A 72,089-nucleotide genomic window follows, 5' to 3' on the forward strand; every position below is an offset into this window, starting at 1 on the left:
ACAACTAAGAATTTGTATGTAATTTAAGCCTCGAATGATTGTTGTTCTGCTTGTTTATCCCAAGGGTGGTGTTGTGTTTGAATTTTATTTTACTGTTAAAGTGTGGGATTTTTGTGTGTTGTGATGCGAAAGTGAAGCAAAGTATTTAGGGTCTTGTAAATCATTTTTTTCCTTGAGGCTAGATGCAGTTTTCATAGATTGGTGGCATCTGCGGCGGTGTTGGTTAAAGAGAAATTGGGGGGGGGGGGGTCATGAATTAAAAGGGTCGTGGGTTAAAATTAGGAAATTATTTGGGAGAATTGGATGCACTGGAAGATAATTGAAAGGATTCGGGAGGTGAAATGAAATTTAGATTTCGCAAACCAAGGATGTATTACAAGAATTAAAATAAGATGTAAGTACTGTGCAATATTACCATTACTGTATACTTGTTTTATTTAGGAACGTAGAATTCAGGTTTATGGTTGAATTGGTTATAGTAATATTGTATTTTCTTTATTTGAATTTATAAAATTCTAGAGATAATTGGATGTGGTTCCTTATTTCATGAAATCTGAATGGGTTCCAATAATTTAAAAGTCATGAGTTATTTTAGGAAGAAATGATTATATTATATTATAATAATAAATGTTCATTTAGGTGAAAATAAAAGTGAAAAATGGTTTGACTTGTTATTTGGAGGAGTGATGAATCTGGTATATAATTATATTGTTAACCGAAATGATTGTGGTTAGATATTTATATAACCAATATAATGGTATAAGTACGTGGTAATCAGGATTTTGATTATTGTAATTGGTTATGACTTTAGTATTATAATAATATAATATATAAGAAGCCTTGATGTTCATTTGATTTTTTTTGGTATTTGATTTTGTAGTATTAATAATTCTATGCATATAAATAGAGTTACGGTCATTGCAAAAGAATTTATTCGAATTGGGAAAAATTGTAGCAAGGCTTCAAAGTTTACGTGCTTAGTTGCGGCAATTGTGTTTATTTTTTTTATAGGTATATAATGGCAATAGAATGCTTGTAGGTTCGTTTTAAGTCTTGAACAGTCTATAAGTTAAATTATGGAATGTGCGAAAATAATTTTTTTATATAAAGTAAAGTCAGTACAATGGGGTTGCTAAGGAAAATATTTGGTATTGTTTTGGAGGTATGTTAAATTGTAAAAATACGTGGTATTCTAAGTGTGTAGAAATGGTTGCTTAATGTATTAGGATCAATTTTGCAGTGCCTAAACCAGTAGAATTCATTTTTACTGGTGTGGCGCCTCGCGGCGGGTATGCTTCCGCCAGGCGATAAGTCACAAATAGAGGGGTTATTAGCGCATGACGCCTTGTGGTATAGGATTACTGCCATGAGGCTTGGAGCACAATTTTGCTTGGCGGCGCTTAGGCAACGTCAGGCGATAATGCAGGGGCAAGGATCCATTGCAGATGGATTTGCATGGATGAGTTTGATGACTTGGCCAGGGATATGCTGGATTAGTTACGAGCGGGGAGGTTCGTAACGGAGATTTGAGATGCGTGATTGATGCGGGCGGGAAGGTCCGTATCTGTTGTACTCTTGTGTGGGGATATGAGCGGGTAGGTTCGTATGTTCCGTGCTCACACTTAAGGCTACTATGAGCGGGGAGGTTCATAGTAGGTGTTCACGCATGTTGGACTACGAGCGGGCAGGTTCGTAGAGTTGGACTACGGACGGGGAGGTCCGTAGAGCTGGACCACGAGCGGGTAGGTTCGTGGAAGCATGATAATCCCTAAAGACCAAGGTTGTGAATGGATCGTTCTCATATAGGTTATGAGATTGGGGTGTAATGTTATAAAGAAGTCAATAAACTAAAAATTGGCTAAGATAGATTGGGCAAGACTTAATGTTTATTATTTTATTGTTTGTATTATTTTTCTTTCTTAGCTCACCCTTTCTGTTTGTGTGTTTGTGTTTGGCGATGATCACATGGCTTGTCACGTGGGAGCATATGTGAATTCAGGAGAGAATGCCGATGCATAGTGACAGAGCGGGGCAGACAATGGGGGATTTTTTCTTTATGTTTTATTTTCATGCATTTTGTAATAAATTTTATGATGCTTTTTCTCTACTATGAACATGTAATAAAGATATAGTAGTGTGATTGAACTACAGCGAGATAAGTTTTAATCGCGCTTGGGAACTTTATATAATGTCATAATTCCAAAAGAAATTTTATGATATATGCTTTATCTAGTAATATCCATCTAGGGTGTTACAATATGTCTTGGATTTCTCAGAAATTGTTCTCACCTATCTTCTTTTGTCTCTAAAGAGAAAAAGATTTATTATTTTTGTTCTTATCTTTCAGCGGTTTTCTTCCATTCTTAAAGAAATAAAGAAGAAAATAATTAATAATTATCTCTTGTCTCACTTGATGGTAAAATATTAGTTTAATCATTTATTTAATCAGCCTCTTGTATATTAATTTTTATTTTATGAAAATAGAAAAAAATATTGTACTTTGTGTTTTTTATAACTAAATTTTAAGTGTGTGGTTTGATTATTATTAAATTTTCTTTCGACAATATTTTAGATATGCGTGATTTCTTTTTAAGTGTGTTTTGATTATTATTGAAATTTCTTTCGACAATAATTATGTATTTATTATTGTCGTTAGATATGCGTGATTTCTTTTTTAGTTATTGTTATACTAAATTATGTATTTATTTTTATTTTATTAGTGACAATAATTAAATATATAAATTTTTTATGTATTATTTTGGCTCTCCCAATAATTTTTGTCAAGATGGTAGGTAGGGACATGGCCCCCTAAAAGTTTTAATTTTTTTTTATGTTATATATAGTTTAATTTTTTTATATTATAAATATTAAAAAATATATTATAATTAAATCAAATATTTTATTTCTTTTATAAATATAATAATTAATGTTAATAAATAATAAAATATAAATTAAACATAATAAAAAATAAAGAATAAAAAATTTATCAGAATATTTTTTTAATTTGTTTATTGATACGGTTCTATTAAATTAAATTTCGATAAATTCATCATTTATCGAAAACCTATCACCGAAGCCATAAAATCATTTTACTAAGTATTTCGAATCAACCAACTCCAGAGTGCATCCAATGCCACTTTCTGCATCACAAGGAACATGATCTTATAAGTTCATTTTCGTTTGTGTTGCAATAGAAACCTTCCACAAAAATGGTATCCATCAAAGCTTATCACACAGTAGTTCCAAATCAACCAACTCCAAAGGTTATTCAATGTGCTGTCTGATCTTGATCAAGTGGTGCGTCTGTTCCATACCCAGACCATCTACGTTTACAATGCAAAGCACAACGCATTAGTTGAACATATAAGAAACTCTCTTAGCAAGATTTTGTGTTACTACTATCCAGTGGCTGGTAGATTGAGAAAGTTAGAAGAAGGTGGCAGATTGGAATTGAATTGTAATGCAAAAGGAGCGGTGTTGATTGAAGCAAAATCCACAAAAACAGTGCATGATTATGGTGACTTTATGGGTGACTCCGCCAAGGACTTGGTTCCAAAAGTTGATTACACAAATACCCCAATTGAGGAACTTCCCTTGTTAGTAGTGCAAGTAACAAGTTTTCTTGGCGATGATGCGTTCTCCATTGGAGTTGCTCTATCTCATACTTTCTCTGATGGTGTTGCTTCCATTCAGTTCATCAACTCATGGGCAAAGTTGGCTCGTGGAGACACATTAGAGTCTCACGAAATGCCGTTTTTGGACCGAACTGTGCTAAAATTCACAGACCTTCCATCACCCCCACGCTTTAAACACCAAGAGTTCAAGCCTTTGCCTCTCATATTAGGAAGAAGTGACACCACTGTTGAGAAAAACAAGAGGGTAAATGCCATTTCGTTGAAGCTTACAGCAGAACAAGTGGGGAAGTTGAAGAACAAGGCCAACGCTGATGGATCAACAAAAGGGTCAAAACCTTATAGCAGATTTGAAGCTATTGGTGCACAGGTATGGAGATGTGCATCTAAGGCTCGTGGATTATTAGATGAGAATCAACGAATATGCTTCGGTTCACTGCTGATGTTCGCAGTAGACTTATTCCACCTCTCCCTGGGAATTACATTGGAAATGCTTTGTCCACAGTATCAGCATCATCACACGTTGGGGAACTCTTATCATCTCCTTTGGGTCATGTTGCTCAGAAAATAAGGGAAGCTGTTGAAAAGATTACACATGTGTTTATATGCTCACAGGTATTTAGCACCACTTTTATATCTCTTTCTTTCTCATTTCTTTTTTATAGTTTGATGTGAAAAAAAAATTTAAAATAAAATAGCATGAACAAAACAAATTAATTAAATTAAAAGGGATTCAAACACATTAAACGAAATTGTATAAAGGAATTCCTTATTTTTTTTTACAGATAGATATGATTAGAGGTGAGGACGATGTGGATAAAGCGAGGGCCTTGTACTTTGGAGCAAATGAATGGAATGATGCATTGTTTTTTGAGAACCGTAACCTTGTTATCACAAGTTGGCTGAGTATGCCAATGCATGAAGCAGATTTTGGTTGGGGAAAGCCTGTGTATTTAGGTCTAGCAGGTGCGGTTGCACAAGAGAGGGCATTGATTACCTAAAGTCCACATGGTGATGGTTCTGTTATTCTATTTCTACACTTTCAAGTGGAATATATGGAGCTTTTCAAGTACTATTTTTATGAAGAAATATAAACTATCTATTTATATTGAAAGCTTTACATGTTATCTGTAATTTCTAATGTTTATTACATCGTTCAACCATTAGTCTTATGTATTAGTGGTTGTTGATTAATTAATTTTATGTATTTTTTACTTAAAATGTTCTGTTTTTGGATCCAACTCTTTATAGGAGATGATTTTTTTTTTTTTATTTTTGTAAGTTTGAGTGGAGTTATTGATTATTATAAAAATTAGATTGTATATCTACAAATGACATCCAAACTCTTAAGTTAATGAGTAAAGAAAGTTTACTCTTTAGATTTAATAAAATCACCTAATACTTGGCATATACTAAACATGGATATCTAGTTTTAGTTGGTTTAAAAAGTTTTGTTCTTAATGCAAGGGTTCCTTTGCCTGGATGGGGACATCTTGTGTCTAACGCCCTTAGGTTCTAATACTACATACATGAGGTTAGAATTACAATTAAGAGTACTTCCAAGAACATTAAGATAAATAACATAATTTATTGATAATTAGGGGCAGTGAAGTTTAGTGAAAGAAATCAAGATCAATGCCAACACATTAATCAACATCACTTATCCTTATTTATATTCAAATATATTTTCAAATTATCAAAACCAATCCTTGTTACTGTTTTATTGCCAAAATCGTAGTAGATTATAGATTATTGTTTTATCATACCAAATCCATGTGGATACGACCTTGTTGGATACTTTAGAAACCCTATTTGGGTCTCAGCAGTCTGTGTGAGTTTGTATTTGTATTTTTGTGTGTGTATGTGTGTGTGTGTTGCATGCGTGTGGGTTGCGTATGTGTGGATGGGTTTTTATGTGAAAAGATTTTGTAACGGTTTTTGACGAAACTTTATATTAAAATATGTAAAGGAAATAAATAAAAAGAATTCTGCGTTGTATTTTATTGAAAGGAAAAACAAGAATATATACAAGAGAGAGTATCTATAATTAATATGTACAATCCTTATAGTTACGCTATTATTCCTATAATATTGCAAAAACATGCAAAACTGTTCCTATAATTCATTTATTTTAACAATTAAAATATTTTTTCATGATTTAATTTCTAACACTCCCCCTTAAATTGGATAGTGAATATCAAGAACTCCCAAGTTGCGCTTTATGGTAGAGAAAAATTCTTTTCCTAGTGGTTTAGTGAACACATTGGCAAGTTGTTTAGCAGAAGGTATATATTTTGTTGCAACTAAACCATCTTGAATCTTATCACGAATGAAGTGACAATCTATCTCTGCGTGTCTAGTTCTTTTATGAAATATCGGGTTAACCGCAATGTGTAAGATGACTTTATTGTCACAATAAAATAATGTCGATTTAGGATGCAATATCCGTAAATCTTTCAACAATGATTGTAACCAAGTCATATCACAACAAGTACAAGTGAATGCTCTGTATTCAAATTCTACTGATGATTGATAAACTGTCTTCTGCCTCTTTGTTCGCCAAGAGATGAGGGAGGATCCCAAAAAAACACAATAACCTATAGTTGATATTCGAGATACAGGGCAACCTCTCCAGTCTGAATCATAGAAAGCGCACAAAGATAAATCATTTTGTGAAGGAAAAAATAGACCTTGACTTAAATTATTCTTTAAATATCATAGCACACACATTGCAACTTTCTATAGGGCTTGCATGGAACGTGCATGAATCTGCTTAGTATGTGTACCGCATAGTTGATATCAGGATGAGTAATTTTCAAATAACTTAAGCGACCAACAACTCGCTTATATATTGACAGATCTTTTAATAATTCCCTTTCATAAAAAAAAACTTTGTATTTTGTTCCATGGGAAAATCCACGGGCTTAGCTCCAAGGTACCCACCATCTTTAATAATTTCCAAAGTGTATTTTCTTTATGATATGAAAATACCTTTTTCAGAATGAGAGACCTCAATACCCAAGAAAAACTTAAGATCAACCAAATCTTTTATCCAAAAATGATTGTGCAGGAATTGTTTAAGACAAGATATTGCGATAGGGTCATTGCCAGTGATGAGAATATCATCGACATAAATTAACTAAGTTGTCAATGATTTGCCTTTTGTACATGTAAACTATGAGGCCCGAGAAATTTAAATAATTAAATAAATAATTATTTAATAAATGCGGATAATGGAAGTCTTTGTGACATTAACTACTAGTCTTTATGACGTGGAATAATACTAACTCAATTGGTTAAGAGTACTTGGTATGTTGAGAGGACTTGGGAACAAGTCTTGTGTATGCTAATTGTGTGTTAATTTGATTGTTTGTTATTTTAGTGATATATTTTACCTTGGTGTGCAATATTATATTCCTAGAGGTGTAGGAATTATCATGAAATATGAATTGGTTGAATTGGTTGTGCATTGTGGTGTAATTGTATGGTTGTGTGTTTGAACCTTGACTATGTAAAATAAGTTCCTTTTTTCCAAATTTCTTTTTAGCATGAATGAGAAGGATCAAAAACCCTAGCCGTCAGAATGAGAAGCCAGAAGGTCCGAGAAACCATTAGGGTAATAGGAATTGAAGACCATTAACACTACCATTCAATTTTCGTTTTTAGTCTTTTAATGAATCTTAAGTGTGGGAAAAGAGTGGTAAAGGGAGGAAATTAAGGTGACAAAGGGAGGGGCATTTTGTGGTTGCGTAAGGAGAGCATAGGAGATCACTACAACTGAGTTTGGGGAGTCCTTGAAAGATTAGAGGAGCTCGTTGGGTAGGAGCCAAAGTGTGGTGTTTTTGGGTGCAAAGGAAAGCCTCTAAAGGAGCACTTGGAGTAGGAAATTCTAGGTTAGAGGAGTTCCTTTACGTGTATATATAATCTGTGATGTTTTTGTACGGTAATGGATGAATATGATGCCTTTGTATAATCAAACTCTCTTTGTTTTTGCGTTTCTGGAAAAATTCCCAAAAATTGCCTGGCGACTTGAAGTCCCGCCAGGCGACGCATGAGTACTGAACCAAAATTTAGGTTTTTGAGACGAACCGTCTGGCGGCAAAGGTGAGTCTGCCAGGCGATGCGAGCCTTGATTCATTTTTTGCATTCTTATGGATTCTGTGATTATTTGGATTTTCTGGAAATGTTTATGTGCACAATGTGAATTCATGAAAATTGTGAAAATTTATGATTATTGATATGTGCGTATAAGTCTTGGGGATTTAATGTGAAGCATCCACATGAGGGGACCTTGTTAGGGTTGGGGGAAGAATTATTGATTTGATTTTTGTAGGGTAATCAGGATGAAATTGCAATTGTACGATTTTATTGGAAGTGAATGAAAAAGGGTAAACTAATTTGGTCTGGTCTCATGTAATTAGTTGATTAAAATGCGAATTGGTGGTTTTGGGTTGTTCACTGGTACGAGAAAAATCTGGGTTTTGTGCAGAATATGATGTGCCGCCTGGCGGCAAGAATGCGCCGTCAGGCGATAGGCGTGGCAGCAATGACAATTGCAGTTTTTGACTATTTGTGCTAGGGATGTCAACATGGCAGGTAGGGTACGGGTAGTAGCTCCCTCATACCCTACCTGTTGGATAAATATACACCCCATACCCGTAACCATATCCATCAGGTATCCGTTATGCGGGTACCCGCATAATTTTTTAATATCTACGGATATCCATGGGTACCCGCGAGTATTTACAAAAAAATAAAAATAAATATTTGACAACATATTTTAATCGTAAATTCAAATAAAATATAATACATAACATTCATAAATTTTAAACAAAATCCAAATAACCCATTTAAATAGTGTTGAATGACAATTTGTAAAGAAATTATATATTCTTTTTAAAACTAATTTATACAAAAATAACTCATTCAAAATCAATATGTTAATATTTTAATCATACTTTTTAAAAAAAAAATTTTAATTAGAGTATTGCAGGTACGGATATCCACAGGTACGGATACTATGATACCCATACTCGCCCTGTTAACAGGCAGGTATTAAAAATACTTTACTCGTTACCCGCAGGTATCCATTTACAATATCCATTTCCTACCGTTGCGAGTTTTATCCGTGGATACCCACAGGTACAGAATTTTTTGACATCCCTAGTTTGTGCGCGTTTGGGTTCCGTGAGGGTAAGTGAAAATCCTACAAATGATAATTATGTTAAGGTGAATTAGTGAGTATAAGAAAGGGGTTAACATGTGGTTAAAGGTGAAACCATGGGTTGGATGTAGCACATATAAATTGAAAAGGATGTTGGAAACCATTGTTTCGGTAAGTGAATTCTATGTGTATGCTTGAGGTATTTGGCATGTTATCACATAAGGATTGTGAATGGAATTGGTTGCTATAATTGGACTCATGTGGGAATGTGGTTGGTGGTAAATTTTAAGTATTGGTAAGAGTGTAAATGGGTATGCATTTGTGAACTTATATTATTGAAATGTATAATGTCTTAGTTGTAAGCTTGAGTTAAGCTGCCAAATATAGACCTGTAAATTGTTAGTCTAATGCATATTGCTGAGCTGTTGAGGACATCAAACTGTTTGGGATGTTAAACCAATAGCTAGCACATTATTGGTATAGCGCCCGACGACACGGGAAAGGCTGCCAGGCCATAAAAGGGTCAGAGAGGTCCATGTAGTGAGGGATGCCTAGCGGCGAGTGGTGACCCGCCAGGCGATAGTCGTGAAACAAGGGCTCTAGAGTGTGGCGGTGAGAGGGTTCTGCCAGGCGATATGTGCAGGAATGTTGCCTGGCGGCGCTTAGGCAGCGTAACGCAATAATGCTACAGGCAGTGACTTTTTCTTGCTTGCGTTTTGTATGATGTGATGTGCGACTTGGACCAAGAGATGCTTGATTGTGTCATGAGCGGGTAGGTTCATGACTAGTGGTGAACACATGATAATATGAGCGGGGAGGTTCATATTATGATGCTCTCGTGTGAGGATACAAACGAGGAGGTTCATATGTTTCGTGCTGACACTTGAGGGTTGCTGCGAGTGGGGAGGTTCATAGCTGTTGGATCACGCGTGTTGGACTACGGGCAAGGAGGTCCATAGAGTTGGACTATGAGTGAGGAGGTTCGTAGAGGCGGGACCTCGAGTGTGCAGGTTCATGGAAGCATATTATATCCTGGGTCAATGGTCAATCATTTTGTGTGACTTGTAGGTTGGAAAACCTTGGGGTAGTAAGGTTCTTGGCCAAGAATTAACTAGAACAAAGTAGTTTGAGTGAATCTTTATTTTATAAAGTTATGTGTTAATTGTTTATGAGCTCACCCTTTCTGTTTGCGTTTGGCAATGATCGTGTGACTTGTCACACATGAGCATATGATATTCTAGGTGATGTTGGTGATGCATAGAGACGAAGAGAGGGCTAGCGTGGGATTGGATTATGTTTATTTACGATTTTTAGTTTTCAATCATTTATTTTGAGAACTTGTAAAACGATTATGGTTTTTATGGATTTTGTTAATTAAAATTTTTAAGCATGTTGTATAAATTTAAATTTTTCCCGCATTTGGGAATAATAAATTTTGACATTTGAATTTCAATTATAATTTATTTATTTTATTTAAGTAATTTTCAGTGGGGATGTTACATAAATAGTGAGTATTCTACTTTTGATTGAATAAAACTAGTAGCTTGAATAGCTGTAGAGAATTTGGTAAACCATTGATGAGAAGCTTGTTTTAATCCATATAAGGACTTGTTGAGGTGACACACAAGATTCCCCCTATCGCTGAAAACCTGGAGGAAGGGACATATAGATTTTTTCGGAAAGATCACCATGAAGAAAAGAGTTATGGACATCAAGTTGATGAAGAGATCAATGTTGAGCAGCAACCAAAGTTAATAAACAATGAACTATGACTATTTTAGCAGTATGTGAAAAAGTATCATGATAATCGACACCTTCTAGTTGTGTATATTCTTTTGCAACAAGATATGCCTCATACCGTTCAAGAGAACCATCAGATTTGCACTTGATTTTATACACCAACGATAACCAATAGCCTTCTTTCCAAGAGGAAGAGTTGTAATAGACCAAGTATTATTGGCCTCCAAATTAACCAATTCAGATTGCATTACCTCTTGCCAATGAGTAAGAGAAACAACTTGTTCATAACATGTAGGTTCAATATCATTAGTAATAGTAGCAATAAAGGACTGATGTTGGGTGGTATAACGATCATAAGAGATAAAATTGCAGAGAGGATATCATGTACCTTTATTTGGAAAAAGATAAAGAGGATGACAATGGGCTAGGGGACACTACCTGGTTGCAAATATAATCTCGTAAAGTTGTAGGAGGACCATGAGATCATTGTGAATGACACAAGGGAACCACAAGTGGGGAATTAATAGGAGGCATAATTATGTTTTCTGTAGGTGGTAGAGGAGTGTATGGAAGAGCCACAAACGAAGGATTATCTAGGACAACATTAGGTATGACAGGGTCTATGGTGGTGAAAAAAGTGTTATGGATTCATACGGAAAAATATTCTCATGGAAGACAACATCACAACTAGTGAAGACTTGGTGAGTTTCGAAATCATATAACTTGGAAGCCTTTTGACCAAGAGGATGACCAAGAAAAACACATTTTTGGGATGAGGAGCAAACTTATGAGAAACATGATCATTATTAGGATAATGATGAAGGATTATCTTGTTCCTTTTTAAGATTATTGAATATGGTGTGAGTTGATTAAGAAAGCTAAGTGAAATCCCCACTGGACATTAAGATAGCAAGCTATCTAGATGTGAAGGTTCCTTTCACAAAGCTCAAGAGAAGAAGATGATGGATTGATTCAAAACAAAAAGGAAATGGAAGGCACATAAACCATAGAAAACCAAGAACAATTAAAGGAAAAAGAAAACATAAAATGGAAAGGAAAGAAATGGTATAAATGTGAGAAGCACACCACTACAAGGCTAGGCTAGAAGCCATGGCAACCTTGAAGATGAGTGGATGTGTGCCGCCACTTGCTATGCAAGATAAGGCTTAAAAGTATTCACTCCCAAGGGAGGAAACTCTCATAAATGGTTGAGACACAAGAGTGTTTTTACTTCAAAATCTTCAACCCTTTTACATGTCTAGGAGCACCCCTTATATAGAAGAGTTTAGGGGCCTCTAAGCAAATAAAAGATACCTACGGATGTCTCTACAAAAACCTAACCCTAGCTTCTGGAAACTAGGTCAAATAAGGTTACAAAAATGAGAGACAAAAGACCTAACTATGGTGCGTGCAAGGCTAATTTCGTTCTAGCACAAAAGGAGACAAAGAATGTGTCTCATATGTCTCCAAAAAGTGGCCAAAGTGTGCTAAAAACAAAGGAGACCAAAGGTACATAGGTACACTTGTTTTATGCCTTTTACTTTATGCTTTATGCCTTTGCTTTACTCTCTCCTCCACATCATTTATGCTCCCCAATCACCATGCGCCACCTAGCATTGCTTTCTTACTCCTAATTAACCTACAAAGCAAATAAACATAGATTAACATGTTGGCTTAAGTCAAGTCAACTATAGTCAAAAAGTCAAACCTAGTCAAAGGTCAACAAGTCAACTAAAGTTGATTCAACTAAGTCAACTTTGGGAATCAAAAATAACAAACACAAATGAAAGGGATGAAGGATTAGTGAACTTCCTTTCTAAACATGCTTAGTCTTCTTAAGCATGTGCCTCCATCCTTGGTTGGGGTCAATCCTTCATCAGATAAGCAAGACATCCGAAAACTCGAATGTGGATAAGAAGGGATTTTACTATATAGGCACTCAAAAGGTGTCTGACATGATAGAAGAGGCATGGACAAACTGTTAATAATATGGACAGCAGTGGAAACACATTATGCCCAAAATTGTAAGGGAAGATAATCTTGAAAACAAAGAGCGCATGTTGACTCAAGGATATATCTAGTTTATGGTTGACAACTTCATTTTATTGTGCTGTGTAAGTGCAAGAATGTTGGTAAGTTGTTCCTTGTTGTGTAAAAAAATCTTGCATAGAAAAAAATTTCCTTCCATTGTTAACTCGAATATTGGCTATATTGGTATTAAAATGGGTTTTGACAAAAGAGAAGAAATTGGTAAGGAGATGTTAGGTTTCACTTTTATGATGCATATAAAAAGTCCAAGTGAAGCGAGAAAAATCATCCACAACAGTAAAAAAATACCGTGCACCAGAAAGAGAAGGAACTTTATATGGTCCCCAAATATCAGAATGAAGTAATTCAAAATGTTTAATGGAAGAAATTGAGCTATTTGAAGCAAGAGTACAAACATCACAAATTTTATTTGACTCTAAAGCGAGGTTTAACAAAGTTTTAGCCATGAAATCTAATCTAGATGGAGATTGATGTCCTAGTCGTCGATGCCACAAGGTAGTACATGTAACATCCCGGCTGGATATTACAAATTTAATTAATAAAATAAAGAAATAATAATTTAATGCTAATTAATAAAACTTCATTTCCCAAAAACACAGGAAATTTAGAACTTTTATTACTTTCAATAATGAACCAAAATCCATATTAAGTAAGATCGTAATTATCCAAAAGTCCAATAATATCCATAATTACAATTTGTTTGAAATCATAAAACTACATAAAAGCTTTAATAAAAATCTCCCAAGATTAGCCCCGCTCTGGCTCTACGCCTCACCAGTCCCACCTGCAACATCATCTGCTCACGTATACCGCGTATACGATCATCGCCACACACAAGCAGATAGGGTGAGCTAACAAAATAACCATATACTTTTATAGCACACACACACACACACACACACACACACATATATATATATATATATATATATATATATATATATATATATATATATATATATATATATATCACACAATCACACAAAGGGAACTCCATCCTTTGATTTCATACCACCCGGCCACAACCATGTTAATCGTGTTCTACGTCTTCTAGTGACTACCTCAAGATGTCTTGCTGCCATACCTATCAGCCACAACCGATAGAAAACGTGCGGAAAACCATGCTACGGATCACACACCTTAACGCCAAGTGGAGTTCCCAAATACAAACATAGTTCGTAACGTCCCAAGACTACCAAACTCGTCGGCTAATCACTATGGAGGGCAATCCATTAGGACCCATCCGTACTGGCCACAACCAGCACACTCACACCGGCAACACTCGCCAACCCGAGCTCAACTCAAGGGTTCCTCGTGTTCATCCACCATCCCAAGCTCAACTCGAGGGATACTATTCCGAGTCACACTCGAGGAATGCCACGTGTTTAACCCTTATACCGAGCTCAACTCAAGGGATACGTTTTGAGCCATAACTCAAGGAACACCAGCAAGCCGACCTTTAAGGCATCACTAAAGCTTTGTAGATCACGCACGTCAAAAGTAGGAACACCAATACTGCTGCAGTAAAATTGCCTAGCGTGGGACACGTACCGCTAGGCATTGGTCGCTTCCAGACCGCTTGGAGGGTATGATGGGCTAAATGCACCTTCAGTTTTCATTTTCACACCCCCCTTCTACAATTAGCCATTTAATTCTGAAAAGGAATATTTCTGGAGTTAAATGCACCTTCAGTTTTTATTTTCCACACCCTTCCTAGAATTGGGTCTTCTGACTCTGTTATGCACCCTTTCTTTTTACTAATTTGCACCCCTAATATCACTTAACCTCCACTCAACCAGATTACGCCATGTGGTAATCCTCCACTTACTAAAATAACCAATTAAAGTTTGCCACATCCTCAATTCTCCACTCACTAAAATAACCACTTAAAACTTGCCACGTCATCAATCATTCACTCACTAAAATACCCAATCATGGAATGACACCTCATCACCCTCTCTCCTTCACACAACCAAAACCCTAACCCTAATTTTCCTTTTCTCCCACCATCTCCATGTCGCAGTCGCTGCCTCTACATCGGCCTTCACCAAACCATCATCGACTTCCTTCTCCACACATGCAACTCACCGGAACATCCCCCTTTTCGTCGTGCCATCATCTCTGTCGTCTGCAATAGCCCAAAACGGAACTCCATGGCTTCCTCTTCACACCACCGTCTCCTTTAATTTATCACGTTGCCAGAAAACCACCATGGATGCAACACCCGAGCTCGCCGGAACAGACTGTGCCTACCCTCATCAGCAACAGTTCGTGCACCACACGCAGCCATGCTCGACGCCAAACCATCCATGCTCATCGCCGTCCACTGCTGCACTCGTCCATTACCGTCACACATCGTTTTCTCCAAATCATCATGTTGTCGTAGCTTCCATTGCCAAACCATTTGAGTTAGTCGGAACAGTCCAACATCTTTGGCAGCACCTGCACCAACGTTGCTGCATCCCCCCGCATGAGTTGCCATACACGACGCCGAAACCGCAGCTCTGTCTTCACGCATCGAACCACCATCACTGCACCATGCTCAACACCTTCATGGTAGCGCCACTGTCACCAGTAGCCACGATCCATTCGTGCGCGACCACCATTGCATCTCTAGAATGCGAACCTATCCCCATCTTTCCGCAACAGCCGCGGACCCAACCCTTCCGACGTTTCTATCGCCACTGCGTCAACCCTCGTAACCTTCGTGAAACCACTCACGACAGTCAAATCCTAATAGAGAGAGAGAGACTACTCTGACACATAGGAGCCTCTCAATGGACTGTCAAAGAGTCAAGACTGGTCAACCAGTCAACTCTAGGCAAGGACGGGTCAACATTGGTCAAACATGCTATTTTATACTCTATTTGGCAGGTGGTTCCTCTATAGGAACCCTAAATGGCCTAAAAATGAAAGAGTCGTCTAACGATAGTTCATCACCGACCAAACAGTTTTTGGAAATTTCCAAAAATACTAACTTAATGGAATAAATTCTCAGGCATAATCATACTAAATTTAGCATGCCAATCAGACTTAATCGTAAAATTAACGCATAAAGTTACTCTATTTAGCATTTCAGACTTAAAATCAAATTAACGCGTAGAGTTACTCTATTTAGCATGTCAATCAGACTTAAAATAAAATTAACGTGTAAAGTTACTCTATTTAACATTTCAGACTTAAAATCAAATTAACACATATAGTTACTGTATTTATCATGTCAATCAGACTTAAAATAAAATTAACGCGTAAAGTTACTCTATTTAGCATGCCAATCATATTTAAACATGGAATTAACGCGTAAGGTTACTCTATTTAGCATGCCAATCAAACTTAAAACAAAATTAACGCGTAAAGCTCCCCTAACCTGGATTCTTTTGCTTAAAATGGAGATTCTTGGGAGTTCCTCTTTGATCACTCTCCAATTTCGTATTCCTCTTTAATTCACATAACTCTATAATTATTTTATCACTCATCATGATCTAGCACATTATTCAAATAATTATAAATTAAATAAGACATAATCGGCATACATAGGACTTGAACCCAAGTCCTATCACATAATTAAGTACTCTAAACCATTTAAGTTAGGACTATTCCACATCACAACAACCAGCATTAAATGTCATAAAGGCTCCCACTACCCACATTTATTAATTAATTATTTATTTAATTAATTAAATTTCACGGGTCTTATAGTACAAGTGTTTGAAGGAGGAGATGACTTGGTGACATGGGCTGTAAGTGATGGAATGGAAGTGTGTGACTTATTTGATGTCATTGCAACCAAGTAATAGAGTCCACCTTGTTGTTTACCCAAACCAATCATCATTCTTGTCACCAAATCCTGTAAAATACACCCAAAAGGAAAAAATGTTACTGAACAATTTAAATCTCTTGTCATCCAACTTACTGACATCAAATCTAGTTTGCAAGATGGTACCCCAAGAACATTTGTTAAAGAAACAATTGGACTTAAAGGTAAAGTTCCAATAGAGATAATAGGGGCCTGATTACCATTGGGTATAACAACTAGTGGTAAAGAAGTTCTTCTTTACTGTTGACAAGCAAGGTTGGTGAAGAAATAATGTGATTTGTGGTCCCACTATCAACATTGGCATGGTTGACCTTAGGATTAGTTGACGGAGGTGATGCATTACCCTACATAATAGACAACATTTATTGAAGTTGTAGTTCAATTAATCCATTTATTGTGGACTGCAATTATTGCACAACTGGAGTCAATGTGACAGTATTTGCTAAAAATTAACTCTTCCCATTGAGCTTAGAATAAGCATTTTGGGTGACTCCATGCCTTGGGTGTTCAGGAGGATAACCGTGTAGCTTCCAGCATGTTTCTTTTGTGTGATGATCTCTATCACAATGAGAACAATGCAACGACTTTTGATTAGATGAATTGAAACGAGAATGAGGACCTTGTTTGCGTCGAATAGTAATGGCTGTTGATTAATTCTTTTGAACAACCATGACTGAAGCTTCTATTGTGTTATGTGTGGTGCCCAAATGTCGTTGTTTTTTTTCTTGAATAATGGAAGAATAAGCATGTGTAACATCAAGCAATTGATTCATTAAAAGAAGTTGCCACGAATAGCATTGTAAGAGTCATTCAACCCCATAACAAACTGCATCAATTTGCACCTTTTATTGTCTGCTCCACAAGTGCATATTGCATTATTGTAGGAGCCTAACTCATAACATAATTTCTTTAACTTCGTGTAATAGGCTGTGATTGTCATTTGATCTTGAGCCAAGCAAGCAATGCCTCTCTCAATCTGAAAAATCTATGGTGCATGACTTTAGGAGAAGCGATTTTTAAGATCTTCCCAAACTTCATGAGTAGTGTCATAGAAAATAACATTATCTACAATATCAGGTGTTATAGAATTAAAGATCTTAGATAATACCATGTCGTTGCATTTTTTCCATTTTGCATATTCTTCTAGTGTGTCTTTGGTAGAGGGTGCTTTGAAAGTTCCATCAACAAAACTCAATTTGGATTTTGCATTTAAAGATATGACTATGGCTTTAGTGGCGGATAATTATGGTAACACGGGGGCCATGGTTGCCCCAAAAGTTTTGAATTTTTTTTATATTATAGATATTTTTAATATTTTTAATATTATAGATATTAGGTAATATATTACAAAATAATGATGATTAAATCAAATATTTAATTTCTTTTATAAACACAATAATTAATGTTAATAAGTAATAATATAAAATCAAACATAATAAAGAATAAATAATAAAAAGATTTATCAATATATTTTTTTCTTATTTTTTTCCATTATAGCTTGAGTTTCTCACAAATTGTTCTCATCTCTTATTCTCACCTGTTTTATTTTGTTTCTAAAGAGAAAAAAAATCTATTTTATTGCTCTTATTTGTCCTCTCTTCTCTTCCATTCTCGAGGAAGAAAAGAAGAAGGTAATTCTTTCGTCTCACTTTATAGTGAAATATTAGTTTAATAACTTATTTAATGAGTCTCTTTTATATTAATTTTTTTTATTTTATGAACATAAAAGAAAAAGTATTGTACTGTGTGTTTTTTCATAACCGGATTTTAATTGTGATTTCATTATATGTCTTGAGTTTCTCACAAATTTTTCTCATCTCCCATTCTCACCTATTTTCTTTTGTTTCTAAAGATAAAAAGATCTATTATTTTTGTCCTCATATCTTAGTTGTTGTCTTCCATTCTCGAAGAAACAAAGAAGAAGGTAATTATATCTTGTCTCGATAGTGAAATATAGTTTAATAATTTATTTAATGAACCTCTTGTATATTAATTTTTTATTTTATGAACATAGAAGAATAAGTATTATATTGTGTTTTTTATAATTGGATTTTCAGTGTGGTTTGATTATCATAAAATTTTCTTTTGGTATTTATGTCTCTAAATTTTTTACTAGATTATGATAAATTATTTTTTAGTTTTATGTTTTTTTAACTAGGTATATTGATGAAGAATAAAAGAATAGATTCATTTTTCTAAAAGTGATAAAAGGGAAGTTACCCGTGAAGACGAAAAAAGGACAAATTCAACTCTTCCAGATATTCTAAAGCATGATACTAATGATCCAATTGTTCAATCAGAAAAGCCTTTTTTAAGGTTCAAAGAATTATAGGTGATGAGTTTCATATTAATTCTTTGAAATGTGATCCAGGAAAACGTCTTTAAATATGAGAATTTCCCATGAGCCAAAGAGATGAGATTCGAAGAGCTTATTTAAAATGTGGTCCATATCAAATACAACTTGAAAACTATACTTTTTCAAGAGAAAAACTTCCAAGGAGATTTCAATCTAATTGGTTTGAAAATTTTCCTTCTTGGATAGATCCCTGACTAATGATGGAGCTTATTGTTTGGCATGTTATCTATTTAGTCCAAAGCCAGATGGTCCTTTTGGGTCAGATATGTTTACTAAACAAGATTTTAGATCATGGAAAAAGTTTAATGTAGGAAAAAGATGTGCATTTCTCAATCACATTGGAGATAGTCCTTGCTCATCGCATAATAATGCAATGAAAACTTGTGAAGACTTGTTGAATCAATCTATGCACGTTAATAACATTATAAATATTCAAAGTTCAGAACAAGTCTGCAAGAACCGTTTACGACTCAAAACCTCTATTGACACAATTTGTTGGCTAGCATTTCAAGCTTGTGCATTTAAGGGCCACTAGGAAACACCAGAGTCAAGTAATAGAGGTAATTTTCTTGATATGATTAAACTTCTAGCATCATATAATGATAAAGTGGCACAATTTATGTTAGAAAATACTTTGTATAATGCTAAGTATACTTCTCATCATATCCAGAAAGAAATCTTGCACATTTTCTCTAGAAAAGTAAAAAGTCACATTCTAGAAGAAATTGGAGATTCTAAATTTTGCATAATTTTTTATGAAACACATGATGAATCTAAAAAACAACAAATCACTACTGTTTTGAGATTTGTAGATAAGGATGGTAATATAAAAGAACGATTTTTTGATATTGTGCATGTTAAGGATACAACAACTGCCACTCTAAAAAAAGAATTGAGTGTCATTCTCTTTAGGCAAAATCTTGATGTTTCCAATATTTGTGGTCAAGGGTAGGATGGTGCTAGTAATATGAGGAGAGAATGGAATGGATTGCAAGCATTATTTCTTAATGATAATCCTTATGCTTATTATGTGCATTGTTTTGCTCATAGACTATAACTTTCTTTGGTGGCTGCTTCAAGAGGTCATTCCAATTCATCAATTTTTTTCAAATTTGAGTTTTATTGTAAATGTTGTGTGTTCCTCTAGTAAATTACATGATAAGTTGCAAGCTGTTGAATTAGACGGAATAACTCAATTGTTAGAAAAAGGTGAACTTGAAATTGGTAAAGGAAAAAATGAAATTGGCACTTTAAAACGAGTTGGTAATACTCATTGGAGCTCACATTTTTATTCCATTTGTAGTATGATGAAGCTATATAATGCATCTTATCTGGTTCTTCAAAAATTTATTATTGATGGATCAACTTATTCTCAAAGGGCTGATGTCGATGCTACATTTAATATGTTGTCTTCATTTGTGTTCATATTAATTTTACACATCATGAAAAAGATTATGGGAATTACTTGCCAAGCTTTACAGAAACAGTCTCAGAATATACTGAATGTTATGCAATTGGTTTCTTCTACTAAAATTTTGATTCAATAGTTTAGAGAGGATGGTTGGCAAAATCTATTGAAAGGTGTGGTATTCTTTTGTGAATAACATGACATTGATATTTGTACCGCACCTAGTCGGCCTAAGCCGAATAATAGTAGGTGTATCACACCTAGTCGGCCTCCGCCGAATAATAAGTAAGCATCATGTGTATGCTAAAAGTACCCGGACCAAAACCACTAAGAAGCGATGCTGATCTAATAAGTCGAAAACAACCATAGCGGCCTAGGCCGTTAAAGGGTGACCGACTCAGGCCGACCACTCTATACAAATAACTAAGAACTTAGTAAAAAACATAACATTCCAATACAAGTAACCAGTCTCCAACAACCAAACTAAGGGCCTGGGCTAAGGCCCAAGCCCACCTACGACCCAATCAAAGGCCCAACCCATGACGTGGCCATACATAATTAATGATCCATAAATACGCATGGACCCCACGAATTAAAGGTATGCATTCATTACTTCGTTAATCACTTGATTGACTTTTTGAGAGCTTTCGCTGACTTGAGCTTCAAAGTTGCTTCTGCAGGTAACCCCTCTCGGGTCCAAGCAAACATATGCCAACCGGGAAGAGGCCTACTGAGGAGATAACGGACTATATGGGTAAGGTAACACTTGTGCCTAACTCATCTTATTTGTTCTCTGCAGGAACAATTGGCGCCCCCTTCACCACCACCCAACAAACTCCCATCCTCTCAGCCCATCCCACACACTTCCCCTCCACCCTCCCAGGGCACATCGCAGCTCCCACTCCTGCCGCCACCCTCCCAACCACTCATGTTCCCTACAACATGCCCACCACCCTACATACTACTCATATCCCACCCTACAACCCTCACAACTTCACCTCCACCTTTCCCACTCTTGTCCACCATCCCATACCCCCTCACCCACCCCCATCCCACCAACCCTGACGTCTTCACCCTTTCACCGATTTCATCGCCAACACCCCCCTCCCCACCCAGTGGGAACCCTTCACACTGGAGTGTTACACTGGTGAAACTGACCCCGACAAACACCTTAAAGTCTACATCACCCACGTCGCCCTTTACACCTCTCGGAACGCCGTCTTCGGCAAAGCCTTTCCCACCACCCTCAAAGGCCCTACTCTCGAATGGTTCACGACCCTCCCACCTTACTCTATCGACAACTTCGATACCCTCTCACACATGTTTACAACTCACTTTGCTGGCAGCCGCCCACACCAAACTGCTACAATATCCCTCATTGACGTCAGGCAAGAACAAGGTGAGACGCTCCAGGCATTCATCAATCGATTCAGCAAGGCTGCCCTTCGCACCCCACACCTCAACCAAGAAATGATACTCCAGTGCATGGCCCTCACCCTGCAACCCGACCCCTTCGCCAACAACGTCTACCTTCATCCACCTGCCTCTATGCACGAGTTAAAGTTGCGTGCCACCGATTACGTTCGTATGGAGGAAATGCAAACCCTCAATACTAAATTCTGCAATGATTACGCACCCTCCACTGCCAACCCCACCCCACAACCCTTCCGACCTGATCCGAGACCACGAGAACCCCGACAACCCCGCTTCACGAGATACGCTCCCTCAATGTCCCTAGATCCTGCCTCCTTGATGAGGCCTTACAGGCTGACCTCATCCCACCGCCACGCAAGACGACCACTTCCCCCAACGCCGATATGACCAAATATTGTCGCTATCACCGCAACCATGGCCATACTACAGAGGACTATAAAGCACTCCAGGATAAAATCGAAGAATTGGTGCATGCTGGCCACTTTCGCCACTTTATCCGCAGAGAGGATCACTCCTCTCGATCCCGCCATCCTCCTCGTCCTGACCACAGACGCCCTCCCCATGACTCTCGTCACGATAAACGCCCCAACCAATCCACCAACCAAGACCCCCAATCGGCTCGCACCGACGTCACCCCCGCCGACCCTACCCTACGCGACACTATCAACACCATCTTCGGTGGCTTCGTTAGTGGAGGATCTACCTCTTCTGCCAGAAAGAAACACCTCCGTCATATCCAATCCATCACCCACATTACCCATTCCCATCACAGACGCCGCATGACTCCCATAACCTTCACGGACGATGACTTCCACGGCCTCGACCACCAACAAGACGACCCTATGGTCATCACTGTTGAAATAGAAAATTACGCAGTCAAAAAAGTCCTCGTCGACCAAGGCAGTTCCATCGACATCGTTTACTGGGCAACATATCAGAAACTTCAACTCCCAGACACCGCCATGGTCCCATACGATGAACCAATTTGTGGCTTTTCTGGGGAAAAAGTTTCCACTCGCGGCTATATTGACCTCCATACCGTCTTCTGCGACGACGCCTAAACCAAGACTGTCCCTATCCGCTTCCTCATCGTTGATGCACTTACATCCTATAATGTCCTCCTTGGTCGCCCCTCGCTCAACACCCTTGGCGCCGTCGTCTCCACCCCTCATCTGGCCATGAAGTTTCCCTCTCCTTCTGGCAACATCCTCACCATCCATTGCGATCAACGCCTTGCCCGCGAATGTTATATGGCCAACCTATGCCCACAACTCCCTATCCAGCAAACCAATGACATCGAGCGGCCACCCGGCTCTGGGATCGCTCTGTCGGGTGATGATCTAGACCCTAGAGTGGGTCGAGATGTCCCCCTCGAACCTGTTGAAGAGACCATCCCCCTGGAACTCCTAAATGGCCACTCCATCAAACTTGGCACCGGGTTGGAATCTTAAGAGCGTGCCATCATCACACCCATTCTAGTCGACAACACAGACCTCTTTGCTTGGTCAGCTGCCGACTTACCCAGAGTTGACCCTCAAGTAGCATCTCACAAGTTATCAATCTACAAAGAGGCACGGTATATCTCCCAGAAAAAACGCAAACTCGGTGAAGAGCGACGCCTAGCGGCCAAGGCTGAGGCTGATAAATTATTGAGCGCAGGATTCATCGAAGAAGCTCATTACACCACTTGGCTCTCTAACATAGTCCTAGTTAAGAAAGCCAACAGTAAGTGGCAGATGTGTGTCGACTACACGGATCTTAATAAAGCTTGTCCTAGAGATGCCTACCCCTTACCCAATATTGACTGACTTGTTGACGGCGCGGCTGGTAACAAGGTCCTTAGCTTTCTTGACGCATACTCCGGTTACAATCAAATTCCCAGTGCCACATCCGACATGAACAAAACTGCTTTCATCATAGACGACGCTAATTACTTTTACAGGGTCATGCCATTTGGCCTTTGTTAACACCCAATTTCGTCCGGGTGAATAAATTTATTTTCAAAAAAATAAAAATAAAAGTAGAAAATAAGGTGAAACAAAATTTTCTTTAAATATTTTCAAACTTTAATTTTAGAAAAAAAAAAGAAAACAAAGGGAGAGAAAAAAGAGAGAAAAAAAAAGAAAAAAAGGAGGGAGAGCCCAATTTGTTATTAATTTTCATGAGCCCATTAACTCAAATATTTTCTACCTTTGTTCCTGATAGAGAAATTAATTATATAATAATAATTAGAAGCAATATCTCTTCAAATGGTAAGAATCAATATTATTAATTGGGATTAATTTTGTGCTCTGATTTGTTATTGATGATGATTGATTTTGTGCTCTGATTTGTTGCGATTTGATACTCATAATTTGCTACTATCATGACCAATTCCTTCCTTATATTGTTCGTTACAGTTAAAGGTCGAGATTGCATTGATATTGCAAGGTGTGAGTATAAATACGCACTTTGTCAGGACCAAAAGAAAAACATTCTTTATACTTCTCTCATTCTTTCCTCTCATCACTCTCACATACACCCGTCCTCTTTCATCTCTCTTAAAAAAAACAAACAAACATATTGGAGGAGGTAGGAAAAAATAAGAAGATAGTTATAATGTAGGAAACAAAAGATTGATAAAGAAGAGGAGGAACTAGAAAGTTTAAGAGGTATGTCAGTGCCAAATTTTTTCATTGATTCATTCCCAAATTTTCATTATATTTTGTTTTAATATTATACTTTTTTTCACCTACTTTTGGGTTCTGTTTTGTCTTATTCTAAAAATCTTAACAAAAAAATAGTTTTTCTCATTTCTATAGTGTTTGTCTAACATTAATTTTAAAATAATTCCAAATAGTAAAAATTTAAATAAAAAAGTTTTCCAAAATTATACAAAAAAATCAAATCGAAAAGGCTCAAATAGTTTTTCATAAAGAACTACGTAACCCTGATTCTCCATTCACATGGAGATATGTAGGAGCGAGGATTAATCCTCGTCGGGCCCAAAAAATAAAAAAAATAGTTTTGTTGTTTTTTTGTACATTCTTTTATTAATATTTTTGGGGAAAATTAAATATTTTGAAAAAACCACATAACTTTTGCACATTTAATTAAAGGTACCGTCTTAGGATGGACGTTGTGGGGTGCTAATACATTTCCCACGCGTAACCGACTCCCGGACCCAAAATCTAGTTTTTCGCAGACCTTGCTCTTTTTTATGGTTTTCCATAGTTTCCTATAATAACTATGGTGGTGACTCCAAACTCTGTTTTTTACAAATTTTAATTTTTTTGGTTCGTCGTCCCGTCGCGATTTCGGTTGCGACAGATGGCGACTCCACTGGGGAAGCTAGAGAGTCAGACCATTTATTTGGATGTGCAAAATTGATGTGGTTTTTCTTCATATTTTTTCTTTCTCATTTTTTTGGGTATGCGTTTTTTATCTTTTTTTTAATATTTAAAATAATTGTATGTGTATATTCAATCTTATTTATTTTTGTATTTGGAATAATTGTCAGGTGTGGCTTTAGGTAGGCATTGTGTTCTCCCTTCACACACTCACATTTTCTTCATTAGATGAGTGGGGCCCAATACCCAGGTCTGAGTTGCTTAGAATTAGAGGGGATTGTGTAGTAGTGTCATAGTGGATGTACTTCCCAAGTGGTCATTGTGAGAACCCCAGCTAGAGTTTGTTTACTTCATTGGTACTCCCACTTCTTGTTGTTTACCAACAGTCGTGGGAAATGCCATGAAGTGGACCATAGCTCTAGTGACCTTGATATTTAGGTATTAGGGAACTATCCTTGTGAGCACATATACTTTCCCTTAGAACTTTAAGCATCAAACCCATGTTAAATAAAGACACTAAGGGAGACTATTTGCGTCCTTTACCATCACCTTTCCTTGTATATAATAATAAATTTATCACAATCACACCATTATAAAAAAAAATAAAAAATACCTCCTAAGGTATAAGCTTGCATTTCATTAGCATATCAGTGAATAAGTACCATGTGAGGCACAAACATGCATTGCATTCCATTTTAGGGTCATTCATGATACGTTATCCAAAGATTCAAACACATAGCATGCATCAGCATAAATTTTGAAAAAATAAACAAAAAAAATTGCACTAGAATAAATTCAAATTGTTTCCCATTTTGCTTGTCAATGATTTCTTGGAATATTTCTTATAAAAAATGAGTAAATAATAAAACATTCTTTGGTCAAATCAGTGGATTGAATAAAGAAATAATATTTTGTTTGTTATCATGTCTTTTGAAGCATCATATAATCTTGCATGCATGAAATTGCTCAAATCTATCTTCCTTTCCATCTCTCTTCCACCATAAACCTTGTTTTCTTTTCCATGGAGGATTATCATAAAGGGGATACATATCTTTAAAAGGATTACCATAAATTCTCTGAACACACAGAAATACAAAGGGAAGAAAAGTTCGCTAGACTAACAACATTGAAGGACAGTCTAGGCAAAAAATAAGACAAAAAAAAGTGAAAAAAGAGAACCAAACAAGGGGTATCCTATAAGATGAAATCAATTATTTTCCTGCGAATTAAATTTTTTTTTTTAGAAAAAACAATCATGTTTTGAAATGATCTGTGGCCATGTTTCTTTATCCAAAAAAACAAAAGTAATTATCCTTTGCTACCCAATTTGAGCCTTCCAAAAAAAAATTTCTTTCAAATTACCCTAAACAAGGATCACCCTCCCACTGAGGGTTGACATAATGTTTGCATGTGTTTCATCTGACTTGTAGTTCACCAATACAAAAATATAAAAAAAAGAAGAAATAAATGACATGGTTATGTAGAAAAAAAAAAGCAAAAGTTTGAAGAATGAGAATAAAAGGTCAAAATATAGAAAAAAAAGGTGAACAAGAAGAAGTTAAACAAATTCTGAATGAAACATTATTCAAAGATCCTTGTTGAAACAATCCTCACATCACTTGTTTGGGCCTTTACTATCATTTACTTCCATACCACTAGCCTTGGCCACAATACAAGCCTAATAAAGTCCACATAGATCAAAGATTGGTTGTCATCTTTTGAAAGTTTTAATTTAGAGGAAAATTTTTATTTGCTAACAGGTTTGTTCTAAAAAAGTTTACAAAAAAAAAAAGATTAAAAAAGTGTTTTCAGAGATTTTCTTCTAAACACTGGGGCAGTTTATGTTTGGTTGACATGCTTTCAAAGCTCCAAAATCAATAAGGCAATTAAGCTAAATTTGCTAAATTTGGGTTGTCCTCTTTCAATTCATTCTTCATGAAACTCCATCTTTGCTCCTATAGTATCCTCCGCTCCAAGCCTAAACCTTGACCAACCTTAACATAGTCCATCTTTATCAATCCCAAACCCAAACTAGGGCAGTCACTTTGTTTGTGATTCATATATTCCCATCATTCATTCTAAATTGGGACATTTATTTACATTGAAGACTCTGATCACATTATGGGCAACTTGTGAAGACCCCGTCATTTTCTTAATCTCCTCATTTGGGAAAAGTCTAACATGCGTTTTCACCCTAAGACCATCATAGGCTCTCACACTAAGGACAAATTCTTGAAGTCCCCATCTTTTCCTTCATACCATCAATAACTAGGGAAAGCCCAAACATATTTTGTGCCCCGAGACCAATTCAAATTTGGGCAACTCCCTAGTTAATCTTCATCACCTCATCCAATTTCCAAGCCCTTGGCAATTTCATGCATGTCATTCAAATAGTGTTTCAAAAGAAATGATTAAAAAAATGATTCGTTAGTAGCTGATTATATCAAAGAAATGGTTTGGAAAAGTAAAAAAAATCAAAGTAGAATGATTCTATGAATTAGAAATAACAATGAAATGGGAATCAATTCGAATTTGTTTTCAAAAAAATGCAAAAGAAAAATTCATACATCATACCTAGTTATGCATACATGAGTAATTCATCCTTTTGAATAAAGCAAATTGCATCCATTCATCCACGCATCCATGCATGCATCATCGTCTAAGTTTAAAAAGAAAATCATATCATGTCATACATCATCAATGATTCATAACGTGTGCATATGCATAACTCCTCCAACATTTCTTAGATTTATGATGAAATGAAAAAATGAAAAATAGAGCAAATTCCACTCATGCATTTACGCATTCATGCAAGCATATCATATAGTTTCAAAAAGAAAATCATAACATTTCATGCATCATCAAATCATTCATCATACTCCACAAAATCATTGAAAATCATTTCAATAAAAAAGAAAAGAAAAAGTCAGAAACAATTTTTTTAGTTTAAGTCTCAAAAACGTTAGGCATTCACTTGGTGTTTGTCGACAGTTCAAAAGCAAAATTCAGGTTCTCCTTTCTTACATCAACACCCTCTGCGAGGCAATGGCCATTGATTTCTTTTGGGGTTAAGTATGGTTTTAGTCCCTAAACTTTGACCCAAAATTGGAATTCGTCCCTGGTCGAAACTTTGATAAATTTTGGTCCTTAAACTTTAAAAATGAATGAATATAGTCCTTTTAACCCAAATTTGTTAACTTTTTTTCAGGTTTCGGATACATTTCTCAGTAAATATTGAGCCAAGAATGTGTCAAACGGCGTAAACAACTCCAATATTTACTGAAAAATGCTTTCGAAACCTAAAAAAAAGTTAACAAAGTTGGGTTAAAAGGACTATATTCATTCATTTTTAAAGTTTAGGGACCGAAATTTATCAAAGTTTCGAGCAGGGATGAATTCCAATTTTGAGTCAAAGTTCAGGGACTAAAAACATACTTAACTCTTTCTTTTGTCACATCGAGGCCCTCTGCGAGGCAATCGTCATCGATCTCTTTACATCAAGACCCTCTGCGAGGCAATGGTCATTGATTTCTTATGTCACATCGAGGCCCTCTGCGAGGCAATGGTCATTGATCTCCTTACATCAAGACCCTCTGTGAGGCAATGGTCATCAATCTCTTTAAATCAAGACCCTCTGCGAGGCAATGGTCATTGATTTCTTTTGTCAGATGATAACCCTCTACACGGTAATGGTCATCATTTTTTTAGATATAGACCTACTCCTCAGGATTGGTCTAATATTTTCTTTTTCAAAAAAGTCAAAATACAAAAAGAATTTGGTTTTCGGATTGGGACCCTCTACATGGTAATGGTCGTTGAATCCTTTAGATATAGACCCTCTCCTCAGGATTGGTCTAATCTTTTCTTTTCAAAAAGTCAAAATACAAAAAGAATTTGGTTTTTCGGATTGGACCCTCTACATGGTAATGGTCATCGAATCCTTTAGATATAGACCCTCTCCTCGGGATTGGTCTAACCTCTTTTTCAAAAAGTCAAAGTACAAAAAAAATATGGTTTGTCAAATCGTGACCCTCTACATGGTAATGGTCACTGAATCTTTTGGATATAGACCATCTCCTCGGGATTGGTCTAATCTTTTCTCAAAAAAATATATAAAAAAAAGAAAATTTTCAAATCGAGGCCCTCTACATGGTAATGGTCACCGAATCTTTTGAATAAACCCCATCAACGGGATTAGTCTAATTTGGTTTTTTCAATAAACAAAAAAAAAACAACAAAAAGAATTAGTGTGTCAAGTCAAGACCCTCTACTTGGTATGGTCAAATTTGTCTTCAAATTTATCCTATTTTGAAACCCGAACGAAATTAGTGTTTTTATCTTTACTTATCTTTTATTACGATAAAATGAAAAAGTCAAATTTTCATATTATCTAATAAAATCTAAGTAAAGAGGGGCAACTGTCAACACCCAATTTCGTACGGGTGAATAAATTTGTTTTCAAAAATAAAAATAAAAGTAGAAAATAAGGTGAAACAAAATTTTCTTTAAATATTTTCAAACTTTAATTTTAGAAAAAAAAAAAGAAAACAAAGAGAGAAAAAAAAAGAGAAAAAAAAAGAAAAAAAGGAGGAAGAGCCCAATTTGTTATTAATTTTCATGAGCCCAATAACTCAAATATTTTCTACCTTTGTTCCTGATAGAGAAATTAATTATATAATAATAATTAGAAGCAATATCTCTTCAAATGGTAAGAATCAATATTATTAATTGGGATTAATTTTGTGCTCTGATTTGTTATTGATGATGATTGATTTTGTGCTCTGATTTGTTGCGATTTGATACTCATAATTTGCTACTATCATGACCAATTCCTTCCTTATATTGTTCGTTACAATTAAAGGTCGAGATTGCATTGATATTGCAAGGTGTGAGTATAAATACGCACTCTGTCAGGACCAAAAGAAAAACATTCTTTATACTTCTCTCATTCTTTCCTCTCATCACTCTCACATACACCCGTCCTCTTTCATCTCTCTTAAAAAAAACAAACAAACATATTGGAGGAGGTAGGAAAAAATAAGAAGATAGTTATAATGTAGGGAACAAAAGATTGATAAAGAAGATGAGGAACTAGAAAGTTTAAGAGGTATGTCAGTGCCAAATTTATTCATTTATTCATTCCCAAATTTTCGTTATATTTTGTTTTAATATTATACGTTTTTTCACCTACTTTTGGGTTCTGTTTTGCTTATTCTAAAAATCTTAACAAAAAAATAGTTTTTCTCATTTCTATAGTGTTTGTCTAACATTAATTTTAAAATAATTCCAAATAGTAAAAATTTAAATAAAAAAGTTTTTCAAAATTATAAAAAAAAATCAAATCAAAAAGGCTCAAGTAGTTTTTCATAAATAACTACGTAACCCTGATTCTCCATTCACATGGAGATACGTAGGAGCGATGATTAATCCTCGTCGGGCCCAAAAAATAAAAAAAATAGTTGTGTTGTTTTTTTGTACATTCTTTTATTAATATTTTTGGGGAAAATTAAATATTTTGAAAAAACCACATAACTTTTGCACATTTAATTAAAGGTACCGTCTTAGGACGGACGTTGTGGGGTGCTAATACCTTCCCCACGCGTAACCGACTCCCGGACCCAAAATCTAGTTTTTCGCAGACCTTGCTCTTTTTTATGGTTTCCATAGTTTCCTATAATAACTATGGTGGCGACTCTAAACTCTGTTTTTTACAAATTTTAATTTTTTTGGTTCGTCGTCCCGTTGCGATTTCGGTTGCGACAGTCTTAAAAATGCCGGAGCAACCTACCAACGATTGATGGACAAAGTCTTTAGTAATTTGATGGGCAAATGCGTTGAAGTATACGTCGATGACATGGTTGTCAAATCCCCAAGCCATCACCAGCATGCTCAGGACCTCTCAGCAGTCTTCTCCGCATTACGACAGTACAACCTTCGCCTCAACCCCGACAAGTGCGTATTCGGTGTCGACCGCGGTAAATTCCTCGGATTCATACTAACCCCGCGTGGCATAGAGGCTAACCCTGAAAAATGCAATGCGATAATTGAAATGTGAAGCCCCACCAACGTCAAAGAGGTACAATGCCTCATAGGCCACCTCACAGCCATTTCCCGCTTCCTTCTCAAATTAGCCGAACAAACCCAACCCATCATACAGCTGCTCAAAAAATCAGCCAGGTTCACGTGGAACGACGATTGCGAACAAATTTTCCAAAAACTGAAAACCACCCTCACCTCACGACCTATCCTCCACAAACCAGATACTCATCAGCCCCTGCTGGTCTATATCACAGCTACAGATCATACCGTCTGCACTATGCTGGTTTAGGATGTAGGCAGCACGCAGCATCCTGTTTACTTTGTTAGTCGAACGCTACAAGACCCTGAAACCAGATACTAGATGGTGGAAAAGTTGGCCCTATCCTTGGTACACGCAGCCTGCCGCCTACGCCCATACTTCCAAAATCATAGTATCATCGTCAAAACCGACAACCCAATTCAAAAGATATTACAGAAATCAGACCTGGCAGGACGAATGTCATCTTGGGTCGTTAAATTATCTGAGTTCAACATCCGTTACGAACCTCATGGCCCCATCAAAACTCAATGCCTCCTAGACTTTGTCAATGATCTCCAACAAACACCCATAGAAGACCAGTGGACACTTTACGTTGATGGTTCTTTAAATCCGAAGGGTGCAGGTGCTGGCATCGTGTTGGAAGGCCCCAACGATATCCTCATTGAAAGATCCCTCCACTTCGCCTTCAAGACATCCAACAACTAAGCTGAATACGAAGCCATCCTCGCTGGCCTATCCTTGGCCTGCGAGGTTGGCGTCAAATCGTTAACATGCAAAACTGATTCCAAGCTCACTGTAGGCCATCTAAATGAAGAGGTCCAGATCAAAGACCCCACCCTTCTACAATATTACCATCTGGGTCGAACAATCATCCAGTTCGCCTTTGACCAAGTCCGCATCCAGCAAATTCCAAGATCCGAAAACATCAGAGCCGACATCTTATCCAAACTAGCCAGCACCAAATTAAAAAGCCGCCACCGATCCCGATTACAACAAATGCTATCCGCTCCTTCCATCACAAATACTTGCCATAAACTAACCCAATCCCAAGCCGACAACTGGACCACTCCTTACATGCAGTACCTCCAAACTGGTAACCTCCCACCAAATGCTGACAGAAGTTGGATAGCTAAAGCCGCCAGATATACCATGATAGGTGATGATCTGTACAAACGCGGATACGACCAACCACTTCTTAAATGTGTCACTACAGAACAAGCCTAGTACATCATTAAGGAATTACACGAAGGCATATGCGGCTACCATTCCGGTGCACGCACTATGACTACCAAAATCCTTCGCGCCGGTTACTTCTGGCCGACTATGGAAGCAGACTACCAAGACTTCGTCAAAAAATGCAAACCATACCAGAAACATGGCAACCTCATTCATCAGAAACAAGAACAACTTGATTCTATCCTATCCCTGTGGCCCTTCGCAAAGTGGGGATGGACATCCTCGGCCCCTTCTCCCCCGGGAAAGGCCAAGTAAAATTCTTGATAGTAGCCGTTGATCACTTTACCATGTGGATAGAGGCCAAACCACTAACCACCATCACAGCCCAGCAGGTCCAACAGTTCGTTTGGAAGGATATTATATGCCGATATGGTGTCCCACATACCATCATCACTAACTATGGCCGACAGTTTATAGATAAAGAAGTCGCTAAATTCTACACCGGTCTAGGCATCAAACACATAACCAGCTCTGTTGAACACCCACAAACCAATAGAGAGGCCGAGGCGGCAAACAAGGTTATCCTAGTGGAGCTACGCAAGCGGTTGGACAACGCCAAAGGTCGATGGCCAAAAGAACTAGTAGAAGTGATGTGGGCCTACATGTGTACCCTTCAATCAGCAACAAATGAGTCTCCGTTCAGCCTAGTATACGGTGCATACGCCATGATACCCGTTAAAATTGGTGAACCAACCCTGCGCCGAGAACTATATGACTCTGCCCACAATCATCAAAACATGGCCACCCACCTTGACCTCCTACCCGAGCTAAGAGAAAAAACTCAAATACGCAACTTAGCTGCCAAACAAAGAGCCGCCAGGAAATATAACGCCAACCTATGCCCAAGATCGTTCCCAAAAGGAGACTTAGTTTGGAGAATGGCCAGCAGTGCAAGAAAGAAGGATCGCAAGTTCTCCGCAAATTAGGACGACCCATACCGAATACGTGAAGACGCTGGGGGAGGAGCATATCGGCTTGAGCAGTTATTTGGGGAAGAAATACCTAACACATGGAATGTATCCCATCTAAAGTTCTACTTCAGTTAAAGAAATGCTTTATACCAAACACTTGTAACCCTGGGTGTACTCTTTTTCCTCACCTGGTCTTTTTTCCCTAAGGAGGGTTTTGGCCGAGGAGGTTTTAACGAGGCACCCCAGATTCAATGAATAAACAAAGGGTTCCCAACTTCACGACTATTCTTCACTTCACTTCTCGCATTCGTAATAAGTTCCCCACCCTTACCACAAGTAAGGGGCCTGGGTCGAACAACCTAAACTTCCTGATTAATTTGTGTAAGTTCCTCACCCATACCACAAGTAAGCGGCCTGGGTCGAACACCCTAAACTTCATGATTAATTCGTGTAAGTTCCCCACCCTTACCACAAGTAAGCGACCTAGGTCGAACACCCTAAACTTCATGTTTAATTCGTGTAAGTTCCCCACCCTTACCACAAGTAAGCGACCTGGGTCGAACACCCTAAACATCATGATTAATTCGTGTAAGTTCCCCACCCTTACCACAAGTAAGCGCCCTGGGTCGAACACCCTTAACTTCATGATTAATTCGTTTAAGTTCCCCACCCTTACCACAAATAAGCGGCCTGGGTCGAACACCCTTAACTTGATGATTAATTCAATTAAAATCCCCACCCTTACCACAAGTAAGCGACCTGGGTCGAACACCCTTAACTTCATGTTTAATTCGTGTAAGTTCCCCAGCCTTACCACAAGTAAGCGGCCTAGGTCGAACACCATTAACTTCATGTTTAATTCGTGTAAGTTCCCCATTCTTACCACAAGTAAGCGGCCTGGGTCGAACACCCTTAACTTCATGATTAATTCATTTAAGTTCCCCACCCTTACCACAAGTAAGCGGCCTGGGTCGAACACCCTTAACTTCATGATTAATTCGTTTAAGTTCCCCACCCTTGGCCGGGTCGAACACCCTTAACTTGATGATTAATTCGATTAAAATCCCCACCCTTACCACAAGTAAGCGGCCTGGGTCGAACACCCTTAACTTCATGATTAATTCGTTTAAGTTCCCCACCCTTACCACAAATAAGCGGTCTGGGTCGAACACCCTTAACTTGATGATTAATTCAATTAAAATCCCCACCCTTACCACAAGTAGGCGTCCTGGGTCGAATACCCTCAATAAAAATCGAGTTCGCATAACATCGCATACATCAAAACACTCGTTCACAATTATACCATACCACTAACGCAACACTATCACATAAGTTATCGGCATCCAATAAACAACATAACATATAAAGCATTTATCATATTAAAAACAAAGTAAAATAGTATACGAATTATTACAAACATAGTGTACGGATGATTACAGACATAGAATTCATAACCAGTTTCAAATCATAAAAATAAAGCTCCTACGTCGCCTTATTATCATCACCCTCCACAGCAGCTTCCGCATCCTTCTCCCCCTTTGCCGCTTCCTTCTCTACCTCTGCTTTTGGGCTACTCTCAGCCTCGTTAACAAGCTGGCCATCAACCACATCTTTGTTAACATCAAACCTAGTATCAACTCCATCAACATCCTGATAAAAGAAGGCCGCCTGCCTCAATCCCTTCTGGAACCTGTTGATGTGCTCTTGGATAATACAACCCTTCAAGTCATCAAGCTCCACTTCGGCACCTTCATATTTTTCTTTCAGTTCGTCATAATCCGCCTCTAGGTCTGCTATCCTTCTATTAAGTTTACTCTTCGAATCCAGACAGCGAACCTTCAAGGTTCCCAACCTTTTCTTTTCTTCCTCCCAACCTTCCTTCTCCTTCTTCCATGCAGCCCTCTCCTCCGCGAATTTGTCAACCTTCTCCTACAACTCCTCCACCTTTTCCCGTTTCCCCTCCTTTACTTCCCGGCGATACAACGAGCCAACCTGGCGACTCAAAATCAACGCCTTGCTTCCCAATTCCACCATAGTCCTCACCAGATGATCAGACTCCACACTGTCAATAGAATTGATCACTGTCTTCGGCAAATTGATATGAATGTCTTTCCTAACAGATGTTTTCGGCAACTCTATCAAACCAGCTTCTGGTAGTTTGGCCCCACTCGATCACCCCCGACCCAAGCAAAGCCGCCCTCACCTTCTTCACATCCTTACCCTTACCGGGTCGAGCCGGTAACTCAGCCTTCCTCATGGTGCCGCCATCTACGTGCACCTCAACCAGTGACTCTTGTAAATTTAGAACCTCAATGTTCCCAACTATTTTGGCCTTCGCAGCCATCTCCTTCTTCAATGCTTGAAAAAGCGCCAAGTTCTTCTTCTCGGACTGAGCCATGTGTCCTACAAAAATACACCAAGTTCCGGTTAGTTTAACTTAGAAACATTAAGACAGTTTAAGTCATAAACAAATACCTTCAATATCAATAATCTGGTGAACCGAATTATAAACCCTAACTAAGCCCTTAGTGGGCAATTTATCAGAAAACTTCATCAAGACCTCCACCACCTCCTTATCCGCCGACAACTCGTCGGAGCCCAAGTCCTTGTATCGAGAGGGGCTACCCGTCCAACTAAACGAGAATTTTGTACTCCCATCTGTATTAAGGAAATATGATTTGCCCTCCTCCTTCACCACAACCTTAAAGTAACCATCCTTGAAATGCTTGAAGGACTGTGAAAGCGCGTCCAGTCTGCTAATGCTAGGACGTAGATACAATGACTGACACAAAACACGAAAGGCCTGCAAGTATGCCTAACTGTTCGGATGTAACTGTGTAGGTGCCACGTTGAGCTCACGAAGTACCCCCATGGTGAAGTCATCTAGCGGTAACCTAACATGCAGTTGGGAGAAATGACACATATACATATAAAAGAACTTCTCGGTAGCCCCTTCTTGGCCGTGACAGACACACTCAATGGTGCTCACCCGCTCTAATGAAACGATATCGCAGTCCACGCCTTTCGCGATAACAGGGGTGCAATTTAGGGATGGCAAAAATACCCGTGCCCGCGGATAAAATCCACAACGGATAGTTACTACCCGCGGGTATTTATTACCCGCGGGTAGCGGGTAGCGGGTATTTTAATACCCGCTTATAAACGGGTCGGGTACGGGTATCATACTATCCGTACCCACGGGTACCCATTACCCGCAAAAATTTAAAATTAAAATTTAATTTATATTTTATTAAGTTAAATTTAATTAAAATTAGAAGTAATAGTATATTTTATTATGTCCAATTTAATTATAATTATAATATAATTAAAATTTAATTTAATTTATATTTTATTTTTATAATTTTATATTAAAAAATTTATAAAACACATATTTTTTTAAAAATTGGTGGGTATCGGGTATCCACGGGTACCCGCGGGTATTTTTTAAGCGGATACCCGGCGGGTAAACGGGCGGGTAACGAGCAGATTTTTTTTTGGCGGGTCGGGTTGCGGGTAGGCACTATCCGTGCCCAACCCGGCCCGTTGCCATCCCTAGTGCAATTCAACCAAGAATTCAGCAGATGGGACCACCGGAACAAGGACGACTGGTTACGAACATCAGCCGCTATCCATTCATAACCGGCCTTGGCCGGCCAGTTACTCTGTGCTATTTCTTCAGGAGGGTCTTCTCTCACCTCAGTCACCGTCTCCATCAAAATTCTGCCCACCACAACCACCAGACTAGTACTCTCCTCCTCAATACGTCTACCTACACTCCTCCCGGACTCGATACTCTCACTACTGGAAGAAGACAACGACACAGTATCACTACTACTAGACATACCTTTTCAGAAAAGATGTCGGTAGGAACAAGGAACTAGTCGGACAGGTATAACGCACGCAAAGTCTCTGATTACATAATTCTCACAAATGAACTAACAAACACAAACCCTTCGCGAAATCCACATTTATAAGCGTGAATTCCAAACGATACAACTTCTTCCCACCAAAAAGTCATAACCCATACTGATCGACACAAAGCACACCAAAGGTCATGAATATCAGGAATGACGGCGCAAAACACTTTTTGATTAGACCCTTGACACCCCCTTACCTGCCACAAACCTTTTCCTGTCTTTAGCCTTAACACTGTTCATCACAGCTAAAGGTTGGGGGACTGGTGTACCGCACCTAGTCGGCCCAAACGGAAGACAACAGACGATTATCACCCTTTACCAACATAGCTATGTCGACAAAGTCTGTGGGACTGGTGTACCGCACCTAGTCGGCCTAAGCCGAATAATAGTAGGTGTATCACACCTAGTTGGCCTCCACCGAATAATAAGTAAGCATCATGTGTATGCTAAAAGTACCTGGACCAAAACCACTAAGAAGCGATGCTGATCTAATAAGTCGAAAACAACCATAGCGGCCTAAGCCGTTAAAGGGTGACCAGCTCAGGCCGACCACTCTATACAAACAACCAAGAACTTAGTAAAAAAACATAACATTCCAATACAAGTCACCAGTCTCCAACAACCGAACTAAGGGCCTGGGCTAAGGCCCAAGCCCACCTACGACCCAATCAAAGGCCCAACCCATGACGTGGCCAGACATAATTAATGATCTATAAATGCGCATGGACCCCACAAATTAAATGTACGCATTCATTACTTCCTTAATCACTTGATTTGACTTTTTGAGAGCTTTCGCTGACTTGAGCTTCGGAGTCCCTTCTGCAGGTAACCCTTCCTAGGTCCAAGCAGACATATGCCAACCGGGAAGAGGCCTACTGAGGAGATAGCGGACTATATGGGTAAGGTAACGCTTGTGCCTAACTCATCTTATTTGTTCTCTGCAGGAACAATATTCCTTATTTTAATTCTAGTTATGTTGCACGTCATGGTCATTCTCGACATAAAAAAGATCATGTCACTATGGAACATCATTTTAGGGTGAATATATTTCTTGTTACAGTGGACAAGCACTTGCAAGAATTAAATGACAAATTTAGTGAGCAAACAATGGAAATTTTAACCCTAAGCAATGCTTTAGTTCCTAAGGATGCTTATAAAGCTTTTAACATTGAGGATATATGCAGTCTTGTGAACAAATATTAGATTTTAGTGAGCAAGAGAAGATTAGTTTAAAATTTCAACTTCAACATTTTATTATTGATGCTCCTAATAATCTAGATTTAAAGAATTTATCAACCATGCTTGAATTATGTCAATCTTTTGCAAGAACAGGACGATCAAGGACATTCTACTTGATTGATCGTTTAATTTGTCTTATTTTAACTCTTCTTGTCTCTACAGCTAGAACAAAAAGATCATTTTCTGCAATAAAGATTATCAAAACAAGATTACAGAATAAAATGGAAGATGAATTTCTTGCCAACAATATGATTATTTACATTGAAAAAGAAATAGTTGAAAATTTTAGTTCTAGTTCAATTATTGATGAGTTCACGTATCTGAAGAACGAAGGGCAATCTTTTAGCTATGTGTGCTTTCTTTTTTAGATATCGTTATACTAAATTATGTATTCATTTTTATTGTATTAGTGACAATAATTAAATGTAAATTTTGGACGTATTATTTAAGCTCCCCCAACAATGTTAGTTAAGATCCATCATTGGATGGCTCTACACCAAGTCGAAAAGTTGTCTCCATCTAGAGGTTTTGAAACAAAGACCATTCCGGGATGGTCGGAATGATGGAGAGAATAAGAACTATTGGAATTTGGTTCAAAAAAATATAAAAAGAAAATAAATATTCAAATTAAAATATATTTTAAATGTTTGTTTACTTCAATTTTTTTAAATTCTAATAAATCTTTTTTATATACACTGATAAAAGTTATAATACATCACTTGATCAAAATGACGCAAATAACAAATAATAAACATAATAATAAAATTTTAACATAGATCTTGTATCTTTTCAACTCCAATATATGTTGGATGGTGATAAAAAAAATTCATGGAAATTACATTAAACTTTTATATTGTAGTAAATAAAATTTATTTATACAATTATAGTGAAAACTTACAATATGATTAATAATGAGTTATAAAATAAAAAATAATTAGATAAAATATATTGAAATAGTATTCTACATGATGAAAATAAACAACAAATAAAAATATTAAACACTAAACAAATGTGCGTCTTATAAAAATCAGAGAGACTATTGAAAGTAATCGTACAAAGAAAAATAAATGTATAATTAAGGGTGTGATAAGATGAAAAATATCTAAGAAAACTTTCCAAATAGTAACGTATATATTCAATGGTTGAGAAATAACAAAAGTTATTTTAGCGAAACAAAAAAGTTCTTCAAATGAAACAAAAATTAATAAAAGTAAGTAAATTTTTTTATATTACCTAGTAAATGAAGGGTTTATGTTATTAAACACTTAAACCGAGAGTATTGAACATTATCATGTGAAAGAAAAATATACAATAAATAAAAATATTAAAATATAATATAAATATTCAAATGTGATACATAAAAAATTTTTAATTGGCATACATCATTTTAACATAATTAGGTAAAGGTTGTGATAAAATTAGAGCTGTCAAAACGGGTAACCCAGCCTGACCTGACTCGACCCACCACGGATTGATGATTTAGTAAGTCAACCCAACCCAACTCACGTTTTAGTGAGCCAAAAAAAAATCGAACCCGACCCGGCCCACCACAGGTCGGTGGTTAAACAGGTTGACTCACGGGTTCACCTAACTAAAAAAAATATAATTTTTTTATTTTTTTCAGTCAAAACTAAATTATAATTCTAATTAAAATCTAAATAAACTTTAATACAATCCAAATACAAACCAAAATCAAAAAAATACAAATTATTTATGTGTTGGCTAAAAAAACTAACCTAACATGACCCAAATGTAAAGCCCAACTTATTGAAAAATACTTGTGTGACCCTTTTATCTGCGGGTTGGTGAGCCAACCCAGCTCACCACGGGTTCAACCCGGATGAGCCGGGTCAAAAATCAACCTTTATTGAAATTGTAAAAAAATTCAACCCCACCCGGCCCGAACCCGTGGTGAGCTGGGTTGGCTCGCGAGTTCAAACCCATATTGACAAGTCTAGATAGAATGAAAAATATATTGGAGATGCGAATGAGTTTCATAACAAACCTAATAAGTATAAGAAATAAAAAATAAAAAGCATATATATATATATATATATATATATATATATATATATGGTTACTTAATTAATTGTGAATATTTTAATAATTTAAACGGGGACGGGTATTACGACGGAGATATTTACATTCCCATATTCATACCCATACCTAGTTAATGCGGAAATTTTCCGTCAAAGCAAAGACCGGTTATGGCAATATCTACGAGGGCATGTTTATTTGCCATCTCTACTCACCATGCTAGGCTTGACTGAATATATAATGCAAATAAAAAAAAGAAAAATATACTCAAGAGATGGGTGGACTGAGACATAAGAATTAATTTGTGAGTAAAAGGAAAAGGCAAAATGCCATTTATGGTGCAAATGGATTAAATGACGAATTAAAAAATACCATTGAGAATGGATTTACTGCTATGTGGTTTTTAATAATAATGGAAAAAAAGTTGTTATTTGAATAAAATAAAAAAGCCTGTTGTAACCAATGGTATAGTGTAATGAATAAATTAAAAATGCTCTTTAGAGAGGGTCTGATCGACACAAAGGTATTTGAATTAAATAAAAAGGTCTTCGAACGAGGGTTCAACCAACGCTTAGAGTTGTTAGCTATGTTAGCTATGTTAAAAATATATAATAAAAATATCAATTTTAATAAAAATATCAAATTTAATAAAAATATTTGTATAACATTTATATAAAATTAATTTTTGTTTCAATTTGGAAAGCACAAAATTGCACATTTTTACAAAAATGGGGACTAAATTGAGACAAATTAAAATAAAGGGACCAAATTGAGACTAAGGAAATGACACATGACATAATACTGACACGTGTCACTGTCATTGCCATATCACTCTGACACTGCCACGTGGCACGATGACAGCTTGACACACGGCAATATTTTGATTTTTTTTTAAAATTAAAAAAAAATCAAAAAAATAATAATAAAAAAATCAAAAAATCGAGGAACTGACACGTGGCACTACCTCTAACGGCGTCAACCTTGACTTAAACCAAAAAAACAGAGCACGTGGAGCATTATGTTGTTATCTCCCTCAAACCCGATTCTATTTATAGGACCTATAAGAGATATAAAAGTGCCCAGCTGAAGCGTCACGACCATCAAATGTCTTCAAATCCCACTATCCAAAATAGAATACCTTTGCATTTTTCTAAAGCACAAGTATTATATCAAACATGTCCTCTCTTACACATTGAGACACCTTTTCTGTCAAGTCTCTTCCTCACAGATCTTCCTTGAGCTTGGAGGCTAAGTATTGTAGGAGGACTGAGATGATATCATCCTATAAAAGGACACCATTTTTTACATCATCTCAAACATATGTCAGGCTTAAGGTATGCTAAGATAACCTAAAGTCACATTTAATCAAAGATTAAGATACCTTAAACTCATCTAGATTAGACGAGGCCTAAACAACCTAGGCTTAATCTGATAAGACCCATAAAATTGATATAAAAAGAGGGGGCACCAATTAAGAAGTAGGCACTATTCAAATTTTAATATTATTTATTATAGTTATTTGACGTTTTATTGACTTGAGCATCAAAGTGTCAATGTAAGAACCCCAACCCTTCAAAATTGGAAGGAATTAGAGCAAGGGAAAGACGTCGACTTGAGAATCAGGAGAATAGATATCTAGAACTTGCCAAGACATCTCAACCTTTGTAAGAATAGTTTAAATATTTGAAAGGAAAAAGATGACACTAATAGATCGCCACATATATAGTGCCATAAAACCATTAATGTAGAAGCATTTACTATGAAAATTAGTTTTATATTGTCAACAAGTCACAAACCATTATTATTATTATAATGATAGTTAAGGTAATTATTCTATAAATAAAAATTTGTGATACTATAATTAATTATTATAAATAATAATTTTTTATCGATGAAGAAATGTTTATAATGTAGAAAAAGGTATATAAAAGGAAAATGCTGTGAAACTCACTTAATAGGACGACTTTTATTAGGTTAAGTTTGGGAAAATGGTAAGGAATTCCAAGCTTGGAGAAAAATATTCAAAGAAAACATGGAAAAGATATCACCTTATGTGAAGATTTTACATATCAAACCTATGTCAAGCAAGAAATCTTTAAAATACCTTAATCTTGATTAATTTTTGATGAACCCGAGAATCCTAGTAAAGTTTTCTCTAAAAACTCTCTAATTTCTCTCTAACTATATATATATATATATATATATATATATATATATATATATATATATATATATATATATATATATATATATAATGATTTTAATTTGAAAAACTTGCCTTTAAAATAAGAAAGAAAGATAACTCTTTAAAAAAACATTTTTTGAGCATTTTAATCGATTACATAAGTTGTCTAATAAATTAAAATAGTTCATATCGGAATTCCAAAAAACAAGAACTTGTTGTTTTAATTGATTATATTCGTAACCTAATTGATTAATAGCTTTTTAGTTTCAAATTAGTAACTGAGGTTGCCAACTTACACTACGTTATTGATTTAATTGATTAACAGTAAGAAAATCAAATTTTTCAAAAATCATTTGTTTAATCAATTATATTATGTTCTTAATTGATTTATATGAAAATCATTTTTATTTTATGCAATTTTGTACCTAATAAACATGTATTTTGTAGGGTTAATGTCCATTTGGATATGTTACAAATTTCATTTATTTTGTTCATTGTTTGTATTTTATTTGTAATAAAGAACTCATTCTTTGTTTTGTTAAATTTGACTTGTGACTAATAAATTTTCTATTTTGTATATCTATATATATATATATATATATATATATATATATATATATATATATATATATAAAACCTTAATTTATCGACTTTTGAACGTGTCTCGAAAGTGAATCACAATTTTTTTGTTATTTTTTTATTTATTATTTTCTTTTATTGACTTAAGGGTTAGACGGTCATTTAAAGATATAGTAATAATATTTTAACAAAGTTTTTTTTTTGACATATTTTAATAAACAACCATTTTTGATAAAAGAAATCCAAAAATTTTATTATTTTATTTTTGTAACTCTAATAAAAGAAAGTAATGATAAAAATTTATTTATAATAACTCCACTCAAACTTACAGAAATTAGAAATTAAAAACTAAGAAATAAATCATCTCTTATAAAGAGTTCGATCCAAAAACAGACAATTTTAAGTAAAAAAAATACATAAAATTAATTAATCAACGACCACTAATACATAAGACTAATGGTTGAACGATTTATTAAACATAAGAAATTACAGATAACATGTAAAGCTTTGAATGTGAATACGTAGTTTAGATTTCTTCATAGAAATAGTTCTTGAAAAGCTCCATATGTTCCACTTGAAAGTGTAGAACAAGAATAACAGAGCCATCACCATCTGGACTTTGGGTAATCACTGCCCTCTCTTGTGCAGCTTTACCTGCCAGACCTGAATAAACAGGCTTTCCCCAACCAAAATCTGCTTCATGCATCGGCATACTCAGCCAACTTGTGATGCGTAGGTTAGGGTTTCCAAAAAATAATACATCCTTACCTTCATTTGCTCCAAAGTACAAAGTTCTCGCTTTATTCACATGCTCCTGACCTCTAATCACATCTATCTGTAAAAGAAAAAAATAATTACTTTATACAATTTCGTTTCATATGTTTTTGAACCCCTTTTAATTTAATTAATTTATTTTGTTCATGCTATTTTATTTTAAATTTTTTTCACGTCAAACTATAAAAAAGAAGTGAGAAAGAAAGATATAAAAGTGGTGCTAAATACCTGTGAGCATATAAACTCATGTGTAATCATTTCAACAGCTTCCCTTATTTTCTGAGCAACATGACCCAAAGGAGATGATAAGATTTCTCCAACGTGTGATGATACTGATACTATGGACAAAGCATTTCCAATGTAATTCCTAGGGAGAGGTGGAATGAGTCTATTGCGAATATCACCAGTGAACCGAAGGAGAGTTGGTTGATTCTCATCTAATCCACGAGCCTTAGATGCAGATCTCCATACATGTGCAGCAATAGCTTCAAATCTGCTATAAGGTCGTGACCCTTTTGTTGATCCATCAGCATTGGCCTTGTTCTTCAACTTCCCCACTTGTTCTGCTGTAAGCTTCAACGAAATGGCACTTACCCTCTTGTTTTTCTCAACAGTGTTGTCACTTCTTCCTAATATGAGAGGCATAGGCTTGAACTCTTGGTGATCAAAGCGTGGGGGTGGTGGAGGGGCTGTGAACTTTAGCACAGTTCGATCCAGAAATGGCATTTCATGAGACTCTAATGTGTCTCCACGAGCCAACTTTGCCCATGAGTTGATGAAGTGAATGGCAGAAATACCATCAAACAAAATATGAGATACAGCAACTCCAATGGAAAATGCTTCATTGCCAAGGAAGCTTGTTACTTGCACTAGTAACAAAGGAATATCCTGAATTAAAGTGTTTGTGTAATTGACTTTTGGAACCAAGTCATTGGCGGAGTCACCCAAAAAGTCACCATAATAGTTCACTGTTTTTGTGGATTCTGCTTCAAACAACATGGCTCCTTTTGCATTACAATCCACTTCCCATCTGCCACCTTCTTCTAATCTTCTCAATCTACCAGCCAATGGATAGTAAATGCACAAAATCTTGCTAAGAGAGTTTCTCATCTGTTGGACTAATGCGTCAAGGTTGTGCTTTGCATGGAAAACATAGATGGTCTGTGTATGGCACAGACGCGCCACTTGATCAATATCAGAGAGCCATTCAATACCCTCTGGAGTTGCTTCATTTGGAACCACTGTGTAAGAAGCTTTGATGCTTACCATTTTTTGTCAAAGCTTTCCATATGCAACACACACAAGAAAGAAAATGAACTTATAAAATCATCTTTATCTATAAGGTGGCATTATATGCCGATGGGTCCCATCTCTGATTGCCAATAAACGATGACATTTTCCATATATGTATTATTCCTATAAAAAAAATCAAACTCAGATGAACCTATATGTGACCACAAAATTGTTATCAACACAGACAAAATTCTGTAACATTCATCTCCTACATTAATGTGGCATTAAATGGAGTTAGTTGATTTGGAACTGCTTTGGTGATTGCCATTTATGGACAACTTTCTATTGCAACACACACACATACAAAAAAGGAAAGATCTCAAAAGATCTTCTTTACAATTCACTTTTATTACAACCTTCAATTTCGGTTTCTTTCATTTCATGTCTATCCTTACCAATCAACATTCACATTACCAGCCTCAAGAAATATTAAATTATATTATGTAATTAAAATATAAATTAAATTGTGAAACAAAAAATTAATAAATATTTTAATCTATTTTATATTTATTTTTAATTTATTATTTTAATTATTTTTAAATCATTATATTTTAATTATGAAGAAAATAATAAATTAAAAATAATAAAAAATAAAAGTTAAAATATCATTGTCTAAAAAAATCTTTTTTACAACTCACTTTTACTACACCAAACTCTGGTTTTTTGCCACCTTCAAGTAACATGTTAACGTGCCACAACCACCACAACCGGAGTGTGATGCTCATAAAATCCAACTATTACCAAAAGAGGTATTGCATTCATTAGGTTGTTGTTAAGACTCTATAGTACTCTCATATGGTAGGAGATAGGAAGCTTGACACTAAACGTTTTCTTGTTTCTGAGCAACTATTGTTGGAGTGAGAAAGTATAGGCTTTATAAGTTTTGTATCTACTGCATTGATTAATATGATCAATTAATAATGCTTATATACAATTTTATCAGGACTTCGTCTTTAGGTTCCAATAACTTTGTTTAAGTTGTTCTGATTTTCTTTTGATTGTCTATAATTCATATTTGTTTGTTTTAAGGTTGATTCATGAAGGATAATCGACTTAGTTTTGACTATAAACATTAAAGGAGTCTCATGATGTTAATAGATTTCATTGTCATTTACTTATGCAGGATCTAATAGTTCCATCTCTCATGAACAAAGGAGTCAGTTTTGCCTCTGCTAATATAAGTCTTAAAAGATGAAACTTACTATGTGCAAAAGACAAACTAAAAGTGTTTATTTTTTTTTTTTGTATCATGTCTTCATCTAACAGTGCTTTTGAGATACTGATTGAGAAATTCACAGTACAAAAAATATCATCGAAAGGGGTTATTAGTTTAGATGGTTTTTTATTTCAAATTGTTTGACGAGTATTCTCTGAAAACATCCTTCTGCTGTAGCCGCGTAATAAAAGTTTCTGACATCTTATTTGGGGCAATTGAATAGGGATTTGGATATTTTTAGATGATGAAGAAAAGGGAATACTGAAGAAGCTACTGATTTGGGCTAATGATTTCTTCTCAACTTTTATTTATTTATTTTGTCTTTCAGTATAACAGCATCTGTTTCCAGCATCATGCAGAACATAAGCTCAAAAACCATTATTGTGATGGAAGATGAGAAATTCTAGTTACAATTGAAACAATTTGCTACACAGGTTTACTTTTCCTACATTAATTCATGTCTTTTTGCTTACAAATTAAAATCCTTTGATTTTGTACTTATATTTAGACCACACCTCAGCAGTTCAATAATTTATTTAGCATTTCAGGCATTTTCACTGCAATTCAGGCATTTATTTTATTTTATCTCATCATAGACACATGAGTTAAGTGGTCATATCTGACAGTTGAACGTTACACTTATTTAATCAATCTTAATGGGATTTCATGGTCAAGCTGAAGAATGATGAAGTGTTGTGCTGCAGATTCTCCACTTAATTTTGACCATATTTTTGTGTCTTTTTATTTTCTCGGATGTGTTTTGCAACATTCTGGAACATCTCCGTGGAAACGAAATGGCTAGTTGCTTTTGTTGACCTGCGTATCTTTTGTTTTTTTACAACAAAAAGAAAAACATTTGTTTCTCACTTTTAAACAAATTCTCTCACATCTCTGTATCATGGTAGGTGGGAGTTAATTATTGGGCTGATTGAAAGGGGAGGGATTTTTGTAGTTTTTCCTTTTGTTCTTGTATACTAGTCAAGTTCTTAAGGAAAATCCATTTTTTCTTATATTTTATTTTGAAAATTATAAAATAAAATATTCTGTTAATTATACCCTTATTTTCATTTTAGTATGCATTACAAATTGTTTTAAGAGAAAATACAGAAATATATATAATATTTAAAAATACAATGAAAGAACCTTAAGCCTCTATTTTTGTATGCAGAGATATACTCTTCACGAGAAAAGAAAAGCGAGTGTGGTGGTTTAATTGGGAGTTTAGATTTAATTAGATGTAGCTTTGAATGGACCTGTTTGGATGTGAGAAAAGGTGAGAAAGACAACTTAAAATTACAGAATTGCTCTCAAGAATGTGGAGAATTTGGCATGGTAGGTAGAGGAAGGATACGTAGTTTAACAGAGATGAGAATTTTTTTTCTTTCTTTATTCAAAAGAATCAATTTTCTCCCGTGTTTGACACCGGGATCGGTTGTAGGTGTTAGAGCATGTTTGATACGCATTGCTAAATCAATTTTAATTGACATGAATGAGTTGATTGTGGTTGATGAAGAAATTGTAATTATTAACTTCTTAGTTCATTTTTAGCTTTAGTACTGGTGAATTATATTTTTATTTATGTTATCAATTAAGTGTGAATTATGCTTTGTTCCATGATCAGGAATGTAGAAAATGTAAGGTATATACACAAGAGCAAGCATTGAAGTATCTTGATAAACTGGTGAGATAGTATTTGAGATTTATTCTACAAATATCATAGCTGGATCACATTGAAATCGAAGAAGCATGGGTTCCAAAGACAAGCATGAAGATGAGGAATCACTTAGTATAGGCCTAAAGGTGATGCTAGCAGCAGCTATCTTTTTATTTTGTATGATCTCAATAATCATCATCTTCCATTTTAGTATGAAATATTTCATCAGACGGCAACGAAGGAGACGCCAAAACGAGCTTCTTCACCAGATCACCACTCAGATTGCACCGATTGATGTGAGTTTTGTGGAGGCACGCAACCCTGGACTTCAAACTTCCATCATAGCCTCTCTGCCTAAACTTTTGTACAACCAAACGGAACAGTTCAAGCAAGGTGAAGTGACAGAGTGTTCGGTTTGCCTAGCCACTGTTACTAAGGATGCAATTATCAGAGTGCTACCAAATTGTAAGCACATTTTTCATGTTGATTGTGTTGATAAATGGTTTAATTGTAACTCCACATGCCCAATTTGCTACAATGTGGTTGACCCTAAGGTGGCATCAGAAGAAGAAGATGGTGATTTAGGCACAAGGATCCACCAAGTCCAACCCACAGCACCACCTGTTGTGGGTGGTGGTGAGGTGCAAGATGGAACTGAAATGGAAAAGGTGTAATATCTCGGTCGGATATTACTAATTTAAGTAATTAAAATTAAGAAATATGATGAAAACCTTATTTATTATACTTCGCTTCCCAAAAACGCGGGAAATTTTAAAACATTTATTAATCGGATGTTATCCAAAAATCCATAATTTATGAAACTCCAATACAATATCCAAATTCACAAATCAGTAAAACACTGTTTACAAATTTCATAAAAACAATAACGATAAAACTCCAGTAAAATCTTTTCCTAGTTAACCCTCTCTCCGATGCTATGCCTCATCAGCACCACCTGCAACATCATCTGCTCCCGTGTAACGCATTACACGATCATCGCCAAACACGAGCAGATAGGGTGAGCTCATAAACAATTAACATATAAGTTAATAAAAAAGTTAAGATACACCCATCTATTTTATTCTAGTTAATTCTTGGCCCAGACCTTAATCCCCAAGGCTTTTCAACCCTCACAACACACAAATAGTTAGCCTCAGATTCAGGGTTTATGATGCTCACACGAACCTGCCCGCTCGTGGTCCTGTCTCTACGAACCTCCCCGCTCGTAGTCCTGCTCTACGAACCTCCCCGCTCGTAGTCCTACTCTACGGACCTACCCGCCCGTAGTCCAACACACGTGATCCACCAACTACGTACCTCCCCGCACGCAGCATCTCTCAAGTGTGAGCACGGAACATACGAACCTACCTCGCTCGTATCCCCACACGAGAGTAACATGATATGAACCTCCCCGCTCATATCATCACGTGTTCACCACCATCCATGAACCTACCCGCTCATGGCACAACATCCCCTGATCCAAGTTTCACATCACAACATGATAACAAAAACAAGCAAAGCAAATTACCCTACACAAGGTACATACTCATTCAATACCCTCTGGAGTTGCTTCATTTGGAACCACTGTGTAAGAAGCTTTGATGCTTACCATTTTTTGTCAAAGCTTTCTGTATGCAACACACACAAGAAAGAAAATGAACTTATAAAATCATCTTTATTTATAAGGTGGCATTATATACCCCTCTCGAGGAATTTGGATTCTCTGCAGGTTTTTTTTGTTATTCCTCTACTGTATCTCCATAATATACTGATTACTACTAATTTTGACGTTTTAAAATATATTAAAAAGATATTTAAAATACTAATACAGTGTATTTTTAATGCTCAATAAAAAATAGTACACAAAAATCAGTAGAGGATCTGGATTCCTAAAAAATTTGCACAAAACAAAATTTACATTTTAACTTTCTTCTCTCTGTCTGAAATACAGAATATGTCAATGTCGACGATGTCAATGCCGATCCGAGATCAGATATAGGACCCATTGAATAAAAATACCATTAAACCAGTTTACCCATTAGTTCCAAATAAAAATCTTTGATAAAAAAAATGGTAAGCACATATGTGGTGAAAATGTTTGAAATTTTAATTATATACAGGAAATGTTCCCACATAGTAAAGCATATAGGTAAGAGTGGACTCCACAGAAAATATGATAAAATTTGTGGTTCAAGTCTTACCACGTTTATATATTTCTTGGAAGTTAATATGTTGACACCCTTTCAAATTTATACTACCATCCAATATACTTTTATTAATTTTTTATTTCATGATTTAATTTATATTTTAATTACATAGTATAATTTAAATATATGTGCTAGAAATTGTCGATTGTGAAAGTCGTTTTTCCATATTTCTTGAGTGTTTTAAATATCAATGTTGATTGTGGAAATTTTAAAATGTAATAGAAGTCAATCGTACATTAAACATAATCTTATTAATTCATCATCAAACAGTTCCAAATCAACCAACCCTACAGGTCATTCAATGCCACCCACTACATTCAATGATACATTAACTGAGGAGACAGGTTTTCTTAGAAAATATCTTATTTTAATACAAATATATAAGACCCTATTGATATGATAACAATTCTGTGTCTTAGAAAATATCTTATTTTAATACAAATATATAAGACCCTATTCATATGATAACAATTATGTGACTCTAAGTCTAGACATGTCAAAGTGAGCTAATTCGGTTTACACGGATTGATTCGTCGTGAGTTGGGTTGAAAATGAATAAATTCAACTCGGCTCACTTTATGGTGAACCAAAAATTTTACAATCCGACTCAACCCATCACGGGTTAGTGGATTAAGTGGGTTGACTCACCAACCCATATAAAAATATTATTTATGTATTTATTTTTAAGTATTCATATATTTAAATAATTTTTTAAACAATCCATAAGATGACAATTATAATTAGGGCTGGGCAAAATAAACCAAACTGCACTGATCTACCAAAAATTGCACTGAACTAAAAAACAGTTCGCATGAACTACACTGAACTGAAAAACAATTCAGACGAACTGAACTAAACTGTTTTTCTGAAAAATAAACTGGACTGAACTGCACTGCACTATAATATGAACTGAACTGAACTGTTACAAACTGAATTGTTTTATGAACTGCACTACATCAGAACTGAACTAAACTATTTTTTAACTGAACTGCAATATTCTTGAACTGAACTGCACTAATTTTTAACTTAACAACACTATTTTTGAACCATTTTTGAATCGAATTGCACTGATTTTGAATAAACTTCACAATTTTTGAACCGAATTGTACTATTTTTTAGCCGAATTACATTGATTTTGAACTGAATTGCACTATTTTTGAACTGAATTGCACTATTTTGAACCGAATTGCACTAATTACATATGATTGTAATACGCAATAATAATATAAAGTTTATAATTTGAAAGTGCTTAGAAAATAATACTTGAAATATGCATCATACTTCAATATACCAAAATCAAAATATTTATACAACGGAATAGTAAAGACATACGAGTAACGTCCTAAAATCGTAAAAAAATTGCACAAAACAAAATTTACAATTTTAACTTTCTTCTCTCTGTCCGAGATATGGAATGTGTCAATGGCTATCCGATATCAGATATGGGACCCATTGAATAAAAATCATCATTAAAGCAGTTTACCCATTAGTTCCAAATCAAAATCTTTGATAAAAAATGGTAAGCACATATGTGGTGAAAATGTTTGAAATTTTAATTATATACAGGAAATGTTCCCAAATAGTAAAACATATAGGTAAGAGTGGACTCCACAGAAAATATGATAAAAATTGTGGTTCAAGTCTTACCACGTTTTTATATATTTCTTGGAAGTTAATATCTTGACACCCTTTCAAATTTATACTACCATCCGATATTTCTTGAGTGTTTTAAATGTCAATGTTGATTGTGGAAATTTTAAAATGTACTAAAAGTCAATCAACAATAAATATACTCTTATAAGTTCATCATCAAATAGTTCCAAATCAATCAACCAATTCTACAGCTCATTCAATGCCACCCACTAATTCAATGATACATTAATCGAGGAGACAGGTTTTCTTAGAAAATATCTTATTTTAATACAAAATATATAAGATCCTACTGATATGATAACAATTTTGTAGCTCAAGTCTTACCACGTTTCCATAATTTGCTTGAATTAAATTCACTTATAAATAATTTATAGATAGAAAGCTCTTCCGAGGAGGTACGATGCATGATGTATTGAAAATCTAGATGTGAATCTAACTTTTATATTTAATAAAAGTAAGAAAGTAAAGTATAATATAAAAATAAATATTATATAAAGACGAAGAACAATAAATTCATCATTTATCGAAAATCTATCACCGAAGTCATAAAATCATCTTATTAAGTAGTTTGAATCATCTTACAAGTTCATTTTCGTTTGTGAGTGTTGCAATAGAAACCTTTCACAAAAATGGTATCCATCAAAGCTGACCACACAGTAGTTCCGAATCAACCAACTCTAGAGGTAGTGGCGGACCACTGTTAGGGTAGGGAGGGGCATGGCCCCCCTAAAAGTTTTAATTTTTTTTTTATGTTATATATAGTTTAATTTTTTTATATTATAGATATTAAAAAATATATTATAATTAAATTAAATATTTTATTTTTTTATAAACATAATAATTAATGTTAATAAATAATAAAATATAAATTAAACATAATAAAAAATAAAGAATAAAAAGATTTATCAAAATATTTTTTTTTATTAATTATGGTTTGAGTTTCTCACAAATTTTTCTCATATTTCATTCTCACATCTTTTTTCTTGTTTTTGAAGAGAAAAGGATCTATTATTTTTGCTCTTATTTCTCCTTTGTCCTCTTCCATTCTAATGGGAGAAAAGAAGAAGATAATTTTTTGGTCTCAATTGATAGTGAAATATTAGTTTAATAATTTATTTAATGAGCCTGTATTATATTAATTTTTTATTTTATAAAACATAGAAGAAAAAATATTATACTGTGTGTTCTTTTTATAACCAGATTTTAATTGTAGTTCCATTATATGTCTTGAGTTTCTCACAAATTGTTCTCACCTATCTTCTTTTGTTTCTGAAGAGAAAAAAATTTATTATTTTTGCTCTTATCTTTCAGAGATTTTCTTCCATTCTTAAAAAAATAAAGAAGAAAGTAATTCTCTCTTGTCTCACTTGATGGTATAATATTAGTTTAATCATTTATTTAATCAGCCTCTTGTATATTAATTTTTTATTTTATGAAAATAGAAAAAAAATATTGTACTTTGTGTTTTTTATAACTGAATTTTAAGTGTGGTTTGATTATTATTGAATTTTCTTTCGACAATATTTTAGATATGTGTGATTTCTTTTTAAGTGTGGTTTGATTATTATTGAAATTTCTTTGGACAATAATTATGTATTTATTATTGTGGTTAGATATGTGTGATTTCTTTTTTATTTATTATTATACTAAATTATGTATTTATTTTAATTTTATTAGTGACAATAATTAAATATATACATTTTTTATGTATTATTTTGGCTCCCCCAACAATTTTCGTCAAGATCCGCCAGGGTCATGGCCCCCCCAAAAAGTTTTAATTTTTTTTATGTTATATATAGTGTACCACACCAAGCCAACTTAACAAAATAATGATAAAACGATCACCATATACTAAGACATTCGAGTAACCGGCCAAGACCGGTAACCTAGAGGTCTAGAGGAACTACCTGCCTAAGACGGCACACGAGCAACACAAACCGTCAAGGGAAGTAGTCGGTTGAGGCCGATAACTTCAATATACTTAGTAAAATGGAAGCCCCCGTGTTCAATAGGTCTTAAGGGCCTGGGTTAGGGCCCAGGCCCACTCACAGCCCAAGCTAGAGCCCAAGCCAAGGCCAGCCCATTGGATAATCAGACATAATTAATGCTCTATAAATACACGTGGACCCCAGTAATTAAAGGTACGCATTCATTAATCACAGATTTGACCTTTTTGAGAGTTTTGACTCATTTGAGCTTCGAAGTCCCTTCTGCAGGTAACCCCTTATGGGTCCAAACCGACATGTACCAACCGGAAAGAGGCCAACTGAGGAGATAGCGGACTACATGGTAAGGTAACGCTTGTGCCTAACTCATCTTATTTGTTCTCTGTAGGAACCTATAGTTTAATTTTTTTTATATTATAGATATTAAAAAATATATTATAATTAAATCAAATATTTTATTTCTTTTATAAACATAATAATTAATGTTAATAAATAATAAAATATAAATTAAACATAATAAAAAATAAAGAATAAAAAGATTTATCAAGATATTTTTCATTTTTTTATTTATTATAGTTTGAGTTTCTCACAAATTGTTCTCATATTTCATTCTCACCTGTTTTTTCTTGTTTTTGAAGAGAAAAAGATCTATTATTTTTTTTCTTATTTCTCCTCTGTCCTCTTCCATTCTCATGTGAGAAAAGAAGAAGGTAATTCTTTGGTCTCAATTGATAGTGAAATATTAGTTTAATAATTTATTTAATGAGCCTGTATTATATTAATTTTTTATGTTATAAACATAGAAGAAAAAATATTATACCCTGTGTTTTTTTATAACCGAATTTTAATTGTAGTTCCATTATATGTCTTGAGTTTCTCACAAATTGTTCTCACCTACCTTCTTTTGTTTCTGAAGAGAAAAAGATTTATTATAGTTTGAGTTTCTCACAAATTGTTCTCATATTTCATTCTCACCTGTTTTTTCTTGTTTTTGAAGAGAAAAAGATCTATTATTTTTTTTCTTATTTCTCCTCTGTCCTCTTCCATTCTCATGTGAGAAAAGAAGAAGGTAATTCTTTGGTCTCAATTGATAGTGAAATATTAGTTTAATAATTTATTTAATGAGCCTGTATTATATTAATTTTTTATGTTATAAACATAGAAGAAAAAATATTATACCCTGTGTTTTTTTATAACCGAATTTTAATTGTAGTTCCATTATATGTCTTGAGTTTCTCACAAATTGTTCTCACCTACCTTCTTTTGTTTCTGAAGAGAAAAAGATTTATTATTTTTGTTGTTATCTTTTAGCAGTTTTCTTTCATTCTTAAAGAAATAAAGAAGAAAGTAATTCTATCTTGTCTCACTTGATGGTAAAATATTAGTTTAATCATTTATTTAATCAGCCTCTTGTATATTAATTTTTTATTTTATGAAGATAGAAAAAAATATTGTACTTTGTGTTTTTTATAACTGAATTTTAAGTATGGTTTGATTATTATTGAATTTTCTTTGGACAATAATTATGTATTTATTATTGTGGTTAGATATGTGTGATTTCTTTTTTAGTTATTGTTATACTATTTATTTTTATTTTACTAGTGACAATAATTAAATATATAAATTTTTTATGTATTATTTTGGCTCGTCCAACAATTTTCGTCAAGATCCGCCACTGGTAGGGAGGGGTCATGGCCCCCCCTAAAAGTTCTAATTTTTTTATGTTATATATAGTTTAATTTTTTTTATATTATAGATATTAAAAAATATATTATAATTAAATCAAATATTTTATTTCTTTTATAAACATAATAATTAATGTTAATAAATAATAAAATATAAATTAAACATAATAAAAAATAAAGAATAAAAAGATTTATCAAGATATTTTTCATTTTTTTATTTATTATAGTTTGAGTTTCTCACAAATTGTTCTCATATTTCATTCTCACCTGTTTTTTCTTGTTTTTGAAGAGAAAAAGATCTATTATTTTTGCTCTTATTTCTCCTCTGTCCTCTTCCATTCTCATGTGAGAAAAGAAGGTAATTCTTTGGTCTCAATTGATAGTGAAATATTTGTTTAATAATTTATTTAATGACCCTGTACTATCTTAATTTTTTATTTTATAAACATAGAAGAAAAAATATTATACCGTGTGTTTTTTTATAACCGAATTTTAATTGTAGTTCCATTATTTGTGTAAGACCAAGCAAATTCATACAAATAATAATTAATAAAGTATAAGTAATGGTGGGTTGAGAATACCCTAAGGAAGTTCCTTGATATACCTTAGACAAGGAATAATGTTTGCTTAAGGGGTTGAGAGCACTTGATTAGTTGAGAGGACTTGGGTTCAAGTTCTGGGTATGCCATTAGTATGTTTATTTAATTCTATTTTATTTTGCAATTATATTGTGAATGCGGGAGCATGGCTTAAGGTGGTATGTACATAAGAATTAACATGAATCATGTGATAGCTTATTAGTTGTGCATAGACTTGGTGGGTGGAAGTGTGTGAGTTCGAGTCTTGGTTAGCATGAGTTATGTTTTTATTAAATGTTTAATAATTTTGCTAAAGAAGGAAAAACCTAGGAACTCTAGAGCTTATGAGAAAACGTAGAGGCAGTTGTTGGGGGAGTGAAAGCACTAGTTAATAGGCACAAACCTTAGCTATTAATTAATTTCCGTTTTAGTATTTTTATTTATTTATTTTGGGGGCTGGAAATTGAGAGGGAGAAGAGAGTGAGTGAGAAAGCAGAGAGTCATAAAGTGTGGCAGCAAGGAAAGGCAGAGGGAGATAAAATTAAAAATTGAGGGAGAGAAAAGGGAGTGCTAGAAAGGAGTTTTCAGAGTGGGAACAAAGGTTGAAGCGTTGGGGACAAGAAAGGATCAGTGAGAGTACACTGGGAGTAAGGAAACCAGGTAAGGGGAGCTAACTAGATCTTTTTCTTTTATCTGAGTATGTGTTGTTTAGTGATGATGATAATATTTGAATATGAATGAATATACAACTAAGAATTTGTATGTAATTTAAGCCTCAAATGATTGTTGTTCTGCTTGTTTATCCCAAGGGTGGTGTTGTGTTTGAATTTTATTTTACTGTTAAAGTGTGGGATTTTTGTGTTATGTGATGCCAAAGTGAAGCAAAGTATTTAGGGTCTTGTAAATCATTTTTTCCTTGAGGCTAGATGCAGTTTTCATAGATTGGTGGCATCTGCGGAGGTGTTGGTTAAAGAGAAATTGGGGGGAGGGGTCATGAATTAAAAGGGTCGTGGGTTAAAATTAGGAAATTATTTGGGAGAATTGGATGCACTAGAAGATAATTAAAAGGATTCGGGAGGTGAAATGAAATTTAGATTTCGCAAACCAAGGATGTATTACAAGAATTAAAATAAGATGTAAGTACTGTGCAATATTACCATTACTGTATACTTGTTTTATTTAGGAACGTAGAATTCAGGTTTATGGTTGAATTGGTTATAGTAATATTGTATTTTCTTTATTTGAATTTATAAAATTCTAGAGATAATTGGATGTGGTTCCTTATTTCATGAAATCTGAATGGGTTCCAATAATTTAAAAGTCATGAGTTATTTTAGGAAGAAATGATTATATGAGCGGGTAGGTTCGTATGTTCCGTGCTCACACTTGAGGCTACTATGAGCGGAGAGGTTCATAGTAGGTGTTCACGCATGTTGGACTACGAGCGTGCAGGTTCGTAGAGTTGGACTACGGGCGGGGAGGTCCGTAGAGCTGGACCACGAGCGGGTAGGTTCGTGGAAGCATGATAATCCCTAAGGACCAAGGTTGTGAATGGATATTTCTCATATAGGTTATGAGATTGGGGTGTAATGTTATAAAGAAGTCAATAAACTAAAAATTGGCTAAGATAGATTGGGCGAGACTTAATGTTTATTATTTTATTGTTTGTATTATTATTTTTCTTAGCTCACCCTTTCTGTTTGTGTGTTTGTGTTTGGCGATGATCACATGACTTGTCACGTGGGAGCATATGTGAATTCAGGAGAGAATGCCGATGCATAGTGACAGAGCGGGGCAGACGATGGGGGATTTTTTCTTTATGTTTTATTTTCATGCATTTTGTAATAAATTTTATGATGCTTTTTCTCTACTATGAACATGTAATAAAGATATAGTAGTGTGATTGAACTACAGCGAGATAAGTTTTAATCGCGCTTGGGAACTTTATATAATGTCATAATTCCAAAAGAAATTTTATGATATATGCTTTATCTAGTAATATCCATCTAGGGTGTTACAATATGTCTTGGGTTTCTCACAAATTGTTCTCACCTATCTTCTTTTGTTTCTAAAGAGAAAAAGATTTATTATTTTTGTTCTTATCTTTCAGCGGTTTTCTTCTATTCTTAAAGAAATAAAGAAGAAAATAATTCTCTCTTGTCTCACTTGATGGTAAAATATTAGTTTAATCATTTATTTAATCAGCCTCTTGTATATTAATTTTTTATTTTATGAAAATAGAAAAAAATATTGTACTTTGTGTTTTTATAACTAAATTTTAAGTGTGTAGTTTGATTATTATTAAATTTTCTTTCGACAATATTTTAGATATGCGTGATTTCTTTTTAAGTGTGGTTTGATTATTATTGAAATTTCTTTTGACAATAATTATGTATTTATTATTGTCGTTAGATATGTGTGATTTCTTTTTTAGTTATTGTTATACTAAATTATGTATTTATTTTTATTTTATTAGTGATAATAATTAAATATATAAATTTTTTATGTATTATTTTGGCTCTCCCAATAATTTTTGTCAAGATTCGCCACTGGTAGGGAGGGGCATGGCCCCCCTAAAAGTTTTAATTTTTTTTTATGTTATATATAGTTTATTTTTTTTATATTATAAATATTAAAAAATATATTATAATTAAATCAAATATTTTATTTCTTTTATAAACATAATAATTAATGTTAATAAATAATAAAATATAAATTAAACATAATAAAGAATAAAGAATAAAAAGATTTATCAGAATATTTTTTTAATTTGTTTATTGATACGGTTCTATTAAATTAAATTTCGATAAATTCATCATTTATCGAAAACCTATCATCGAAGCCATAAAATCATTTTACTAAGTATTTCGAATCAACCAACTCCAGAGTGCATCCAATGCCACTTTCTGCATCACAAGGAACATGATCTTATAAGTTCATTTTCGTTTGTGTTGCAATAGAAACCTTCCACAAAAATGGTATCCATCAAAGCTTATCACACAGTAGTTCCAAATGAACCAACTCCAGAGGGTTTTCAATGGCTGTCTGAGCCTGATCAAATGGCGATTCAGAGCCATACCCAGACCATCTATGTTTACAATGCAAAGCACAACCATGACGCATTAGTTGAACACATAAGAAACTCTCTTAGCAAGATTTTGTGTTACTACTATCCAGTGGCTGGTAGATTGAGAAAGTTAGAAGAAGGTGGCAGATTGGAATTGAATTGTAATGCAAAAGGAGCGGTGTTGATTGAAGCAGAATCCACAAAAACAGTGCATGATTATGGTGACTTTATGGGTGACTCCGCCAAGGACTTGGTTCCAAAAGTTGATTACACAAACACCCCAATTGAGGAACTTCCCTTGTTAGTAGATTTAATAAAATCACCTGATACTTGGCATATACTAAACATGGATATCTAGTTTTAGTTGGTTTAAAAAGTTTTGTTCTTAATGCAAGAGTTCCTTTACCTGGATGGGGACATCTTGTGTCTAACGCCCTTAGGTTCTAATACTACATACATGAGGTTAGAATTACAATTAAGAGTACTTCCAAGAACATTAAGATAAATAACATAATTTATTGATAATTAGGGGAAGTGAAGTTTAGTGAAAGAAATCAAGATCAATGCCAACACATTATTCAACATCACTTATCCTTATTTATATTCAAATATATTTTCAAATTATCAAAACCAATCCTTGTTACTGTTTTATTGCCAAAATCGTAGTAGATTATAGATTATTGTTTTATCATACCAAATCCATGTGGATATAACCTTGTTGGATACTTTAGAAACCCTATTTGGGTCTCAGCAGTCTGTGTGTGACTGTGTGAGTTTGTATTTGTATTTTTGTGTGTGTATGTCTGTGTGTGTTGCATGCGTGTGGGTTGCGTATGTGTGGATGAGTTTTTATGTGAAAAGATTTTGTAACGGTTTTTGACGAAACTTTATATTAAAATATGTAAAGGAAATAAATAAAAAGAATTCTGCGTTGTATTTTATTGAAAGGAAAAACAAGAATATATACAAGAGAGAGTATCTATAATTAATATGTACAATCCTTATAGTTACGCTATTATTCCTATAATATTGCAAAAACATGCAAAACTGTTCCTATAATTCATTTATTTTAACAATTAAAATATTTTTTCATGATTTAATTTCTAACACTCCCCCTTAAATTGGATAGTGAATATCAAGAACTCCCAAGTTGCGCTTTATGGTAGAGAAAAATTCTTTTCCTAGTGGTTTAGTGAACACATTGGCAAGTTGTTTAGCAGAAGGTATATATTTTGTTGCAACTAAACCATCTTGAATCTTATCACGAATGAAGAGACAATCTATCTCTGCGTGTCTAGTTCTTTTATGAAATATCGGGTTAACCGCAATGTGTAAGACGACTTTATTGTCACAATAAAATAATGTCGATTTAGGATGCAATATCCGTAAATCTTTCAACAATGATCATAACCAAGTCATATCACAACAAGTACCAGTGAATGCTCTGTATTCAAATTCTACTAATGATTGATAAACTGTCTTCTGCCTCTTTGTTCGCCAAGAGATGAGGGAGGATCCCAAAAAAACACAATAACCTATAGTTGATATTCGAGATACAGGGCAACCTCTCCGATCTGAATCACAGAAAGCGCACAAAGATAAATCATTTTGTGAAGGAAAAAATAGACCTTGACTTAGATTATTCTTTAAATATCATAGCACACACATTGCAACTTTCTATAGGGCTTGCATGGAATGTGCATGAATCTGCTTAGTATGTGTACCGCATAGTTGATATCAGGATGAGTAATTGTCAAATAACTTAAGCGACCAACAATTCGCTTATATATTGATGGATCTTTTAATAATTCCCTTTCATAAAAAAAAACTTTGTATTTTGTTTCATGGGAAAATCCACGGGCTTAGCTCCAAGGTACCCACCATCTTTAATAATTTCCAAAGTGTATTTTCTTTATGATATGAAAATACCTTTTTCAGAATGAGAGACCTCAATACCCAAGAAAAACTTAAGATCAACCAAATCTTTTATCCAAAAATGATTGTGCAGGAATTGTTTAAGACAAGATATTGCGATAGGGTCATTGCCAGTGATGAGAATATCATCGACATAAATTAACTAAGTTGTCAATGATTTGCCTTTTGTACATGTAAACTATGAGGCCCGAGAAATTTAAATAATTAAATAAATAATTATTTAATAAATGCGGATAATGGAAGTCTTTGTGACATTAACTACTAGTCTTTATGACGTGGAATAATACTAACTCAATTGGTTAAGAGTACTTGGTATGTTGAGAGGACTTGGGAACAAGTCTTGTGTATGCTAATTGTGTGTTAATTTGATTGTTTGTTATTTTAGTGATATATTTTACCTTGGTGTGCAATATTATATTCCTAGAGGTGTAGGAATTATCATGAAATATGAATTGGTTGAATTGGTTGTGCATTGTGGTGTAATTGTGTGGTTGTGTGTTTGAACCTTGACTATGTAAAATAAGTTCCTGTTTTCCAAATTTCTTTTTGGCATGAATGAGAAGGATCAAAAACCCTAGCCGTCAGAATGAGAAGCCAGAAGGTCCGAGGAACCATTAGGGTAATAGGAATTGAAGACCATTAACACTACATTCAATTTTCGTTTTTAGTCTTTTAATGAATCTTAAGTGTGGGAAAAAAGTGGTAAAGGGAGGAAATTAAGGTGAGAAAGGGAGGGGCATTTTGTGGTTGCGTAAGGAGAGCATAGGAGATCACTACAACTGAGTTTAGGGAGTCCTTGAAAGATTAGAAGAGCTCGTTGGGTAGGAGCTAAAGTGTGGGGTTTTTGGGTGCAAAGGAAAGCCTCTAAAGGAGCATTTGGAGTAGGAAATTCTAGGTTAGAGGAGTTCCTTTACGTGTATATATAATCTGTGATGTTTTTGTACGGTAATGGATGAATATGATGCCTCTGTATAATCAAACTCTCTTTGTTTTTGCGTTTCTGGAAAAATTCCCAAAAATTGCCTGGCGACTTTGAAGTCCCGCCAGGCGACGCATGAATACTGAACCAAAATTTAGGTTTTTGAGACGAACCGTCTGGCGGCAAAGGTGAGTCTGCCAGGAGATGCGAGCCTTGATTCATTTTTTGCATTCTTATGGATTCTATGATTATTTGGATTTTCTGGAAATGTTTATGTGCACAATGTGAATTCATGAAAATTGTGAAAATTTACGATTATTGATATGTGCGTATAAGTCTTGGGGATTTAATGTGAAGCATCCACATGAGGGGACCTTGTCAGGGTTCGGGGATGAATTATTGATTTGATTTTTGTAGGGTAATCAGGATGAAATTGCGATTGTACGATTTTATTGGAAGTGAATGAAAAAGGGTAAACTAATTTGGTCTGGTCTCATGTAATTAGTTGATTAAAATGCGAATTGGTGGTTTTGGGTTGTTCACTGGTACGAGAAAAATCTGGGTTTTGCGCAGAATATGATGTGTTGCCTGGCGGCAAGAATGCGCCGTCAGGCGATAGGTGTGGCAACAATGACAATTGCAGTTTTTGACTATTTATGCTAGGGATGTCAACATGGCAGGTAGGGTACGAGTAGTAGCTCCCTCATACCCTACCCGTTGGATAAATATTCGCCCCATACCGTAACCATATCCATCAGGTATCCGTTATGCGGGTACCCGCATAATTTTTTAATATCTACGGATATCCATGGGTACCCGCGAGTATTTACAAAAAAATAAAAATAAATATTTGACAACATATTTTAATCATAAATTCAAATAAAATATAATACATAACATTCATAAATTTTAAACAAAGTCCAAATAACCCATTTAAATAGTGTTGAATGACAATTTATAAAGAAATTATATATTTTTTTTAAAACTAATTTATACAAAAATAACTCATTCAAAATCAATATGTTAATATTTTAATCATACTTTTTTTTTAAAATTTAAATTAGAGTATCGCAGGTACGAATATCCACAGGTACGGATACTATGATACCCATACTCGTCCTGTTAACAGGCAGGTATTAAAAATACTTTACCCGTTACCCGCGGGTATCCATTTACAATATCCATTTCCTACCGTTGCGAGTTTTATCCGAGGATACCCACAGGTACAGAATTTTTTGACATCCCTAGTTTGTGCGCGTTTGGGTTTCGTGAGGGTAAGTGAAAATCCTACAAATGATAATTATGTTAAGGTGAATTAGTGAGTATAAGAAAGGGGTTAACATGTGGTTAAAGGTGAAACCATGGGTTGGATGTAGCACATATAAATTGAAAAGGATGTTGGGAACCATTGTTTCGGTAAGTGAATTCTATGTGTATGCTTGAGGTATTTGGCATGTTATCACATAAGGATTGTGAATGGAATTGGTTGCTATAATTGGACTCATGTGGGAATGTGGTTGTTGGTAAATTTTAAGTGTTGGTAAGAGTGTAAATGGGTATGCATTTGTGAACTTATATTATTGAAATGTATAATGTCTTAGTTGTAAGCTTGAGTTAAGCTGCCAAATATAGACCTGTAAATTGTTAGTCTAATGCATATTGCTGAGCTATTGAGGACATCAAACTGTTTGGGATGTTAAACCAATAGCTAGCACATTATTGGTATAACGCCCGACGACACGGGAAAGGCTGCCAGGCCATAAAAGGGTTAGAGAGGTCCATGTAGTGAGGGATGCCTAGCGGCGAGTGGTGACCCGCCAGGCGATAGTCGTGAAACAAGGGCTCTAGAGTGTGGCGGTGAGAGGGTTCTGCCAGGCGATATGTGCAAGAATGTTGCCTGGCGGCGCTTAGGTAGCGTAACACAATAGCGCTACAGGCAGTGACTTTTTCTTGCTTGCGTTTTGTATGATGTGATGTGCGACTTGGACCAAGAGATGCTTGATTGTGTCATGAGTGGGTAGGTTCATGACTAGTGGTGAACACATGATAATATGAGCGGGGAGGTTCATATTATGATGCTCTCGTGTGAGGATACGAGCGAGGAGGTTCATATGTTTCGTGCTGACACTTGAGGGTTGCTGCGAGTGGGGAGGTTCATAGCTGTTGGATCACGCGTGTTGGACTACGGGCGAGGAGGTCCATAGAGTTGGACTATGAGTGAGGAGGTTCGTAGAGGCGGGACCTCGAGTGTGCAGGTTCATGGAAGCATATTATATCCTGGGTCCATGGTCAATCATTTTGTGTGACTTGTAGGTTGGAAAACCTTGGGGCAGTAAGGTTCTTGGCCAAGAATTAACTAGAACAAATTAGTTTGAGTGAATCTTTATTTTATAAAGTTATGTGTTAATTGTTTATGAGCTCACCCTTTCTGTTTGCGTTTGGCAATGATCGTGTGACTTGTCACACATGAGCAGATGATATTCTAGGTGATGTTTGTGATGCATAGAGACGAAGAGAGGGCTAGCGTGGGATTGGATTATGTTTATTTACGATTTTTAGTTTTCAATCATTTATTTTGAGAACTTATAAAACGATTATGGTTTTTATGGATTTTGTTAATTAAAATTTTTAAGCATGTTGTATAAATTTAAATTTTTCCCGCATTTGGGAATAATAAATTTTGACATTTGAATTTCAATTATAATTTATTTATTTTATTTAAGTAATTTTTAGTGGGGACGTTACATAAATAGTGAGTATTCTACTTTTGATTGAATAAAACTAGTAGCTTGAATAGCTGTAGAGAATTTGGTAAACCATTGATGAGAAGCTTGTTTTAATCCATATAAGGACTTGTTGAGGTGACACACAAGATTCCCCCTATCGCTGAAAACCTGGAGGAAGGGACATATAGATTTTTCCGAAAAGATCACCATGAAGAAAAGAGTTATGGACATCAAGTTGATGAAGAGATCAATGTTGAGCAGCAACCAAAGTTAATAAACAATGAACTATGATCATTTTAGCAGTAGGTGAAAAAGTATCATGATAATCGACACCTTCTAGTTGTGTATATTCTTTTGCAACAAGATATGCCTCATACCGTTCAAGAGAACCATCAGATTTGCACTTGATTTTATACACCAACGATAACCAATAGCCTTCTTTCCAAGAGGAAGAGTTGTAATAGACCAAGTATTATTGGCCTCCAAATTAACCAATTGAAATTGCATTACCTCTTGCCAATGAGTAAGAGAAACAACTTGTTCATAACATGTAGGTTCAATATCATTAGTAATAGTAGAAATAAAGGACTGATGTTGGGTGGTATAACGATCATAAGAGATAAAATTGCAGAGAGGATATCATGTACCTTTATTTGGAAAAAGATAAAGAGGATGACAATGGGCTAGGGGACACTACCTGGTTGCAAATATAATCTCGTAAAGTTGTAGGAGGACCATGAGATCATTGTGAATGACACAAGGAAACCACAAGTGGGGAATTAATAGGAGGCATAATTATGTTTTTTGTAGGTGGTAGTGGAGTGTATCGAAGAGCCACAAACGAAGGATTATCTAGGACAACATTAGGTTTGACAGGGTCTATGGTGGTGAAAAAAGTGTTAATGGATTCATATGGAAAAATATTCTCATGGAAGACAACATCACAACTAGTGAAGACTTGGTGAGTTTCGAAATCATATAACTTGGAAGCCTTTTGACCAAGAGGATGACTAAGAAAAACACATTTTTGGGATGATGAGCAAACTTATGAGAAACATGATCATTATTAGGATAATGATGAAGGATTATCTTGTTCCTTTTTAAGATTATTGAATATGGTGTGAGTTGATTAAGAAAGCTAAGTGAAATCCCCACTGGACATTAAGATAGCAAGTTATCTAGATGTGAAGGTTCCTTTCACAAAGCTCAAGAGAAGAAGATGATGGATTGATTCAAAACAAAAAGGAAATGGAAGGCATATAAACCATAGAAAACCAAGAACAATTAAAAGAAGAAGAAAACATAAAATGGAAAGGAAAGAAATGGTATAAATGTGAGAAGCACACCACTACAAGGCTAGGCTAGAAGCCATGACAACCTTGAAGATGAGTGGATGTGTGCCGCCACTTGCTATGCAAGATAAGGCTTAAAAGTATTCACTCCCAAGGGAGGAAACTCTCACAAATGGTTGAGACACAAGAGTGTTTTTACTTCAAAATCTTCAACCCTTTTACATGTCTAGGAGCACCCTTTATATAGAAGAGTTTAGGGGCCTCTAAGTAAATAAAAGATACCTAAGGATGTCTCTACAAAAACCTAACCCTAGCTTATAGAAACTAGGTCAAATAAGGTTACAAAAATGAGAGACAAAAGACCTAACTATGATGTGTGCAAGGCTAATTTCGTTCTAGCACAAAAGGAGACAAAGAATGTGTCTCATATGTCTCTAAAAAGTGGCCAAAGTGTGCTAAAAACAAAGGAGACCAAAGGTACATAGGTACACTTGTTTTATGCCTTTTACTTTATGCTTTATGCCCTTGCTTTACTCTCTCCTCCACATCATTTATGCTCCCCAATCACCATGCGCCACCTAGCATTGCTTTCTTACTCCTAATTAACCTACAAAGCAAATAAACATAGATTAGCATGTTGGCTTAAGTCAAGTCAACTATAGTCAACAAGTCAAACCTAGTCAAAGGTCAACAAGTCAACTAAAGTTGATTCAACTAAGTCAACTTTGGGAATCAAAAATAACAAACACAAATGAAAGGGATGAAGGATTAGTGAACTTCCTTTCTAAACATGCTTAGTCTTCTTAAGCATGTGCCTCCATCCTTGGTTGGGGTCAATCCTTCATCATCCTCCCCTTCTTGGAGAGAATTTGACCACAAATTCTTTAAGCCTTTGTAGTTGGAGCTTGACTTGATTTGGGGGAGGTTTTGCGCCTCCCTTTTATGAGCTCTTATTCCATCCTTTCTAAGGGTACTACCCCTAGCTTTGGTTAGGCCATCCCTCTTTTCTAGACCACTCTTCTTCTCATGCTTGCGCATTGGGTCTTCCTTTTGAGCCTTGCAAGAGAAGGAAGAATGGTGATGTCCATCTTGCTTTGGAAATCTTTTTTTAGAGGCAAGTAACACTTTGGAGGTAACTTGCTCTTTTTCTTTTTCATCTTTTCTCTTATCTTTCACTTTATTTTGGTCCTCATTTGCTTGATTGGTTGAGAGAGGTAGGAGTGTGAACTTCTTGCCTTGGAAGGAGAAAGCATAGGTGTTAGCATGGCCATCATAAAAGACTTTTGTATCAAATTGCCATGGCCTACCTAACAAAATATGAGTTTCTTCCATAGGCACAACATCACATAACACCTCATCTTTAAAATTTCCAATTGAAAAGTAATTAAGGATTATCTTGTTTCTTTTTAAGATTATTGAATATGGTGTGAGTTGATTAAGAAAGCTAAGTGAAATCCCCACTGGATATTAAGATAGCAAGCTATCTAGATGTGAAGGTTCCTTTCACAAAGCTAAAGAGAAGAAGATGATGGATTGATTCAAAACAAAAAGGAAATGGAAAGCACATAAACCATAGAAAACCAAGAATAATTAAAGGAAGAAGAAAACATAAAATGGAAAGGAAAGAATAGGTAAAAATGTGAGAAGCACGCCACTACAAGGCTAGGCTAGAAGCCATGACAACCTTGAAGATGAGTGGATGTGTGTCGCCACTTGCTATGCAAGATAAGGCTTAAAAGTATTCACTCCCAAGGGAGGAAACTCTCACAAATGGTTGAGACACAAGAGTATTTTTACTTCAAAATGTTCAACCCTTTTACATGTCTAGGAGCACCCCTTATATAGAAGAGTTTAGGGGCCTCTAAGCAACTAAAAGATACCTAAGGATGTCTCTACAAAAACCTAACCCTAGCTTCTAGAAACTAGGTCAAATAAGGTTACAAAAATGAGAGACAAAAGAGCCACCTATGGTGTGTGCAAGGCTAATTTCGTTCTAGCACAAAAGGAGACAAAGAATGTGTCTCATATGTCTCCAAAAAGTGGCCAAAGTGTGCTGAAAGCAAGGGAGACCAAAGGTACATAGGTACACTTGTTTTATGCCTTTTACTTTATGCTTTATGTCTTTGCTTTACTCTCTCCTCCACATCATTTATGCTCCCCAATCACCATGCGCCACCTAGCATTGCTTTCTTACTCCTAATTAACCTACAAAGCAAATAAACATAGATTAACATTTTGGCTTAAGTCAAGTCAACTATAGTCAACAAGTCAAACCTAGTCAAAGGTCAACAAGTCAACTAAAGTTGATTCAACTAAGTCAACTTTGGGAATCAAAAATAACAAACACAAATGAAAGGGATGAAGGATTAGTGAACTTCCTTTCTAAACATGCTTAGTCTTCTTAAGCATGTGCCTCCATCCTTGGTTGGGGTCAATCCTTCATCAAAAAGTTAATGAGGACTTGCTGAGTTACTTTAATGTCTTCTTCCTTAAGCCATGATAGCTTGTAGGGCTTGGCATGAGGGATAGTTTTCAAGCCAAGCTTGTCCATAACCCTTGTGCTAGCCACATTTACACAACTTCCATTATCTATGAGGAGGGGACATAGTTTATCTTTGATATGACACCTTGAATGAAAAAGGTTTTGTCTTTGAGAAGGGTCAAGTTCCTTGGAAACTTGTCTTAGTTGGTGCCTTATCATTAACAATCCACCTTCAAGGGGTTTAATCCTTTCACTTGGAGAAGAAGTGTGGGAAGAAGTACTTTTGGGGGAAGGGGGAGAAGAATGTTCACTTTCTACTTCTTTTTTAAGGTTTAAGGCCATGGTTCTTTTGATAGGACAATTTGAAGCTATGTGCCCATATCCCAAACACTTAAAACATTTTATAGAACTTGTCCTTGTACCTTGAGAAGAATTAGGAGTTTCACTAGAAGGCCTAAACGAATTAGTCCTAGGAGGTGAGTCTTGGGAACTCTTGGGTGGTGATTTATCATGTTTTCTTTCTTTATCTTTCGAAGTACTAGAATAGTAGTCATTGTATGAACCACTCCTCTTGGCCTCTTTTTTCTTTTGCAATTGAGTTTCAACTTTAATGGCCAAATGTAAAACTTTGTCAAGAGAGGAGTACTCATATAACTCTACTAAATCTTGTATGTCCCTCCTTAACCCACTCACAAATCTAGCTACCTTTTCCTCTTCACTTTCAAATTGGAGTCTTACTTTTAGAAGCATGGACTCCATTAACTTGTAATATTCATCCACACACATGGACCCTTGTTGAAGCCTTTGGAGCTTCAAAAGAGTCTCCCTCTTATAGTAGGAAGGAACAAATCTAGCGCGCATCAAATTTTTAAGGTCCCTCCAAGAAGTCGCGAGTGACTCTTGGTTAATATTGTCCATACATAATTGATGCCACCAAGTCATGGCATAATCCTCAAACTCTAAGACTATCAAATCTACTTGCTTTTGATGACTAACTACATGAATGGTAAAAATTTGGTCCACTTTTTGTTCCCACTCAATGTAGATGTTTGGGTCATTTTCTCCTTTGAACTTAGGAATCTTTGGAGTTTGCTTCTCTTGTGATGGTTTGCGCCTAGAATGCACTCTTTTCCTAGCCTCTCTTTATTGCTCCTTAGCTTCAAGCCTTTGAATGTGCTCTTGGATTCTTAGGTCACTTTGCTCCTTGTCCTTTCTCAATTGTTCAAAGGTCTCCTTCCTAGACAACTCCAAATCCTGAAGCAATCTCATCAATGTATTATTTTTGTTTGGTGTAGGTGCATTTGATGAACTTGCCATGATTCCTACAACAAAAACACTCAAATCCGAGACAAAATAAATGGATTAGGAGTTAGACAACATGAAAATCGAGACCAAATCCAACCCAAAATGAAACCCAAGTGTTTAGATCACACTCCCAAAGTAACAAGGCAAGGCTAGCACTCAAAATCTACTAAAGAAGTGAAGCAAACACTTTTAAAAACTTGTTAAAAACCTTCAAATGTAAGACAAGTGATTCGGCCACAACACCCCAAGAGTTTCAAGAAAAGAAAACTACTAAGACAAAACAAAGAACACCTAGTGACAAGCAAGAAAAGCACAAAAATAAGGAAAGCTAAACTCTAAGAAAAGAAAAATATTGGTGACAAAACTTTGAACAACACTAACACAAGAAAAGCAAATTTTTAAGACTCTATGGAAAGTAGATGACAAACATCTTCAAGTCTTAAATCATGCATGTACCAAGAAAGATCATAACCAAGTTAAAGCATGGAACTAATTAGCCAATATCACCCAATTCTCAAGTATGAAAACTAGTAGCATAACACCTAGTGAAAAACACACTTTTAGTTCACCAAGGAGCAAGGTTGCTCTCGGTTTTTAGGCAAAAATTGGTGCAAATTTTTCTTCTTTCACAACTAGTTTCACAAAATGGTGAGAAAAAGTTTTAGGTGGCTTGGACACTTAGTTCCTCAAGTTTTAGGCCAAAATCAATTTCATGGAGCATACATCAAGCAAGACATAAAGTGAAAGCAAGATTCAAATACTTGGAAAAACAAGAATAAGAAAACTTTAAGCTAACATATGACATATGACTCAAGCAAAAGTTAGGCACATTTAAAGACTTAAACATGTAGTTATCATGCATTTAAACTTTTGGAAATGAAGGTCAATAATTAAGGACACAAAGACATTTATCCAACAACGTTTAGAGGAGTAAGAAGAGTAACAAAAACAGTAGCCAAAACTGCCCAACATAACCTGAAAAACGTTGATTCCCGGTGATCTCGGCAGCTCTGACCTTTGCTCACTACTTCAATCATAACTCTCTCCACAGAACTCCAAATGCATTGGTTCTTTTTCTGTTAAAAACTAGACTAACAGAGCTTTCTTTGGACATAGAGAACATAATTTTTGGACCACTGAGCAAATGCAGTTTAATCTTTTAAAATCGTGAACAGTTTCTGCCAGCATTATTTTTATATGGACCATTCAAAGATAGCTACACAAAACAAGGTTAGAACATGAAAACACCATATTCAAGGACAACCAAAGCTCTAGATACCAAATGATGAAGGATTATCTTGTTCCGTTTTAAGATTATTGAATATGGTGTGAGTTGATTAAGAAAGCTAAGTGAAATCCCCACTGGACATTAAGATAGCAAGCTATCTAGATGTGAAGGTTCCTTTCACAAAGCTCAAGAGAAGAAGATGATGGATTGATTCAAAACAAAAAGGAAATGGAAGGCACATAAACCATAGAAAACCAAGAACAATTAAAGGAAGAAGAAAACATAAAATGGAAAGGAAAGAAATGGTATAAATGTGAGAAGCACACCACTACAAGGCTAGGCTAGAAGCCATGGCAACCTTGAAGATGGGTGGATGTGTGCCGCCACTTGCTATGCAAGATAAGGCTTAAAAGTATTCACTCCCAAGGGAGGAAACTCTCACAAATGGTTGAGACACAAGAGTGTTTTTACTTCAAAATCTTCAACCCTTTTACATGTCTAGGAGCACCCTTTATATAGAAGAGTTTAGGGGCCTCTAAGCAAATAAAAGATACCTAAGGATGTCTCTGCAAAAACCTAACCCTAGCTTCTAGAAACTAGGTCAAATAAGGTTACAAAAATGAGAGACAAAAGACCTAACTATGGTGTGTGCAAGGCTAATTTCGTTCTAGCACAAAAGAAGACAAAGAATGTGTCTCATATGTCTCCAAAAAGTGGCCAAAGTGTGCTAAAAACAAAGGAGACCAAAGGTACACAGGTACACTTGTTTTATGCCTTTTACTTTATGCTTTATGGCTTTGCTTTACTCTCTCATCTACATCATTTATGCTCCCCAATCACCATGCGCCACCTAGCATTGCTTTCTTACTTCTAATTAACCTATAAAGCAAATAAACATAGATTAGCATGTTGGCTTAAATCAAGTCAACTATAGTCAACAAGTCAAACCTAGTCAAAGGTCAACAAGTCAACTAAAGTTGATTCAACTAAGTCAACTTAGGGAATCAAAAATAACAA

At 35.3% G+C, this 72,089-nt stretch overlaps 3 protein-coding genes and 1 pseudogene across 3 annotated transcripts; 3 read left to right on the forward strand and 1 right to left on the reverse strand.

Annotated features, from left to right (window-relative positions):
• The first annotated feature begins 3,132 nt into the window (after nucleotides 1-3,132).
• On the forward strand, nucleotides 3,133-4,726 carry LOC114189142 (annotated as a pseudogene).
• A 38,667-nt stretch (nucleotides 4,727-43,393) lies between these two features.
• LOC114187628 (spermidine hydroxycinnamoyl transferase-like) lies at nucleotides 43,394-45,188 on the reverse strand. Its single transcript, XM_028075923.1, has 2 exons — nucleotides 44,115-45,188; nucleotides 43,394-43,947 (listed from the first exon to the last, which is right to left on the reverse strand). Exons 1-2 carry the CDS (start codon nucleotides 45,153-45,155, stop codon nucleotides 43,639-43,641), a joined length of 1,350 nt encoding a protein of 449 aa, XP_027931724.1. The 5' UTR covers nucleotides 45,156-45,188; the 3' UTR covers nucleotides 43,394-43,638.
• Nucleotides 45,189-48,021: 2,833 nt separating this feature from the next.
• On the forward strand, nucleotides 48,022-49,054 carry LOC114189218 (RING-H2 finger protein ATL5-like). The gene has a single exon (XM_028077933.1). It carries the CDS (start codon nucleotides 48,142-48,144, stop codon nucleotides 48,721-48,723), a length of 582 nt encoding a protein of 193 aa, XP_027933734.1. The 5' UTR covers nucleotides 48,022-48,141; the 3' UTR covers nucleotides 48,724-49,054.
• A 9,977-nt stretch (nucleotides 49,055-59,031) lies between these two features.
• LOC114188443 (spermidine hydroxycinnamoyl transferase-like) lies at nucleotides 59,032-59,543 on the forward strand. Its single transcript, XM_028077023.1, has one exon. The coding sequence runs from the start codon at nucleotides 59,094-59,096 to the stop codon at nucleotides 59,541-59,543; it is 450 nt and encodes a 149-aa protein (XP_027932824.1). The 5' UTR covers nucleotides 59,032-59,093.
• Nucleotides 59,544-72,089: the final 12,546 nt, after the last annotated feature.

The sequence above is a fragment of the Vigna unguiculata genome, chromosome 6 (genome assembly GCF_004118075.2).
Source record: "Vigna unguiculata cultivar IT97K-499-35 chromosome 6, ASM411807v1, whole genome shotgun sequence".
NCBI classification, from domain to species: domain Eukaryota; kingdom Viridiplantae; phylum Streptophyta; class Magnoliopsida; order Fabales; family Fabaceae; genus Vigna; species Vigna unguiculata.

Bases quoted from the DNA above. Each gene is read 5' to 3' on its own strand.
- LOC114187628 (XM_028075923.1), bottom strand. From the start codon at position 45,155: ATGGTAAGCATCAAAGCTTCTTACACAGTGGTTCCAAATGAAGCAACT. The intron at 43,948-44,114 runs GTATTTAGCACC...TTTCTTTTACAG, and splicing joins ATGAGTTTATATGCTCACAG to ATAGATGTGATTAGAGGTCA.
- LOC114189218 (XM_028077933.1), top strand. From the start codon at position 48,142: ATGGGTTCCAAAGACAAGCATGAAGATGAGGAATCACTTAGTATAGGC.
- LOC114188443 (XM_028077023.1), top strand. From the start codon at position 59,094: ATGGTATCCATCAAAGCTTATCACACAGTAGTTCCAAATGAACCAACT.